The sequence below is a fragment of the Antennarius striatus genome, chromosome 8 (genome assembly GCF_040054535.1).
Source record: "Antennarius striatus isolate MH-2024 chromosome 8, ASM4005453v1, whole genome shotgun sequence".
Taxonomy (NCBI): Eukaryota; Metazoa; Chordata; class Actinopteri; order Lophiiformes; family Antennariidae; genus Antennarius; species Antennarius striatus.
The window spans coordinates 9,813,818-9,867,500 of NC_090783.1; the positions used below are offsets into that span (position 1 = coordinate 9,813,818).

Here is a 53,683-nt window from a genome sequence, read left to right on the forward strand (position 1 = left end):
TTTTTTTCCCTGAGAGGGAAGCAGGAATGTTTTTCCCTTCTTTGTGACATTGATCTGTGTCGCCTCGTCTCCCATCCTGCTCGGCGCCCTGTGTGGCGGCCGGTTTGAGGAGTCCTGTGACAGTAAATTACGGCACTCTTGAGACAGACGACCAGCAGGAGTCGTAGAACAGAGAGGGGACGCACTGCGGGGATTAGGATTTATTAAGACTCCGTCACCACGGATGGGCACAGCATATCATGAGTGACGAAGAGAAGGATGATGCATCTCTAGCTATAGGTGGTCCCCCAGCGAAGGAAGACACATCGGCTCTAATGGGTATCTCGTGTTTATATATATATATATATATATATATGTGTGTGTGTGTGTGTGTGTGTGTGTGTGTGTGTGTGTGTGTGTGTGTGTGTGTGTGTGTGTTAGTGTGTGTATATCCATCAAGTGTTACATATATCATTTAGTGTTTGTAGCAGCAGAGAAAAAGTTTTCTTAATTTCTCTGTGACTGTAACAGTCACTGTCCATCATGAAACCTTGACATGATCGCCGTATTCTCCCCCATACTTTGTCCTGCTATCTGTTACACGTCATGCCTGTGTTAGAGAACATGCAGAATGAAATCACACTTATCTTGTCTTTGACGCTCATGACGAGGCGCTTAATTTTGAAAATTTCATGTTCAATAAAATTTTCCAAAGACTTCCTTTCTGGCTGTTTCCTATTAAACCCAAGACAACCTAGAAAGAACAGAATTGAAGGAGTGCTTAGATTAGGGGCTCGGTGAAGGTCGACATCCAATGTTTTCTGCTTCAAAAAACATTTTTAAAAGGAGAATTATTTAGAAGCTGCCAAGAAAGTTGAACTTTGCCCTTTGTCATGTTTCAACTTAATGTTAAAAAAATATTCAGCAAATGCTTCAAATTTTAAAAAAAAGAAGAGCGGGAGAGAGAGAATGTAAATTAATTCCATCAGGTTTCCGTAAAAGTAAAAACCCTCAAGGAAAAATTCTAAATCTAAATGTTTAAAGAAAAATATGTTGATGCTAACAAGCCTATTCAATGTGTTGCATGAGGCACTAACTTTGCATTGATTTTCATTTTAAACGTATGTTTCGTATGGGACGGGTTAGGGTTAGGGGGTCTGGGGTTGTGGGTGCGTGGGTGAGATTACTGACAGGTGGGTGCAGTCAGCCTCCAGCTATTGAAACCCCACCCCCATTCCCAAAAAAATACTTCAACACCTCTACGTTAGACTAAAAAACTTTCCTTGCTCTGCTGCATCCAGCTGGAAGCCCAGACAACCTTTCAAATACAACTTTTTCGATAATGGTCACTGATCGGACTGGTCCATAAGGGTTGAAAGCCACCCCCCACCCAAATCTTTAGAATACCTGTGATGGACTGAGCTTCTGAGGATCACCTGTTACCAGTGCAGCCATCCAATCAGGTGCTTCTGAGGAATCTATAGCTTTCTAAATGTTTTGATGCTCCTTTGGTAATTTTTCAAAAATGTTGCTGCTGACATTAAATTAAAGACAAGCAGGAATTTATACAGAAAAAATGCTAATGACCTGAAGTTCTAAACAACGATGGTTTGGTGAAAGGTTGATTACTTCTGAAGGGGCTCGTAAACTGTTAGAATAACCCTGACTCCCAGAATGAGGAAAACCATCCAACTGGTTAACGCTCTAAACTGGAGAGTCAAGAAGCCGTCAAACCCAGGAGTCAGAACAGATCAAGTCATATGACAAAAAATAAGACGACAGGTTAAAACGACCAAGGGATCAGAAAACGCCCCACAAGGACCGCAGATGCTGTCGTTTGGAGAAATCACTTGTTTCCTCTCGTTTGAAGAATTGGATAAGAGAATAAACCTGACAGAAAATTACCTTACCAAAAGAAGACAAGTCCAACACGTCGAGTGACGGGAAAAATGATGATCACATTAAAGAAAAATATTCAGCCAATTCCTTTCAAGTTGATATGAAAATGGATTGTTTCAAAAGAAGCGGAGAGGGGGGCCAAAGAAGTATTTTTTGGCTGTTAAATTGGACGTGCATACGACAAATTTCAAAGGCTGTCAAAATAAAAAAAGGGGGCTTAGGAGGGTGGGTAGGTGGGGGTTTGAAATAAAATATATTTAGATCATAAATGCACAGGTTTCCTTTCAAACGGCCTCTTCAAAACTCTGTCAGGCTTTTAATGGTAGGCAAGTTCAAAGTGGCACAAGACTCCCACTGCTCCCGCTGTGTGTGTGTGTGTGTGTGTGTGTGTGTTTGTGATTGAAGAATGTGTATGAGGACCCGATGGTGGTCTCATTCATTGTTCGCCGCTTCGTCAAATCACCCTCTTTCTTTTTCCCCATCCGTTCTACGGTTTTCTTCGTTTCCATCCACCTCTCCTCCTCTGCTTCGATCCCTTTTTCCTCCCAGTTCGTCCCGGACCGTCGGCGAGGGGTTTGCTGGAATTGGTGTCTTGGGGAACGTTACAAACATTGTGAAAGTGCTCCGGATCCCAGCACCAGCCGGCACCAACCATGCCCCACGGTGATATCCCTGCATCAAAGCCACAAATCTTCCCCTTTTTCTTTGCCTCCCTCCCGCCCTCCCTTCTCGCTCTATCTCTTTTTCCACGGTGGCATTTCCAGCGGCTCCGAATGTTTAAACTTCATATATCAGCCTCATTACGGAGCCTCAAAGCCTTCCATCGATTCTAAAGGCGCTAATTTGAATTTTTAATCACACGTATGTACGAGTGCTGCGCTAAGCAACTATGCTACGCTACCATGCCCACATGCACATGTACGCGCGCGCACACACACACAGACACACACACACAGCGTCGCGCTCTCGATCTCCGGCTCTTTCAAAGCGTTCTGCTTCTGAAGTTTTTGAGTTCAAATTTCTCGGCTAATGTTCCTGCGATAAGTTTGAATGTGAAGCGATGAGCGCGGCACCCGGTTCTCACTCCATTGTGAGCGCGCTGACTGGCAGAGTGCTTGACTCGACTTAACAGTAGCATTTGATTGCCTAGCCAAGGTGTTATTTGAGCGTTACTGTTCTCTTTGATGTCAAATATGTATTTTGAGCGTAGAAAATATTATATATAAAATATACACTTATACATCACTCGATCCCCTTGGTGAATGTACTGTAGCTATGTAGGGCCTCCTCACGCTCGGTTACCATGTGCATACAAAGTCCTGGCTAAGCTACAGAGAGACTTTGTCACTCAAGCAATAACAGGGAGAGGGAGAAAGAATCCTTTAGATCTTCCTGCAAGAAGTACACCTTTGAATCTGAAATTCCTTGCAGAAAAATGCGCTTTGAAAATCTAATGCATAAACATTATCTCCCCCCTCCCCTCCACCACCCTCCTACTTCTTGCACCCTCCCTTCACCTAAAGCGCACAAGCTTCTGAGCGACTTTGGAAGAACTTCCCTTTTTTTAAGCGTCCTCAGTAACTTAAATAAGAGGCGGTGGGGGATTTGGATATTGTTATGTCTCATCAAAGGCAGAGATCCTCAGCTATCCTCCCTGAGCTGGTCTCTCGCTGTCAGTCATCGCCCAGTCTTCAAGAAACACCCTTCTCCTTCAGACTGATGTACTACAGTATAATCTGATATATCCCAGCTCCATCTCCCCGACTATGTGTTTTTTTAAAATATATTTTATCTTAGTTACGGCAGAAGCTAGCTCAAGGGAGTGCAGGAGTGGATGTTAGCGCCGGTTCAATCGGTTAGTTATCATATTTTACGGCAGAATAAAAGACAGTAATGGCAATAGACAGAAGAATTGTCCTTCGCTACTTAACCTGGGAAGGTTCAGAGTTATCTCAAGTGACGCTTTCAAGGCTTGAAGGCTGAGATTTGTCCAAAATCAACAATTGTCAGGATTGGTTGCAGAATGCAACTCGCGTGTTTCCTGTTATGTCTTTGCATGTTTTTTACCGTGGTTAGAAGACAGCGGGGCGGCGCAGGACGTCCCCCAGAGCGCCAAAGTTCAATGGGCGATAATGAAAAGCCTCATGGTCGTGCAAAATCAAACGGATTCCCTTTATTGGAACCCATGCAGGGACTACAGTGCACTGGCTTATGGGCGCTGAGTTTGATTCGGTGTACGCTGCCCATATGTTATCCTCCACCTCCCGCCCTCCTGCCACCACTCTCCACCCCCACCGCCGCTCCCTTTGCACCTGCTGTTGTGAACAGCAGGATCCCAGTGTGCGTTTCTGTTCATCCCTCGCTCGTCTCCCTGCTCTCACCACTCCATCCCTCCATCCCTTTCTTTCATGTGCACACTACTGTCAAGCCCAGCTGGATCAGGCCTGCCAGCGCTGGCGCATGCAGTCTTTGTTGGTGTGGAAACAGGCAGGGCTAAACTACTGATGGTAACCCGGCAATGCTCGTCTTTTGTCAGACCTTTTGTAGGACGTTAGTCCTTTTATGTGAAAATAACACAAGAAGAGTGCACAGTGGCTTCAACCAGAGTTGTTCTTCTTCTCACTGGGCTGCAGCCACAAGAATATTACATTTTTTGTGCGTGTATGTCTGTCATGGCACCAACCTATGGTTGTAAAGGAAATATTCCTCCTGGAGAGCACAACAGAAATATGAGTTATCCTTCATTCTGTCTTTCACTTCCAGCGTCCACTCACTGAATTTACATTTTGTCTCAGACTGATGCAAGAATATTCTTCTCTTGGTCTGACATTATTCCAACATGAAAACAGGAAACATTCAGTTTTTCCAGTGCAATTCATTATTTTTTTATTTTATTTTGTCAGACTGAATGGATTTCCATGTATGTGACCTACAGACGGAGAGATGACCCAGTTCACCTTCACCTTCCAGGTTTAACAAACCTATCTTCTTATGTTATTGTTACTTCCTGTTTTATTTTGAAAATTTTCTTCCATACACATGTTTTTGACATTATACTTCCTGTCTGTTCATTCTCGCTGTGTTTTTATTGGTTTTCATCTGATCTCAAGGACCTTCCATTTCTGTTTCTGTTCTTTCGTTGTTCTATATGTTTTCTTCCGTTTTGTGTCACTTCTATTTAGACGTTCTTCTCCTACAGTGGTTTCTTCTCCACCTGTTATGGACTTTCATGTATGTTTTAGCCTTACCTGTAAATTAGATTAAATTCCTGAACGGCACCAGCTGCACCTAAGCTCTGCCTCCCGTCTGCATCTAGATCTTTAATTATTATTCAGGTGGAAGTTGAGGCACGGCCCAACAAAGAAGCCCTCGTGTGTTTGGAGTGAAGGTTTGTCCCAGCATGGATGCAAAAAAATAGTGTGTGTGTGTGTGTGTGTGTGTGTGTGTGTGTGTGTGTGTGTGTGTGTTTGTGAGAGAGAGACAGAGAGACAGAGAGACAGAGACAGAGGGAGGGAGAGAGATAAATAAAAGATAATATAAAATAATAAATAAAAGCCTTTTTTCCACAGTGGTGACATTTCTAAGCACGAATTAAAACTTCCATATCTCTGCACAACTCTGCTGGAAGGGAGGTCTCTCTCTCAAGCATGCACGCGCGCGCACACACACACACACACACACACACAGATTTGATCACGTGAACGTGTCCGGGGGCCGACCGTCCCTGATGACATCATTTAAAAAAATCAAAGATGCACAATAATATTCAGTTATTTGATATTTTTATTTATATGAAACAAACAATGAAGGTCGTCGGTGAAGGTCACGCAGGTGGAGGTCACACATGTGAGGGTCACTCAGTCTGGACCTCAAATGGTTCTTATTCAAGTTCATAACAAAGTTTGCTCACAGAAATACCATGAGACAAACACGCAGAACATCTTCTGTGTGGAAACATGTCCCAACAGGAGAGCTGGAGGTGGTAATCCATCACTCACAGCAAAGCTCCATCAGTCCATCAGGTGGAGTCTCATTAGCTCCATCAGGTGGAGTCTGATCTCCACCTGATGGAGTCACCTGATGGAGTATTATCAGCTCCATCAGGTTGAGTCTCATCAGCTCCATCAGGTGGAGTCTCACTAGCAGTGTTTGAAGTCACCAGCGAGCGACGGATGTGGGCCGCATACCGCGTCGTTTGCACACCGTGTTGCCACCATGAGGTCTGGTGGGCTACAGTGGGCTACGGTAAATTCTGACATATAAGCCGCTACTTTTTTCTCACACTTTGAACCCTAATGATGCAGCTAACGTCCTCCAGGAGGTGAACTAGCAAGAAGTGCAAGAGTGAGACAGACAGGTGGAAGAAATAATGTGATGAGAAAGATGCTACCATTTTTTGATTGTGTTTTGAACGGACATTTTTCACATCATACACACCCCTTATGATGGAAAACACATGAAGAAAGTCACGTGATGCAGTTTTTAAGTTAAACTCAATCGATCTGCTGTCAAAATTTGTTTACGAACGCTCTCCATACTGCAGTGACGTGCGGTGAGGTTCACGGCGGTGCGGCATCTACGTTAAAGTCAGTTCTACGAGCCAGACACAGTGGCATATTTGCCATTATATTAGCAGCCTTACATTAGAAACTGGTTAAATTCATTACAAGTGGACCACTCAGTTTGAACAGGGTGGGTTATTTCCTGATCTGAAGTTTTAAGCGGATATTTAAGCTCCAACGTTCGTCTTTGGACATGACTTTGGACATACCTGCTTTAGACACACAAGCAGACTGTGTCCTTTAATATGTTTCTGTGCTGCATGTTGCTGTTTGAATCCTTTTGTTGTCATGTGTTTTGTCCACTTTATTTCTAACAAGACCAAATCAAATTACTTTTCTAATTGATAATCAGACTCTTTCAATCCCCCACGATGCTTGAGCAAAATTCCGATAGAATTTAGATTTATTGATCTAGAAAGGATTTAATTGGGACGTGCATTGTGCTCAATTTGAAAGTGTAAAATTTTGAATGCTGAAGCGATCTGGTTGGCTGCTGCATCTTTATCCCACAGGTCTTTTTAAGTGTGGAGCAGCATACCCACTATCACACACACACACTCACACACACACACACACACACACACACACACACACACACACACACACACACACACACACACACACATACACACTCCATGAAAACACCCACTTTAAAAATCCAACTTCATCCTAATTCCTCACAAAACACCTGCCACTTTCTTGATGCTTCATTTACATCTGCAGAAAAAAGAGAGAAACATCAAAGATGAACACTTCAACAATCAGCTATCACTCAATTAGCACTCAACAATTTCTCTCTCATACATTCCAGAATGGATGAAGGGTGTTGAATAGGAGCGTCAGTCTTTGAAAAATCACAATTTTCCCTTTATCACTTCATCTCATAGCAAAACAATTTCTTCCTATTATCCTCCCAGCAGGGGGTCCACCGTCCTGTAAAGGTGCTCCGTAATGTTTTATAGCACAGAGGAGCAGACTCTTTTTTCTCTGCACCTTGTTCTCCGGGTGCATTAAACAGAATCAAAGATGACATTTACATACCATTGGCGTTTCATGTTTGAGGAGCTGCGACAGAAACAACGTTCATCCTTTGAAAGTAGGCTTTGACTTCCTGAACTTTTGCAGGAGGTGGGACAGGAGGGAGGGATGATGGAAGGATGATGTGGGAGAAGGAATGGGGAGCAAAGCGATGCAAAGTTTCTCTGTGTTTTTTTTTTTTTTAGGTGGGATAATCACGTCTCCTTCTCATCCAACTTTAGCAAGAACATCACAAATTAGTGATGAGAGTCACCTGTTTGTCTCTAATCCAGCATCACGAAACGTCTTAGTGTCTGGAGCATTTAATTGTGCGACATCTACAAGACACGTCTGCATGACTGATGTAAGAGATGACCTTAAAGAGAGAGGGAAACACAAAATGAGATGCATGAATGAATATTGTGAACGTCTCTGTCTCTGAGTAAAACACAATTTCTCATTTCTGTCTGGGGTTTTTCAGCAACAGCCAACACCTCGTGTCAACCCAGAGCATCAGGAAGTTGCACAGGAGGGCTGTTCGGTCCAAAGCAGCTTATTAACTAATTTCTGCATGGAGGTCACAAAATGCATCATGCCGTTCCTTTAAAAGTACTCCTCTTCTTGTTAGCATTTCTGTTTGGTGGCAGTGAAGCAGAGGACTGAGACACAGACACGAGTCAAAGATTTAATGTAGTGACAACTAGGAGGCTCCACAAACTGAGTCATGAAAGTTCAAACGTGAGCTGAACGGGTTTGGTGGCGCTAAATCAGAAAGCTGAAAGATGAAAATGGCAGATTGAGGGATGAACAGGACACAACAAAGAAAAACCCTGTTCAAAAATTAGACCGACAACACAAACACAAAAACCTTGTGGTGTATTTGTTCATAAATACAGTTATTATATGTACAGTTTCCAATGTACAGGCAACACCAGCAGAGGGTTTTTCACCTAGTAGAATTTTATTCTTTGTACAATAAGAAATAACTATTTTTATGCTACTAATGACATCTTTCAACATCTTTTTGTGTCTACCTCTGCAAAAGAAGCAACGTTTTTACCAGTGTTAATTATTTATTTATTTATTTATTTATTTATTTATTTATTTAGTTAGTTAGTTAGTTAGTTAGTTAGTTAGTTAGTTAGTTAGTTAGTTAGTTAGTGTCCTCGATGCATCTATAGTCCATTGAATTGCTCTATGATCTAACCCATTACCAATTCTGTCCATCCACCCATCCATCCATCCATCCATCCATCCATCCATCCATCCATACATACACACACACACACACACACACACACACACACACACACACACACACACACACACACACACACGCACACACACACACACACACACACACATACATACGTACGTACGTACGTACGTACATACATCCATACATCCATACATACATACATCCCACTGCTTATCTACCTTGCAGGTCATGAGTCTGCTGCAGCCTATTTCTGCTAGCCACGAGCGAGAGATGGGGTACACCCCAGACAAGATGCCAGCTCATCGTAGTGCAACATATACGACAAACAGACACACAGTCACACCTGTGGACAATTCGGTGTGGATGAATTCACACCAGCATGTGCTTGGAGGTGGGAGGAAGCAGGAGAACTTGGCAAGAACCCAGGCAGACATGGAGAGAACTCCACACAGAAAAGACTCGAGCCTTGTTGCTGTGAAGCAACAGCTCTACCCACTACACCACCTCGACACCCTCCAATCATTTTATTTAAATACAGAAAATGTCAGGAAGGTCAGCCATGGAGAGTTGATCTGCTGGACGATCCTCCAATCCTGTATGTCCAACCAGCAAACTCTACCTCCATCTTCTTACCCCTTTCTCCACATCCCTCTCTTTCCTCCCCATCCCTCTCTTTCTCCCCATCCCTCTCTTTCCTCCCCATTCCTCTCTTCCTCCCCCATCCCTCTCTTCCTCCCCCATCCCTCTCTTCCTCCCCCATCCCTCTCTTTTCTACCCACCGCTCTTTCCCTGGGGTTTAATGAAGCCAGCTCTTATGTAATCTCCCTGCGATTGGGCTGTCTCACCTCCAGGCTCTGACTCAGGTGTGTGCTGGAACAGAGGGCCATTGTTCCCAGTATCCTCCTGGCACAAGCGTACACCTGCACTCAACAATAGCACCTTTATTCACCTCACACACACACCAACACACACTTAAACAATCACATGACGCGCAGACGAGCAAGGTCTCTGACAGCGGTTTGAAATCGCCTCCGCTTATCTCCGGTGGAGGAATGAAAAAGAGAAGTCATGTGAGGGAGGGGGGAGTAAAGGGAGGGAAATGGCAGCGATAACATGGCTAAGTTGTTGTTTGCACAAGCTGGTGTCATGTTCAATTACTCCAGACAAAAGGATCACCTTGGTGGCTGCACCGTGGATCACTGGTGGTGTAATTACCTCATCCAATGCTCGGTTAATGCTTAACACATATCACTGACAGAGACGCGGCTCTATTTGCATTCCCTCATGGGTCGGTTTCACATCCTCTCATGCGTGTCCCAAAAATCAAAGGTGATCCCTAGTGCACTGGATTTCCAGAACAATTTCTGCAGCTCCTGCTGGGAAACGGTCAACTAATCCTCTTCATCCTGCATCTACTGAAACCTGAAGTCACTCCGTACCTCACGGCAGAACGCAGGGAAGGAGTAAGAAACAGGGGCAAAAAGGGAAAGACAAGAAGAGACAGGATGGAGAGAAATCTCAAAAGGTAAAGGAAAGGACGAGGCAGTGTAGCAAAGATGAGATAAAGGAAAAATAAGAGATAATCGAGGGAAGGAAAGAGCTTTGTCTCTGCCAGTTGAGGTGTCACATCAGTATCACCTGCGAACAGGTGCAGGCCTGCAGGCAGGCTTTTCAAAGTCTCAGATATCAGTGTGTGTGAGAGGAAGACAGTCGTCTCCCGTCATGGTAGGATTTCACCTCACCTACATGGTAAACGGCGTCTTGCCGGAGGATGATGCGTCGACATCAGGTACAGTCTCTCCGCCCATACCTGAGGTGAGGCGCTGAGTGTGTGAGGTGGGTTCCGCAGGAAGTAACTGTGGTGTGTCTGGAACTTTACCCTAGAGTGCTGACGTTTTCCTCACGACGGACCGGACTGACAACAGGAGCTCTGATTCAAACTGCAAAACCTCAGCTTTCCAGTTCCAGTCTTACCCCTGAATTCCAGTTTGCGGTGGGAACACTGTAAAGTTGTGAAGTACTTTGAGAATAATATAAGTGGGTTATATGCTCGTCTGACGTTGGAACATGGGGAAAGGGGGTGGGATATGAGTGATGAGGAGCGGGTACGCGGGGGAGGCGGGGGTGTAGGAGTCCTTTTGTAATTCTACATGTGACAGGAGCGAAGCGAGGGATGGAAATAGAACAATGGAAGAAATGCCGAGCATCTGAGGAGGCCCTCAAAGACTTCCAACTCAGATGCTGATAAAAGCCCTTCTACTTCATATCCCTGCACCCCCCATCTTCTGTCTCTCAAACACACACACACACACACACACACACACACACACACACACGCACGCACGCACATACACAGACACACACACACATGCCATACATGCAGCTCTCTGAAGACAATATCTTCAAGCTTTGTGCGCTTGCAGCTGAGCGACAGATCGCCAGGGTGCGACGAATATGACGGTTTCAAGCTGAGGAGATGTCTTGAAACGGAGTCGCGGCGGTGTCACATCCTGATCGCGGTGGGATGAAAGTAGAGTAAACATGGTAAACATGCCAGGAAATTTTGGTCAAAACCGAGAGCGAACGATAGAATACGAGAAAGTAAGCGACTGAAAAGAGAAGCAGACTCTATCCACAGTTGGTTCGACAACTCTGGTTGGACTAACTCTCAGACTGAAGTGTTCTGTTGGAAGGGAAGGTGAAAACATCACAAAATATTTATATATATATTACACCTACATATTAGTATCTTACTTTCTTGTTGAATTCCTTTGTGTTACTTTCAAGTTCCATGGAAGCAGAACCATTAAATTAACTTAATGAAGACATTCCTTATATCTGCGCATCACTTCCTGACAGCATCAACTGAGGGTTTAAGTTGCCCACATTCAACAGCCGTTGCCTGTAGAACGATGCCACCATCTGGAGCTAGCTGGACATAAACCCCATTGAATGTTACTTTAAATGTGTACATGTATTTGGATTACACAACAGACTACATACACTTTAATATTTTCTGTTTGTTTGTTGGTACTGGTGCTCTAATTCCTTGACTTTGCGGTTGCAGAGTAGCTAGCTCAAGACCTACGAAATCTCAAAAGAACATTAAGGATTTACCACAACTTAAAATGTCCATCACAACCAACATGTGCAGTTGTGTTGTTTCTCTTTGATGTGTCTAGTGCCTGAAATTGTACTTAGTGTCTCCACTTCATGCTGTTGCTGAAGAATTTTCTCTCTTCATATCTTTTTTGGTTCCTTCCTTCTGAACCACGTTGAGAGAGGGAAGCTAATTAGAGTTGCACAGCCTTGGAAGTTGAGGAGTAGGGGCGATAGTTAGCTGGCGGATTCATGGCGGCTCCCTGTGACATGATTGATTTGGACTGTCACAGCGCTCAGCTGGATGCTATTGCATGGCGACAAATAGAGGATTACATCGTCTCACGGTAATGCCCCCCACCAATGCAGCCGCCATTGTTCGTCCCAGATCAAAGCCCAAAAAAGGAACATTAGCATTTTTAATCAGAGGCGAGGCCAAGCACTGTGCAGGCAGCGAGCTCTGGATTGTTTCTTTAATCTCTCTTCTCCCTTTGAAATGATCTCACCCAAAACACTAACTTGCACACACACTCATTTAGACAAACACACATATCATTCATATAAAGCCTGGGGTTAGAGTGTGACCCAGTGGTGGAATATTAACGAGACTAATCTGCAGTCAGACTTCAATTAGCTCTTGAGAGTTTGCCCTCATTTCACTGGACAAAAGTCTGCACTTTATTCTAAATCTTTTATACAGCTCAACAAACGAGGACCAGAATGCATTTTTCCGCCTCTGCTTTGTGTATGGCCTCCCTTGGAACATGCAGATGGATAATTAGGGCTATACTCCTGGTGAGAGGACAAAGATGATGCTAATTCCATTCATAAAAGGGTCTTCCACTAATTACACATGGAGTCTCTGTACTGAGGGAACAATTGCACAGCTGAGTGGTTAAGGTTAAAGGGAGCATTTCATGTTTGGAATCAAACGAGATTAGCACTGATTGTTGTGTTCCTTCAGCCCTCTCAGGAATAATTTACCTAATAAAGTACCTGAACTACCTCTTTTTTGTTCCGGAGTCAGCCTGAATAGAAAACAAACTAACCGACACATTCTGTTCATGATTTAGATGTTTTGGCACAAACTTTTCCTTCCAAACCCTTAGATTTAAGCGAAGTACAATTCAGAAGGCAGGAAACGTCACACATTACTGTTGTGAATTTAGACCAACCGTTTCCTCTTGGCGCCCCTTCACTGATGCTCTGAAACGCCTCGCTCACATGTGACGTCACTTCCTTCACAAACGAGGTTGTCAGCAGCACAATGAGACTTTGATTACTCACCAGGATCAGGCACATGCAACTTGTGTTCCTGAATCTTGATTTCTACAGTATACGATCTTTATTGAAATCATTATCGCTTCATTTAGTGTGATAAAACCAGACCTATGTTTCTTTACTTATTGATGCCTTGATACTTGATCAGCGATGGTGTCAACCTTTTGCTTGGGAGCATAAAATCATCACTTTGGCTTCACATTCAGCTCTCACAAAAGAAAAAAAAAAAACGAGGATCCCACAACAATAAAAGCAAAAGAAGGCAGCTGGAAGAAACAGGCCTAATCTGCATGATCATCACTATGGCACGCTCTAGTGATCAAATACGGAGGGGGCTAAATAATAGATCACAATGGGGCTGTCACTGCCTTTTGTTTTGATGGGTGCACTGTGATGAGGCAGAGAATGTGCCTTGCAGTTTAACTTACAGACGACGGCTCATCGGCAGTATTGTGGCACATTTGCCCTGTCACCCGCCGCACATGACTCGATTTGGGAAGAGAAAGGAGTTGGATAAGAGAGAGCTGTCACACCGGGGGAGATGATACACTCAACACTAAAATTAGATAGTGAGAACGTTTTCTGGAGAGAGACTGAACGAGCGTGATCAAACCGAGGCAAAGGTCGCCTCACCCCGCTACAACTGGAAAGACTTTGAACAAGCGACTGTGATGAAATGAAGAAGACAAAAATACAGGAGGGTGCAAACGGGTGCTGATTACAATGATGAAGAAGAAAGAGAAAGGAGGGGAGGGGAGAAAACAAACTCGACTCATCATCGCTAATCGTGTTAGTGTACTTTGATGTGTCAGTGGCATACACAATATACTTCTATCATTTATGACTTTTAGAGAACACATGATGGCAAAGGATTACATTTGTCAGGAGGGGAGGGGCTTTGAAAAAGATATGCTAATGCAGCCAAGGACATCAAATATGTACCAATGAATAGCCGAGGGACTTTCAAGTCTTAATATTCTTCAGAAGCGCTTTATCTTCACGCCACAACCTGCGTTTACAGCACAAACAGGAAGAGAGCTTCAAAGCCTCGCTGGTCCACCAGTTTAATTCCTGATCAGGCTCAATAAAGGTTATCAGCTGGACCTCTAATGAAACAAAAGCGAGTGCATGTATGCAAAGGGAGTTAGCATGTTTGGCGACGCCCCTCTTTCTGTCTTCTTCTTTCCCTCTCTCTTTCTTTCATGGTAGACGTTTGATTTTTTTTTTTTTTGCCACCACCGTTTTAAGTTCTGCTTCAAAGTAACTGGAAACAATACGCGACCCGTCTGACTCTGACTCTCTTCTTGCTTTTCCACAGTCAGTGTTTGGAGGCATAGCAGGGTGGTGCTTGTTTGATAGCTTGATAGTCATTTGTTTTGATCTGCGACTCCTCTGTCTCTGTTTGGGTCTGAAACAATAAGAGATTAGAACCCCTAGACTGAGGGTGCAAGCTGAGAGAAAGAACAAATGCCTTCTTTGTTGTTTCCCTTTAAAGTTTGCTTCTTTTTTAGATACAAATCTTGCAATCTTTTTCTGCCTCCGAGTGAGCTGCTGTGCTCTTAAAGCCACCCAAAAAAGCTTCTCTCTGTAGGTTGTTATGAGCTTGGGCAATAATGAATTTGAGCTCTTGCGTATGCCAAAGGTTGCCTTGCTTACTTAACAGCACACACTGACAAAAGACACAAAAAGGGGATGCATCACAGTTGAAAGAGATGTAATCAAATGGGAACCATATTAGAGATCTCATTCTCTTCTTCACAGTCAAACATAAAGGAAAAAGACTAAGACGGACAGGAAGAGAGAGTGCGGTCTGCAAGTCGAAGCTTCGCCCGAAGATGAAAGCTTCCTAGAAAATCAAAGAAGCTCCATCATTCCGTAGACGTTGGTAGGAGGCCTTCCTCCCTATTCGCCACAGTAAGGGAGCAGGAAATCAGAGGTGGGAGGAGGGTTCAAGGTCAAAGTTGCATCGTATGTAAATCCGTCTGTAGCGACCATCGAGTCAAAATAAAAAAGAAACAAGTGTTTTCAACGACAATTTACGACTGCTGTAAATTTGTCATGTTTGCAACATTTTGGTTTTATTTTTCAATTTTACTACAATTTAAAATATCCACCAATGTTCTGGGAATATACAAATATACAGATGGACCTTGAGATGCGAACTGTTCAACATACAAGTTTTTTGAGATACGAGCCATCGCTCTGTCCATATTGTTGTTCAAAATACGAGTGAAAATCTGAGATATGAGCCGTGCTTCAGGACACCACCACTGGTTGGTGGATGGATACATCAGAGAGACCGGATCCCATTCCTTACCACTAGTTGGTGCATGGATACATCAGCTGAGACCGGATCTGGTTCTCGTTGGTGGAGTGAGGACGTAGCTTGTGTGTTCTCATGACTTTTGTATTTCTTTTCATTCGTTATCATTGTTTACATAACTATATAATATATAATTACATATAATTAATTATACACAAGTAAAGTCTGCATGTCTATTGGTTGTTTTTTTCATAATTTAGGGGGTTTGGGGTTTTTTTTAGAATGAATTAAAATGATTTTAGTTATTTTTAATGGTGAAATGTTGTTTGATTTACAAGCTCGGTGACGGAATGGATTCAACTTATTTTGAGGTTCTACTGTATGTGAGTGTCTACATTCAAGTTTATCACACCTACGAGTTTAAAGCTACTGGTTTAATGTTATACCTCTGGTAGCAGGGTTATGCTTACTTGGAATGACAGAATTCCTTCCGCCATGTTGAAAACACCAGGAATGAGCTTTAAGATTGGAATGTCTGCCCATGAAAGGAGACTGGAGAAAAGACAGTTACGGTCATAAGAAGGACAAGTTGTCTGGTATGAATGCGACTCCTCGTTGACACACTTTGCCTCGCCTGCGATGCGAGGCTCATCCTGGACAGTCACTTACCCAGCTTAATTTCCTCCCATGATGTGGCTGCACACCCGCCCCATGTCCCCTCTTCCTCTGATGTTTCGTTTTATCTTTGTGAAAAATAATAAAAGTGAGCACTTGCAAGTGCGTCTCCATTGATGTTCGAATACACAACTAGAAGATTCAAAAACACATTCTGGGATCAAAGTGAAGCGGGGAGGGAGGGGTGGTCTTCTTCTTTCCAGTGAATTATGAGTGCAGAGGAGTCTGGGGTGCAGAGCTCATTTGCTAAGACTGTGAGGCAAATAGTCGTTAAAGAATGGCCCGTAAGTAGGCATTAAATGGAAATGCCTGCGCTTCTTGTGGATTAGCATAAGAACCTTTTCTTGCTAGGCCAGCTAATAATATTCATTTAAAATAAATACATGAGAAACGAATCTGTTTGAAAAGCTGGGCAATTGCACATATTTACCGAAGGAACCATCGAAATGAAAGAATAGAGATCAGCGGAGCGCTTGGAGGGATGTGGAAACACTAGTTCTTTGAAGTTACAGAGACTGAAAATTAAAGTCTTTACAAAAAATTAGGAAGAGAAGAGAGGTGTCGGGATTCGGCAGCTGAAGATTTCAAGTACTTCTATAGTTATGCTACATGAATCTATCCATCATGTTTGTTGTACAGCCAATTGCAACATTTGATCGTTTACCTCTGGTAGCAGGAACTTCCTGTAGGGCCATGAGGAATGTCTCGATACTGTGGTGACTTTTTGTCCCTGATTCACTGTGAATTGGTATCAAATGATGTGAAAGTTTTATTTTGTTGGCAAAGTCTTGTATTTTTGACACGAAAAAGTGAGTTCTCAGAAGTCTAAACGCATCAGGCCTCTATGGCTCATAGGTTCTCTGTTGCTTATGAGTTCGTAGGCCAAGCCAATTAAAATGACCCCCCTACCCCCTAAAAACAAATATACACAATAGACACTTCCATAGGGCCTTGTTTATATACTCTGTGTCAGCAAATGTGTCAATGTGTGTCCTGTGTGCACTGGCTTCTAATGATGCTGGCCCATCACGATGGCCCAGTTAGACACTGACAGCCAAGAGCTAAAGTGGAGGAACTCCAGCCGTCTCTATTGCTACTGTGGAGTTCAAAGGCGGCCATCTTTTTCTAAGTATAACAAGAGAAGAAAGAGGCCATCACAGAGCAAGAGACCAAAGACGACCTCCAGGGTGACACGTCAAACCCATCCCCATGACCCGCAGACCCCCGTGGCCCCCCCTTACCCCATGGCGTGAAGGCATGGTCCCAGGGTCTGTGGTTGGACCGTCAGAAGCCTCAGACGAGGTCAGCAGAGCCAGGTAAAGATTCTCTTTTCAGTATTTTATTAGCCCACTTTCTAACAGTGGAGCCTTTGAAGTGACACCAAAGTCTGTTGCAAGTATCTCTCATCTTGTGTCCTTTTTTCCAAAACACTGCAGTGTCGACATTTCAAGCAACTTTCAGCGTTTAATGTTGAGCCTTTGATTTTTGTAAGACACTAATTTTAACATCTTCAAGGGAGAAGTGAAGTCTCTGCATTTGGGTTCTTTTGTCTGCTGTCTTCTGCCCTTTCTCTCTTTAAGATATGAAAAGATCTTAAAAGGAGAACTTGTTTAAAGGCGAATCTTCATCAAACGTAATGCAGAGTGCGCTTTTTGGCGACACTTTTGCTACTTGGCCATTTTAACATGATGCCTGTCGTCCCAAGGCTAGTTTTCCTTTCAAAAAGAGATTTCACAAAGCACACAAGACTGCATTTCAAGAAGGCAACACCCTTCAGATTTTATAGCATGCAACCAACTATGACTAAAATACCAACTGGTTTGTGAGAATCTGAGTATTTAGCGCTGAGTGTTGAAACACCTGTCCTGTCATTCCATCTAAATATGATGTGAATCCTTGATCCTTACAATAGATGTGTACCATAAATGCCGAAATCAGAAAAACCAACTTCATTTACATTGATCTGGTTTGGGTAGATGGATCATACAGGAGTCCTGTCCATTCATTTTATCTACTGTTAATCATTATTCTAATGCCTGCATTTCATGGCATAAGCAGGACTTGTTTCCAAACCAGCAGGACCAGTTTTTGCCCACGTTTTAAGAAGCGGTTCCAAACAAGACATTTCCTCTGAACCAGGTCAGGGAAAGAGGTATCTATCGGTAGCAGATTTACACTGCACCTATAATGCAAGTCTGGCTTTTTTTCATCTTCTCTGCTTCTTTTTTCAGTCTTTTCCAGCAAAGGACACTTTTTTTTTATCTATGTATGGAATCATCAAATGAAAGTCAGCCTCACATCACATCAGGTGAAGAAAGAATACCTCTAAAAGCCTCCTGACGATGCCTGTTTTAAGTGCTCACAAGGAAGCTGCCTTTCATTGAAGTTCAAATGGATGGCTCTCGGGCACAAGCTTTCTGGGGGTGGGGGGTGGGGGCTGCTCACCTTTATACCAAACTCGCAGATCCTACAGGGGAGCTGCATTCATTCATTTCTGTCTCTCAAGTAGCCCCCATCCCCTTTTATCACCCAACCACCATCGGCGCCCCGTCCCCTCGAGCCACTATTGCAATGTCAACAAAATTTGGGCTTGGAATGTGGCTGCCTGATGAGAATCAGTTCACTCAATGGGATCCTCACATGAAATGAGCACTGCCTCAGCGCAGATCTCCATATCTGTCATTACGAGCCCCATCCATGGCGAAAATGAATTCATTGTCTAAACGGTGGTGCCTCGATATCCACAGCATGCACCAGCTGAATGGTCTTTTTCCATGAGGACATCCCATTGAATGAAGATAATTATCCTACAAAAGGCTTGATTAGAGCTCCACTTTGATGGGGGAACAATAATTCCACCAATAACGATCCTTATGAGTTCCTCTGGATTGAACGTTTTTGGGGAAACAATATTAAGCTAGCAAATTAAGTCAAGAGGGGAGAGTTCATTTAATAACTTGGAACTCCTGATCACAGTCTAAATATCTTTTCCCATGAGCCTTTGCCTGCTGTGCCCCCCCCCCCCTTTCCCCGCAAGTGAGGCCTAATTTCCCTGTTTTCACTGACAAGATTTCATGGTTCATGAGATCAAAAGCTTGCATAAGCTCTGCGTTTGTTTACATCAGCCTACACCCTGACAAATAAAGCATTGCTGACTGTCTTTCTCTTTTGCTTTGCTGCCTTTCACTCGTCCGTCACCACACATGACCTCCCGCCTCCACTCGCTGCACATGCTCTTCTTTTTTTCTCCTTCCAACTTTCCCAGGTGGATGACAGTATCAAGTAAAAACCCACTCCTCCCCCTGCCTTGGTCCATATTCATGAAGCGATTCTAAAGAGTTTGCAGCCGAAGTCAACGTTAAACTCGGATCCTCTGAAGCTTCATCTCAGCCTGAGAGAGTGGGGGACAACTTCTCTGTCTCCACGTGGTGTATTCTGAGCTCACAGCTCAAATGAGGTCCTTTGACATTTGAAATGGAAGTGTGACAAGAGGGACAAAAACAACACCCAAATCAACACATGAATAAATAATCTGTTTGCTTTTTCAGTGTCCCATTTTAACAAACCACAGGCCATCCTTCCTGAATGATGTCTGTGACTCATTTAGTGCTTAACTGTTCTGAATTAACTTGTTGCTTTGATGTTTGGCTGAGGTCGGATTTGTCTTTATGGGTCTATTTTTTTTATAACGTTCCACTTTTTTTCCCCCCAAACAATTAAAATCAAGTCCTGTGCAAACAAACTCAGCAAGCAACCTTGAATATGTTTCATTTTTACATATTCCAACTATTTCATTCGGTTTAATACTTCTAACGTTGCAGAGAAAGGTTGATCGGGCCACCACAGTTCTAACATTTTCTACACACAAACATGAAACGGGTGAATCCATTAAATCTGGATAAACGGGTGGCTCAAGAATGTTGTCCTTGGTCTTAAACTTTGTGACAGAGGACCCACGTGTCTTTGCGAGGCTGGAGTTCGGTGGTGCTCTTCTGGTTCAGTTAGCTGCCAATGATGCGGTGCATCGCTCCATCTGGTGTAGTGTGTGGTGCACCATTACTGTAATATACTTTAATACGTGCAGGTTTTAGATGCGAGACATTTACATCCCCGCTTAAATATCGGTAATTCTGAAGCCTCTGATAACAATGATCACAAACAGATCCAGTGATGGTATTTCTGCAAAACTCAGACGTTATCACATTTGAGACATGCATCAATCACGTTACCTGTATTTTAATTTATATTTATAATTCTAATTATATATAATTATATTATAATCTATATTTCTAACAGCAACCAGGTCCTGGTCTGGATGCTCCCAGGTTGACAAACCTCAGACAGACTCTTTATAAAGGTCTTATGTGCATCTTGTAGGTAGCATGAAATTGCATGTCCTGTATGACACCATCATTCTACTTCTAATAAAAAATACAAGTTGCATTGCATTTTACACTTCCTGATTCTCCTCACACTGATTCACTCTGGAATGGGTGAAGGATGGGGGAGAGGGGCAATAAAGTACCTGGTTCAAGAAAAATTCCAGGATCGATGTGGATCACCGAGCCTCAAGCCAGAAACTAAGTGAAGGAGGGAGTGTTTACAAAACCTTGAATCCAAAGAAAAGAGGTGTCCGTCCTTCAAAACTCCAACATCTGGAGGAACAAAACAGACCAATGAGAAGGGAGAAAGCAATGCCTTGTGTATTGTGTGCATATTCATACAAATATCTTATATCAGGAAAAAACAAAGTGCTGCCTGGGGTGGAGTTAAATATGAGCATGATTACAAGAAGGTATTTCCCTCTGCTTGCAGGAAACAAACAGTCCGACTCTGAATTTAACTCAACAGACAAGAACCATATGCTAGTCTTTCCTGTCCCGTCATCCCCTTCTTCCACCACCCTTTTTTCCATGAGAAACATGTAAATATTGAGACCCAGAAACACATGTGGTTAGTCATAAAGCTGCAAATGTAACCCCCTCTCTTTTTTGTTCTTCTCTCTGTTCCGCCCCCAGACGACAACCTCCTCACCCGAGAAAATAAACCCGCAAGAAAGAGGGAGAGAACAGAAATACAACAACAAAAAAGAAAGAACAAAGAATGTTGGAGGGGATCATAGCATTGGGAAACTGACTTAATTGCCTTTGTGTGAAAGGAAAAGGACAAGAGGGACGAGCTGGCGACGTGCGGGAAGGAGGAAAAATGATGGAGCAGCCGTGGGCTCCTGCAGATTGCAAAGTCATTTAGTCTCATTCACAGCCTCTCTTCATGCTGGGGGCTCATGCCGACCCAAAAGTAAGAGGCATGGGTGATATGAAACACAAATAAAATCAGAGTCCTCCTCGTGAGTTTGTTCGGAGAAGGATAAGTTCTCGCCTGATTCTGTCTTTCCTCATCATCCAGGTAGATTAACCTAATGGCTGTGCTTCGGGGGTGGTTATCTTCTTGGGTGTTACGTGGAAATAGCTTGCAGCTGGGTTGTGTACGACTCAATCTCCAACAGGTGCTGGGCTTTTGAGTTAAGCGTAAACAATGGCAGCTAAGCCCTGGGCTTTGCCAGGCAGGGTGTTAACGGTGAGAAAGCGTCAAACTTCAGTGCTCGCACACCCACAGCCCAGACGCTTTCCAGAGGTTCATTTAGTCATGTGTAACCTCTCGGTGTAGCGTCACTTGAAGGATGTATGTGCGTGAACTCACTGTTGGAGATTCTTCGTTCTCATATAAGATACCAGTTGCAAGAGTCACATGATCACGTCACATGACAGAGGCTAGTTTTTATCCCTGTGGTGCCTGGGCAGCCTCCAAACCCAGAGTGGCCCTACCACAGTTCCCACAGCCGTCTGGGGAACGGACTGCGGATCTGAAGGTATGTGTGAGGCACAACACTGAAGCAACAAGACTGTCTTAGGATAAAAGTGAAGCGAAATTCCCCAGTTTCTCCAAAAAAAAAAAAAAAAGCGCTCAGTTTATTATAGTTTGTGGCAGACACACCCAAGCACGACAACTTGTATGAATGACAATGTCTGGTCATCGCTGCTGGGCTTTGTGGCTCGTGTTGGTGTGGCTCATCATCTCGAGCTGTAATTTGGGGAATATTTTGCAAACATAAGAATCTTCCTTTATCAACCGGCTGCTCATCAATGCATTCAGCTCTTCTGGAACTGCGTAGGTGCACATGTGCCCAAAAAGATTAGCGCTGAAATGATTTTGTCACACACTTTGGCAATTTGGGTTGAGCTGTGCTAAACTGAAGTGCTAATGATAATAATGAAGTTGAAGAGTGGATTACATAGCCAGTTCCATGTTGTACATTCAAGTTAAGACCACAACAATGAAACAAATAAAGTGCCATCTCCCCCATTTTAACAAGTTCTCCTCGATGTTTAAATGGAAGCCATGCCCTTTATCTTCATCGGCCACAACACCAAGCACCATTACAGTTGTCTTTTCAAGTTAGCCGTCAGCATAATACCAGCACCTTTATCTTTATTAGATTTCAGTTTTAGCATTAGCCTTTGGTACCCACTTTTGACTCAAGTAGCATGACTTGGTTTGTTGGTCACACCTGCTTCTGATATAACTTTATGGTTTGGTTATGTTTAACCCCAAAGCCATTTCTTACCCTTAAACTCGAGACCTCTTCGTACCATAATGCCCACAATAAAAACAGGGTCAATATGCTAACAAGACTCAGGACTACCATATCTTGACATGTGTGTATGTGTGTACAATGTCTCGAAGAGAGTTCGCTCTAAGAATTCATGTGAAAAACCACAACACTTTTATCATTTTATTTTTGGGATTGCCGCTCCCAATATTCAGGATCTTAAAAGAAAAGACAAGAGTCGGATTCAGAATACACCACACAACCTCCAAACTGAGGCCACAGGCGAAGCCTTTTGAGTGACTGCATTCCTTTGGGTCACTGAGGAATGTGGACAAAGTTGCATGCCGCAAAAAAACCTGTGTTATCGGATAATTTGGCCTTTCTTAAGTTATAAACAATGGTGGCATGAGCGACAGTTGGCATAGAGTAACTTTGGACCACATGGCCATTATTCTATCTCTGTTCCTCCTCAGGAGATGTGAGACAGATACCATCCTGTGGTGTTTACTGACGAAAGAACACTGCTAAATGGAGCTGTGGTTCACCAATCTGTAAATATGGCCCTTGCCAGCCAAATTGGTTCCCTTGTTGACAGTGGTTTGGGCTCAAAGCTCTATCTTTCCAGAAGAACACAGACTGCCCTTGGGGGTGGTTTGAGACCCGACAGGGGGTAATTAGACAAAATAGATAATGCCTCTCCGCTGCTGACATGGACTTGGCAGAGGTAGATAGAAAAGGAAAGAGATGGCTGGTCGCTCCTAAAATAAACGAACAAAAGCTGTCCAAAAAGAGTGTCCTTAAATCAGAGCCTGGCCAAAAACACTTTTACTACTTTAAGTTTGTGTGGGTGTCGTATTTTCTGATTACTGTGTACATACACCTTCTGTCTACGTGATAATCAATGTGATACATATTGATGTTTGATCTTGAAAAAAAAACAGACCGACCTGCAACAGAGACAAACCCCGTCATCTTATTTTAAATCAACTGATGAACGCAAGAAAGTCACATATGGTTTATAAATTAAGATAATTCTAGTCCGCTGACTTTATTTTAAAACTTATTTTGCTCAAATCGCTCATGATTTGTTGTTTTCTGGTTGTCTTGTGTGGTTTTGTTTTCTTAGATCACAAGGTGGTTATTTTCTGAACAAGAAACTTCTTTCATATTCGGTTAACATTGAGTGGAGCTCGTCTGGATATACGACATGAACCTCCGGCGGAACTGGGATCTCACACGTGTATCCTTGCATGTGTTTAGACAACATTAATCCAAAAGAATTTTTTTTCCTTTGTTCAATTTTATATCTTATGAACTCAGTCTGCTAATGGCAGACGGGTATTTTGGGGTATGTCGGTAACAGTTTTATACTTTCACAATGGGTATGCGTTTTTTGGATAAGTTGAAGCTAGATGTTCCCTCCAGATACCAGATACTCCCACAAAACCCTCACACCCTCATGCACATCATCCTCACAACAGAGTAAGTGTGGGAAACAAGATAGTTCAGGGAAGCTGGAAAGACAAGTAAAGTTGACAACACACAGGAGAAGGGGAGAGTGGGCTGAGAGAAACAGTCAGCCAGACGAGAGGGGGAAGAGCGAGAGAAGAAGATCTCCTGCAGTGCCAGCTGAAAGAGGATCAAGGTGCTTTTGGATGAGTTTCATAGGTAAGCTGCAGTTAAAGCCCCCAGCTTGGACCATTCACACGCATATGCCGAGCCCCACTGCACACATCATGAAACATGAGACAACAGTCGGGCGTTTGGTGACAGGAGGGAGAGCGGCATCCACCGTTTGGAGTGTGTTTCAACAATGCAAATGTCGTCTTGAATCCGTTCTTGCAGATAAATATTCTATTATTGTCTGATGGAGACGACGGCCTGCCATGTGTACCCGCTAACGGATGACCTCCATGCATAAATGTTCTTATATGCAGAATAAAATATATGATATAACAGACGTGTCAGGAGACACAGTTAGTCTTGTTTAAAAGAACGGAGGATCACAAATGTCCATATCACACAATGGCACCGCTGTGATTACTGACTGCTTTTATCTCAATGCTGATTGTCTGCTGCCAGCGCAGAGGCATAACAGTAATGACTCACCACCCCCCCATTACGCCTTTGTAAAGTTTACAGTGTATTGGGGAGCAACACAAAGGGTAGGGGGCATCACTGTAGTTGAATCACAACTTTGAATGACCTTTCAATTATTCTATTACTAAAAGGTTTTGGATTAAATGTATAGAGGTCACTGTTACACCTGCTACAGATGAACAATTGATGAAATGGTTTATTTATGATGATAAATCCTCAAAAACTGATCCCCAACGCGATAATTCCTTCCACTTAGATGGAGTGTGTTCATGCAGTTCTTTATTTACTGCCCACAACTGTTTAGTTTCTCTCTCCCAGCTATCAACAACCTATCAACACTCCTGTTTTCAGCAGGCGGCTGTTATTTCCTTCTATCAGTCAATCGTGCACTACCTGCCAGCGTCCAAACACAAGGCATCCAATGGATGATGACCGCAGTGAGGCTTTCAGCAGCTAATTAACACCCTAGTAATGTTATGTAGTCCCTGTGTGTGACATGCTAATCGATGAATGTTCATCTACAACACGCCCCAAGTCTTATCCGTGGGGATGAAATATAATCTGACAGATTGTTCCTGTGACTTCAGGTGAGTTTAACTGATTGAATATTTAAATTGCGCTGACTTCCTCTTCACGCTGGCCTCCAGTCGGGTCAGCTGACCCGTCTCGTTGCTGTTCCTCTGCTTCCTTTGCTCACACTTTCTTTCTCTCTGAGCTCTCTATCTGGCACCGGATTCCAATGTTTATGCATTTACTGAGATTGCTGGCAGGATTGTCAGAGAAAAAGGAGGGTTTATTTTTTTCACTCTTTCTTTTTTTCCTATGCAATCTCTTGCCTTCAGAAACCATTAATGCCCATTCAACATCAACATCAAGGCGCAGCTTTGATGTCTATTCTGGCAGCAGACCTCTTTCTTTCTCTGCTGCCTGCTGCTCTCTCTCTGTGTCTCTTCTTCTCTATCCCCCTTTATCCCTTCCTCTTCCCTTCGCTCGCTCTTTTACGGTTACTGTACAATCACATAATTAAACGGATTGTCGACAAAATGATTTTACCTGGCAATTAAATATGCAAAGCGAGTCTGCAAGTGGTGTAAGAGAAGGCGATTAGAGAAAGGGCCCACTGCAGGCTTCAAGGCACAAAAGGGAGCAGCCCCTGCCTGCCTGGCATGCTAGCTTAGTCTGGGGAGCGACTGGTGCTTCTTTAAAGAAGTCCAAAACACCCATGTTTGCGCTAGCCCCAACCATGCTACGCCAATTACCACAGCGCAAGGAGAAATGAATGGCGGCATTTGGAGAAAAGCCGGTAGCAGCGTTTGAGACGTGATGAAATAAAAGCTTTCACTGACAATAAAAAAAAGTTAATCCACCGAAATATTCATCGCAGATGACAAAAATTTTGTGTTCAAATTAAAAGTAAAAGAACCTGAGCACGACCTCCGCAGCACCTTAACAAAGCTCCGACTGGAACTGGAATTCCACAGCGAAGCTGAAAAAAGATGGGGGGTGTGGGGTCTTCATGTGCAAGAGAGGGAATGCGACAGTCAGTGTCCATCAATCAGCACTTCAGTGGGGAAATATGCAAGCAATTTTCCTGGATAGGTTTCCCTTCAAAGCCAGAGCCCCAAGAGGCTGTAAAAATAGAGTTGGAGGGGAGGCAAGGGTGGTGTGGGGGTGGAAGTGTGGAGGGTTACACCTGAACCGTTACAGACATTCAACAGAAATTAGATGTTTCAACCTGATTAAACTCTCTTCATTGTTAAGTTTAAGGCACAAAGGAATGGATTGGGGGGCCAGGGGGTTGAGGTTTTGCTGCACCTTTGATAAAAACAGTTGTGATGTCACAAACACATACTGTTCAACCTTATTTTGTAGGTGTCAAAACGCCGTCAGATGGAGACCTCCTTTCAAGGCTGCCACTTCTTTCAAACGCCACCCTTTTTGATGTCCATATTTTCATGCTGAATGATTCTCCATGCAGCTGTCAGCATGAAGTCCCCACCACTGATTGTTTTTGTTGGTATTAAACCATAACCCCCCCAATTACTGAAATGAAGCCAGATAATTGATTCAGACACGGTTGGGCCGTCTGATTCATGTTTGTGTTGACTGTCCTTTAATAAGACCAATTAGCCTGTGCCCCCATCTCCATGTTAATGTCCCCCTATTTAAGTGCTGAACACAGAACATTCAACGTTACAACAGGTTACACGCTCTATGTGATGTAACAGCATTCATCAATTTAAACAACTCCATTCTGGTTGCGTGGCAAACTATTTGCAACGCTAACAATATTTCCCAGCTGGAGGTAGTGTGGTCATAGAAGACATCGTAGTAATTGATGAATTTATTAATAGATGAGGTAGATGTAAGGTCTTGGGACATTTTGCTTTGCTCTAAACTTGAACTACAACCGGGCGCACTGCTCCAGAGCAGTGAAAGCTCTGAATGGCAAGGGCAGGTTTTATATAGGTTTAATACTGATTAAAAACAAGAGAAGAAAACAAAGAGTCGTATGGATATAGATTCCATAAGACTGTTTTATTCTCTTGTTGGCCACTGAGGGAAGACAACCAGTAACAGGCCTCCACGGTTTGACTCATAAAGACTATCGTTCAGGAAAACCCGCTAAATTACACACAAATACCATGAGATGTACTGTGACACCATTAAATGCTGCTATGAAAACAGAAATGAAATTCGGGCAGAACAGCGTTCATTTGAAAAATATAAAACTTTAATAAAGGCTACATCTCTCAATAATTACAATAATTATAGGTCCATGTAAATTTTTAAATGAAACTCTTTATATAATGTATAATTTACAGTTTAGATAGAATGAAACAAAAACAATGGTGTAAAAACAAAAGAAAACATGATCTACCATATTATTAAAAGCATAAAAATATATTTTCAACATAAAACCCTTCTGAAAACCAAGGGATATATATTAAAACCCTGAAACAGGGTAGCACATGGTATGGCATCCATGTAGGCACAGGTGCTGTACTTTTAAAACACCAGCGATGGTGTGTTGGTTGTGTATGTACTGTTAGCATCACGTGTGTCCGTATCCATACGTCAGAATGCATAATTACAATGTATACAGGAGCTCCGCTATATACGATGTTGGCATAACGACATTCTTTAAAGATCACTTTTTTGTGTGTGTTTTGAAACCGGAGCTGACTTCCTGGAGAAGTTGTTGGTCAGTGACCCAAACGGGTTCTCTGCACAAGTTATTTTGGTGTGCGGGCTGTTAACACTGCCATTATTAGATGGTACGACTTGTGCTCCAGGTCTCCTCTCTGTGTGCATCTGCAACTGCCCCCCCTCCCTGTGCAATGCCTGAATTATAAACAAAGGCACAACAAAAAACGATTGAGCTCTGTCACCAAACTGAGAGAAATAGAGAGGGAGGGGGAGAAAGAGGCAGAAGAAACACTAGTGTGACAAACGTAAGATCACAAACTATCAGCAGCATATAAGACTAGGATTGACCATTAAATCGTGGAGGGAGTGCACCTCGGACAAGACCCCTGCCAAGATTGTTAGTTTGTCAGATGGGACTACAAGGCTATAGGAGGTGCTAGGCTAGTGTCATGTCCTTTGTGTAAAATTAAAAAAAATATTTAAAAAAAAAAGCCAAAATAACACCAAATATTCTCCCGACATTCAAAAGCAGCTTGCCCATTGGCTGGAAATGGGGGAGGGGGAGGGACACAGGTTTAAGGGACGATGGGGAAAGGAGTGGGTTGTCTTTTTTTTCTTCAATAAATACTGACTAAAAACTTTCAACTCATGACAAAAAGCATCTATATATATAATACATGTATATATACACATGTGTGTATGTATATGCACATGTATGGATGTTTTTGCAGCGACGTAACTTCAAGAGCAGGTTGGTGGCGCCGCAATTCATTCCTCTGAAAGCACCATCAGTCTCTCATGGCATCGCTCCAACAGTCGTTTACATCTTTAGTGGTTATATTCACGAAGAGGCCCCTCACCGGCCCCCAATCATCATCATCCTATTGGTCGTTAAAAGTCTCTCACACTGTTCCGTTGTGTTTCTAAGGCTGATTGGTTAATAAAGTTAGGGAGGGGCTGCAGCTCCTCTAGATTCGGCATACTTCATTGGCTCGTCTTCCTTCAATCGCTCCTCTTGTGCTGGATATATTAACTCTGTTTAGCTTAATATCAAGAAGTAGAAAAACACAAAAGAAGTCCAGAGGGTTTGTTAATTACAAAGAGTCTTTCGCTCAGGTGTTTTACTTTAGGGACACTTTGGCAGCAGAGTGGATTCAGTCCATCCTCTCCACTTTGCCCAGGACCTTGCCTTCATACATGGGCAACACGGTGGCGTCCTCCCACACCTCCTCAAACACGGCGCCACACTCAAACTCGTCACTGGCTTTTTTAAAGTAGTACCTAAGGAGGGAAAGCAAAGACAGAGGAGCGTTATTAGAAAATGTCGAGCATCATCGAGCGTGGAGTCAAACGAAAACTGACGGATTGGCAGCGGACGCGTTTCATCATGCTTTAAATCTCTTTGAGGCAACTACACAACTACTTCCTGGTACAGCTTTGCGCATAACTCCCTTTAGTCGAAATCAAACACACACACACACACAGAGCCAGAAACGGATCCTGCTCAAAACAACTTAGTCATAGCCTTCAATGCCATCCCTGCACACTTCAAAGACGGAAGCTGACTCCACATCACGCTGCAGCAGAAACAGGCTGAACCCCCCGTTTAAACGCCGCCTGTGATAATTCAGGCTGATGGAGGCGGCCCGCTGTTCTGCGTGCGCTCGTCTCCTCATCCACTTGTTCAGTTTGACTGCTGGCCTTTCTAAAGATGACGGTCTGTCCTACAAGGACTAATTAAAGTTGAAGGGTTAATTACAGGTTGTCCTAAGCCCCCCCCCCTCTCTCGGTGCCACCTCCCTCTCTGCATCTCTATCGCTTCTAATTGGGCTGTCTGTCAAACAGGTCGACATCTCAGGTGCCTGAGAGTCTGCCTAACGCTCCGCCGCACTCGCGCGCGCGCACACACACACACACACACACACACACACACACACACACACACACACACGATCAGAGATACACACTTTTCCGGGCGGCTTTCCGATCACCAGCGGAGAACAGAGAGAAACGAAGAAACGAAGGAAAGGGAAAAGACGAAAGCGAGAGGAAGTGGAACGCGGGCCTTCCTGGATCAGTCAGTGGGTGTGATAGGTTGGATGCTGGCCGAGGCTGGGGGGGCTTTATCCCCAAGCGGGAGGGGGAGGAGGTTGCTCTCAGATAGTCTCCTGGAGGTCTCAGGTGACCTAGCTAACCCGCTCTTCTTCTTCTTCTCTCAAGCAGAGACAACTCCCAGGGTTAGTTTGGTCCCAGCGACTGTGAAGTCTCCTGGAGCTCCTAATGATTTCTCTTCACTACTTTAAACCCAGCAAAAGATCAGCAGGAGGGGATTTAATGATAAGCTTTGTAATGGAAAAATGCCTCATGTTGTGCCTCATTTTGCCCATGTGTGTTTGTGTTTGGAATACAAAAAAAAAGCTCTCTGTTTTATGAGCAACTGCTCAGTTTAGAATCATTCAAACAACACATGTAAGGAGGAGTAGAAAAAAACTATTTTATTTCCCTTGTTGATTGTAATTACACACAAATGAAGGGAGGATTGCGTTACCGCAGCTGAAAGGCTTTCTGCTCGGCATTGAGAGAGGGGCGACAGCTTTATTTAATGACATGGCATCCCAGCAAAGTCTTTCCTGTCCTTCAATCTTTGCCGGGCAGCGTTTTGTCTTTTCATCTTTATTAGTCATACCCAAACAACTACATCAACCCGTTTCCGTTTAACGCTGACATTTCTTTTTGGGAGAAAATACTATTTTCGCTCAAAGTCATCACTTTGTTTCAGAGAATGAGACAGTAGGAGCCTTTCCATTGGAACATGTTTTATATGGCAGGATTTTTCTCTATTCCCAACATCTGGCACCAATATTGTCTGGCAGGGACGCTTGTACTGTTCTCTACTGTAGCGTTGCCATGTCCAAATTAACCAACTCCACACATTGTGCTCCCATTGAAGCCAGAGGCTTCAATACCCACCTCCCCCTCCTCTTTCTGCTAACTCAAGATTTATGGGATAGCAGGGGTGCACTGACTTGTTTGCAGGCCTTCTTCTCTCTTGCCTAACAAGCAGATGTGGCTATAAACTAATGTTGATGTCATAGGCATGCAGGCTTTGTACGGGGAGGCTTTCTCTGTGTGTTTGATTTAGATTATTTTTGTAGATTATTAATGTATTCTACATTGTTATATTTCCAAATACATGCTAGCTTGCTGAGTACTTACATTGTTTAGGATTACCTCCTCGTCATCATATGACAGGTGGTATTTTTGCTGTGTTAACCCTTATCAGTCATTAACAGAAGGTGGTCCTAGGGGGCGTTTGATTTTAATGCCTGACGCAACAGTGTGGAGGAGGAATTTGAAGGCCTCGCAATAGTATTTGTGCGCAAAATAAATGTCCCAGGCTTCAAAGCCATATTTATTAAGGCTGCCTCAACATGGAAATCAGTAACAGATGTGAGGAAAAAAAAATCTTCAGCAGAACCCCCTCCCTCTTCTTTCCTGTCTCTATAAGTGCTGAATGCAGTGGATCAGCCCATCTTTTCAACTATTGGGTTCCAATATTTCACACTCCCACTCACCAGACAAGCATATGCAAGTAAAATATTGAATGCAAATGCATACAGAGACAACTAACCATGCAACAGCAACCTAAGAAGCTGTGACCAAATATGCCTGTGTGTTTCTGCTAATGCTTGTGGTTGGTGTGCTGTTGTGGTCATTTGTGGTTTCTCTTTACCGGTAGTTGCCTTTCTTGCTCAGCTGTTCTTTGAAATGTCCCAGTGTGAGGCAGTGGGTCTTCATCATGCTGCGATAAGGGATCTCCTCGCCACAGAAGAAGTAGGTGACCACAAGCTCCTTTGACCTAAAAAAAAGTAGTAGAGTAAAGCGCAATGGTTTAAAGCTGGTTGATCAATTCAAACCGAAAGAGGTCACACAGTAGTTTAACAATAAATGCATGAAAGGAGGCCACAAATCTGAGTAACCGGGGGGGCTACAGAACAAATTTGTTGCATTCCGGTGGTGAGTGTTGGGAGAAGGGCGGGTAGCTAGGATTCTTTATTGAAGCCTGCTTTAATCTTAAATGAGAAAAAACAAGGGCGTTGAAAGACAAAGCGAGGACAACCAGGGATCTCCCTTTGAAAGGATGGTTGAGGAAATCAGAGGACAAGGATCCAGACAATTAAAAAAATCATTCAAGTGTGTCAGAAATTGAATATCGAAAAGATCAGGGAGAAAGAAACTAAATAACAAAAGACCCGTACTCGTCTGCTTGGGGTCCAGATCCGCTCAGAAGGCTGCCGCTGGTGGGGAAGGCAGCAGAAGGATGGCTCCTGTCTCTCTGGAGGTTGCTGGTCGTGGTTGATAACCTGTCAGAATCACAGAGGTTAGCATCTCATCCACCAGCTAGGTGAATTCTGATATGGAAGAAGTGTTTCTGATGGCTGACCTCTGTTTTGGCGGTTTGGAGACCTCTTCTAGTCGACGTCGAGCCTCCTCTAGCTGTGCTAGGGTGTTGGGTGGGGGTAGGGGCGGCATGGCTGGGTCCTGGATGAATGGGTGACCCGGGTGGTGGCCGCGTAGGTGAGCCCCACTACCAATGCCGCCTCCACCCCAAGAGGAGTGAGTACGACTAAGCAGCGTCTTGGAGTCAAGTGGGTTGGATTTCTTTAGACCTTGGTTGCTGTTAGAATCAAAAAGTGTTGGTTAGTAAAACGAACAAGAAAACTGGGGACGTGACGTTCAGACAGTTCCTCATAGATATGTCTTTACCTGTGAGGCTTGTGCTTGCCCTGCCTCTCACTCTCCAGTATCCACTGCCAAACATTCTGGGAGCGGTCGGTGGCGTCTAGGGGAAGGTGTGGTGAAGACACACCCTCGTCGGTGGCCTTTATTGGCCGTCTATACAAAGTGCTGCAGCGGCTGTAGGAAGAAGCACAAGCGAGATGAACCAGACCAGCTTCACCATGAGAACACTGAAGAACAGGTGCAAAGCGGGGAAACTACGTCGACTGAATAACAGCTCCAGCATGACTAGCATGAACACGAATCAAAACTCACGGAGGGATGAAGTCAGAAAAGTTGGCGCCCCCTGGAGGGCAGAGGCACTGCACACGCTGAGCTGCCTCAGCCTCAATCTGCTCCTTGGTCTTGGGCCCAGCGTGATGATGATGGATGTAGTGGTGGTGGATGTGCTTCGTTGACTGCCTGTCCGCTGTGAGGACCTTGGCAGCCCCGGGGTAGGCGCTAAAGAACGGCCCGTGGCCAGAGGACACCATCGCACTCGTCCGATCCGGTGAGCTGGACCGTGGTGAGTGACGAGCCACGCCCGGAGACTGACAGCCGGGCGTCTTCAGGACACGGGACAGGTGTTCGTCCAGGATAGCCTGCGGGTCTTCCTCGCATTGGCTGCCAGACAGGAGCAGAGGGTGATGGAGAGAGGTGCTGGTTGTGATGTCCCCGCTCTCTTCCCGTTCCTCCTCCTTGGCAAGAAGAAAATTAATTTAAAGTTAAGGCAATTGACAAAACATTCGCACAGCCACATGTGGGAAAAGCAGCAAACAGAGGAATTTATGTCTCAACTTACACCAACTTATATCTATCGTCCTCTGAAGTCAGTGAGAGCAAACGCCTGAGTAACTTGATTTGAGTTTCCTTTTTGCTACACTGTTATCTTCACTAACAGGCTTTGGGTGCACTTCATATATAATGCAGAGTCTGCCTGTGTTTCACAAAGAGACTGGCACCACTCATACTCAGCAAACGTGCCACTGGAGAGTAGCTAAGTGCTAACTATTTGAAGGAACTTCAAGTATGCCTAGAAATATAAGTTTGAAAGTTCTTCCAGATGAAGTAGTGTGGGACAGAAAGGAAAGGGAAGTGGTAGCTAAACCAAGACAGACTTTCAAATCCCTCGGTCTTTTCGCTGTTCTGACATGCTAAAACTGGCATCGAGGATTTTGTAATATGGAAACATCTTTCCAAGTTAACTCCTATGCAATTTAGTATTTGGCAGCAGCAGTCGGGTTTAACTTCGACAGCGGCGTCAGGTGGTTCAGAACTGGTCTATGTTCATACTGTATGTACCTCCTGGATCTGCTGCAGCCTCTCCTCCAGTGAACTCATGGTGTCCTGCTCTCGCTTCAGCTTTTCAAGTCGCGCTATGAGCTGGGCGGCAAAGGCCGAGGGCTCGACGGGAGTCATCTCCTTGGGCAGCCGGTGCGTCCTCTACAAGGCAAACAACAAGGGGAGGAAGGACACTTTAGAGAGTGACTGTGTAATGTTTCTGCAATATGTTGCATTAATCCATTGGCCTTGCCCCGATCCCATTTTATTCCAAAAAAGCTTGCTACTATTCAAAAAGGCCTAATCCAGATGCCCTTGCCCTCGAGCTAACCCAAACCTTCCCCGCTGCCCGTCCCTCCACAGATCTTCTCATGCCCAATGCCCTTGGCAGTGCCAGGCTGCTGGGCAAGGGGGGAGAGAGGTGGGTATTGTTTGCTGGGTAGCAGTTGGTCTTGCTCGGAGGGGAGGCCCCCTGCCTACACCCTCTGTAGCCCAACCAAGCCATCAGCTAGGCAGCCTCTGAAGTCAGCACACTTCAAAGGGCCCTTGTCAAACATCAAACGCACACTAGGGGTGGGAGGGACATGCAGCTTTAAATCTCCAAATAAAAGCCAGATATCGACAGAGAGACGAGCGAGCTGAGACGAGGGGAGGAAAAAAGAGAGAGGGGGACAAAATTAACAGCATGAAAAAAGATGAAGAGGATTGAGATGTGCCTTAGTCAAGTGGCAATGGCAGTGGAGAGAGAGAGCGAGACAGGGAAGGGGGGAAAAGAGGGAGGGAAGGGATAGAGGAGTCAAATGCTGAGAAGATCTGAGGGGAAGTAGTAATTTATTTCCTGGCTGCATGCAGGGCAGCTCAGAGGTACTCTAGTCACATTATCCTCCTTTTCCTTTAACTATATGCACCAGCTTCTCTTTCTCCCTTTCTTACTTTTTTGTTATTTGGTGCACTGGTTTTCTTGATTTTGACTCTTTTTTTGTAGTTCCTCTCATCTCTTTGTAGACACGATGAAGGGAGGAAGAAAAAAGGCAAGCAGAGCTGTTGGCAAAGGAGTGCCAGCCCTGCACGGGGCCCCCGCTGCCTGGGGCTGGTGCATCATGGGAGACAGAGCCATCTCCAAATCAGGAGGGAGACATTAAAGGAGTGCAAGCAGGAAAAGGAAAAGGAGAGATATTGAGAGAGCAACAGAGAGAGAGAAGACAGGAGGACAGAAAAAGGGGAACAGACAGCACTGTCAAATGCATGCAAGCACACACACACACACACACACACACACACACACACACACACTACACATCTATCTGGGTACGAAGACAATAGAATCTCACATTTATTTTCTTGTTTCAAACAAATCCATATCCACCTTCCAACCTCAATTTTCTGCAACAGACTTCCTTAAACCTTCCCACAACAACTGCAGCAGGACAATCTTCCATTCAAAGCACACACTTAAACAATTCCTGCTGGGACCAGGAATTTGTGCAGAAGTGAGAAAAACTGGAATTGAACAGTGATGTGTCTGGGCTTGCACTAGGAGCTAGTATGACTAAGCCACTGTGGCTCAGTGTAAAAGAATTGAGCAAGCCACAAAAAGCCACATTTTGTGTCCAAGACAGTGGCGCAGTGCGCAGACGACCGATGCCCGTTGCGGGGAGCGTGGGGGGGAGTCCGAGGGGCCTGCCCCGGGAAATGTTTTAGAAAATGGGGTTGTTTTCCTGCATTCTGGTGCATTCTGAGGACAAAATCTTCTGTTCAGTTTACCTACAAAAATACACTAAAGTCAACAGTTCAAGCTGAACTATCTTTATTTCTATCCTACTTTATGCAGGAATTAATGTGAGATTCAACAATTGAAAACTTCCATTCACTATGTGAAGATACAGTCATACAAAATATTACTCATTGTTTACTTGTAAGTTTTACTTAGACTAGAAGACATTTTAACTTTGACCACCACCACCACCATTGGTATGCCATAGTTTATTTATTTATTTTTAATTCAACAACATGATTTTTCATTTCAATTTAAAAAGCCATGAAAAATATCAAATGAGGTGAATACACATTTACATGCATCGCTGGTTATTGCTGCCGGTCATAGGGAACAAAAGTCTAAGACTACAAACAAGTATTGATAATATCTTTCATTTACCTTCTGATCGGTCTGTCACCACTCCTCCCCCCTCTCAGCATTCACCATTTTTTTTATTAATGAGGACTTTAACACAAACTCTACTATAAAACACTGGATTCTTTTGATCGATCGTCCTCTCCTTGTCGTACACAAATTCGCGGGTTCAGCTTGTAAAAAAATAATATTTTGTTTCTCATTGGACGAGAGGAGGTCATGACCCGAGTGCATATTTAATGATCGGGAGCGTTTAGGTCAGTTCGGCTATTTCCGTCGGCATGCTTCGGCTAAATTCCGTCAGCATGCGGAAATAACGGCGCAAGTGCCGCTCGCTAGTGGAAATAGCGAGCGCCGCTCGCTAGCGGTTAATAGCGAGTGCCGCTCACTAGCAGAAAAAGCGCTAGCGGAAATAGCGACCGCCGCTCGCGAGCGACAAAGTTTTAAGTTTTAGCCTTTTTTCCGTAAAAATAAGAACGCCACTGTGGCTACACGGTCTAAAAACCTTGTAGCCAATCTGGAATTTATTTCGCCTGTGGCGAAGTGGCGAATGACTAGCCCAAGCCCAGATGTGTGGTGGATTCAATAACCATTTAACCACTTCACCAAAGATCTTAATATAATCATTAAAACTGACATACCGAAAATACTGAGATGGAATCGAAAGAGGACATCTTTTTTTATTTACAGCCTGACAGAAGCTACTGGGGGGGGGAGGTCGGGAGGGGCTTGAAACAGCGGAGGAAGTGAAGTGGTATGCAAATGCTGCCTTTCATTTACCCCAACTTTTATATGAAAACAAGAAAGGGAATGAAATATAGTATTCTGACACAACACTGACTCTTTGAAAAAATTTAAAATAACGCACAACTCCTCCCGGGAATTGGGACCAGTTGTCAGTGTGTTCAAGTTTTAGTTTAGTAGATTACAAAAAAAAGAAACACAGGCAGGAAGTGGAAGTTAAGGAAGTAGGACTTACAGGAAAGTGGGGTAGCGTTATCTGGCCGTTGATCTTGACACTGCGATGCATCTCTCGCTGGAGCTGCTTCTTTGTGCCCAGTTTGTAAGGAGGGATTCCATCTCTGGAAAAAATAAATGAATAAAATAATTAAACAAATAAATTAAGATATAACGTATATTTAGTTTTAATCAGACTAGTATCCAACATCAGCAAGTAGCCACATAGTGGCCACCTAGTGGCCACCTAGTAGCCACCCGCAGGTGCAATACAGCCTTCAAAAACAACACACGTACCTAAACGTACCGCTACGATATGCTTAACATCCCATTGCAGGCTTCAAAAGAAGAGCCCCACTGGTAAGTTCACATCAGTCCTGTTTTAAAAAGCAGAAGCGCTAGCGCTAACCTCAGCGGCTGGTTAGAATCCATAACTACAACGAGCTAAAGCAGACGAGATAAGGCTGCTTAAGTGTCTGTCTTTGTAGCTCTCATACATTAAAATGAATACAGAGATGAGGTTAGGAATACCAGGAAGTCTCACTGGACAATTAAGCATTTATTTTGGGAATCTTATTCTTCATTTTTCATTCCATGTCTGCTAGCGTTTCCAGTCAGCTGCCATTTAAGCTGGGCCAATTATCTTGGCCGTTTGGAAGTGTCTGACCTAGCCCAAACGCTACTTCTTCTGCTCCCTCTTTGAAATCTCACACTCATGCACACATGCGCCCGCTGCCATCTTCGTTTGGCAAGCACTGTGCTGCGAGCCTCTGATCTCAGCAACATCAAAAGGCTGGTTTGTAAGATAAGGTAATGTTTGAAGTTGGTGCAGCAGCATTCCCCAGCGTCCAAGTAAATCCATAAATAAGATATAAGCAAAAAAAGAAAAAAAACGTTCCACTCCTCTTCCCAAATCCTCCTCTCCTTATTCTTTATCTGGTAAATGAGATTCAAATTCGCAGCGTGCCTTTTAACCGCTATAAAAGGACACTAATCAAATTGTTCCCTCGAATGAGAGGATCCTTTTTTGAGATCTGGCACAAGGACAGGAGTGAGAATCACGACAACCGGCCTTGGTAAGCCAATGCTAGAATATGACTTTGGCACATGATGTTTGACAATTTAAAAAAAAATCTAAACAGGTTTTATGAGTCACATTTCAGAGTGACATTGTCAAGAAGAAAAGACAATGGGAGCCTGGTCACGGATATCCCCAGTGGTGCGGTGAGCTTCTTGTAAGCAGGATCTACTATCAAAATCAATGCTTCACAAACTGTGCCCCGGAGACTACAAGCCATCACTCCTCAAGGCACAGGAAGGAAACTCTTCAAAAGTGTAACTCAACAGCCCAGAGGAACTTGCGCGCTAACAAGCACCCCAGCAAACATTATTCCCACAGAAAGCTTGCCAACTTCCCTATCACAAACTATGTTTTTATCAACTGTCCCCACCCTGACAAACGATGTGATGCCTGGATGCTTTGTCCGGGCTGGGGAAGAGAAAACAGTCATGGACTTTTTCATGGTTTCCTGGACCCTTTATGGGGATCTCCTATTCAGTTGTGCAAGTCACTTTCAAAGCAGCCAGCCACCCTCTTATCCCCCTAAGCTCCCCTCACCTAACAATAGGCTGAAAGCGATTCAGTTAAGCCCTTTATACTCCGTGCACTTTATTTTCTCACTCCCTTGCACTTTGAGTCTACCCATTCTGGCTATTGGCTCTCGGGGTGGAGGAGGGAAGCTATGAAGGGTTGAGTGGAGGTGATTTTTTGGGGGGTATCTTAGTCTGGCCAAGGGGTATACCTTCTCATGCCTTGTCCCAAGTTCTAGAAATGAGTAACCCTTGTGAAAGCCTCGCAGACACATGATCTCAGCACGCTGCAGAGGCCAGTGGCAGGAAACTGACCCACCATGTGAGTAAGCCTCCTTTCATTTGGTGCCAACATTTTTCTATGAGTTTGTCTTGAGGCCTGAATGGTCATTTCCCTCCCCCTCTCTTACAGCTCTTCAAAGGGAAAAAGCGATTAGATAATATAAAAAAACAAGTCTGCTGTGGCAGAAGGGTGGGTGGGATGGACACATTTCAACTTTGAGGAAAACGAGGCAACACCCCCCACCCACATCAAGACGCTCTAATTTTTTCTCTCCCTTCTCCCCAGCCTGTAACGCATCAGAATAAACTTCAAACGGTCTTCAGACATAATGACTTTCCCAGAGTTATCAACCTGGAGGTCGCAAAAAGAACTACACATTAATGGAGTTACCTGGAATCAATCATGGAGGATAATTAAAATACATTATGGGCCATTATTTTTGCAGAAATTGCCATCTCCCAGCTGGAAGAAAAACCAAGTTCTTTGAACAGCAGGGCAGAATTTCTTCCCTCATCCCCCCATTCTTTTCCTGGAAAGGTGTTGACTGAACTCCAAACACATTTAGATACGCTGGAAATAATAAAATTCCAAGCTTTGGCCAGGGTTTGCTGAATGGAATTGAGCCTTTTCAAATTGCTTCGTTATCTCCAAAGCAAGATGGCTGGAACAGAACATAACATTTGGTTTCAATTAAAAGCTAGCAACACTTACACGCTACTGTCTGTCATGGACATGGAATCATCTGTCGTGGCATCGCTGGAGATCTCGCTGTCGTTGGCACTGGTGGCGGGGGCAAAAATGTAGCCAGAGCTGACAAAGTAAGGGCTGGCAGGGTCTCCTCGACGGTGGGACCTGCAAAAGCGAAACACTTGTCAAGCGATTTCTTTCCTGGCCTGCGGCGTGAACATGGCATGGAGAATGTGCCAAGCCTTTATGTTTGCTAACTTAGCTCAGATTTTAAAAATTATGACAGTTTGACTTTTTTTTTAAAAATTAAAATCTCTCTGATTGCAGCAGGACCTGAGGATTGTGACAACCATATTCGAGGTGGAGGTATGCTACCCCCCCCCCCCGACATACATGTGTTGCGTGTTTGGGGATCGCTGGGGGCAACTTGCTGAGTGTGACTGAGCAACATCGCTCCCCTTTGTTTTCTCTCCTCTGCTATCTCCCCCCCACCTGTTTGTTTGGACCTGGCCGATACTTTCACACTGTGAGCCTCCTCTCTCTTTCATTGGAGCGTTTTCTCTACCATGCTCTCCCACTACAACTCTCCCTGTCTCAACTGTCCAGTTGGGGGTGGGGGTGCTCTTTACTCTGCTTTCCTTTCTAAAAAGTCTCTCCCTCTGTCTTTCTACTCTCTCCTGCTGCGTTGCATTCCTGCTTCAGTAGTGAAGGGGGTGGACAAGGAAGAGGGAGGGGAAAAAGGAAGGGGGAACTTGAGCTTTAAAGAGGGAGGCAGAGAGGGAAAGGGGGAAGGAGGGCCCCTTTCTTTATGAGAATGCCTTCTGCCGGGAGTGCTGAGAGGAGAACCCCAGCATGACTAAAGCTGTAGGCCCCAAGCACAAACCTGACCTTTGGAAGGTCCACGCAAAGAGTCAGGTATTTAGCGCAGCTGGGCTCTCTGCCCCCTCTCTCTTTCTCTATCTATTTTCTTTCTTTCATGATCCCCCCTTCCTGTCTTTCCCCCTTTTTCCTCCTTTTGCCCCCCCCCCCACATCTCCTTCCAAAGCGTCCTTAGTCTCAGTCAGACTTATTTTTTAAAAGATGAAAAGTGCTGAATGGAAAAGACGGAGGGAGGAACACAATCCATGGTTGGAGCGGCGGAACCGAGCCGATGTTTTGTTGTTGTGTTCTTCTATCTGTTTGGAGCTCAATCTTGGAGGTTTCTCAAAAAGCGAGGGGGGAAAGAGAAACCTGTGCTGTGGCAAAATTAGTTCCACATGTTTGAGATGGAAATTGGTTGACCTGAAGAGATTTCGAGGGGCAGGGAAGAAAGGGGGGAGACCATGAGTGACGGAAAGGAGGAGGAGAAGGCTTTCTCCATCTAAAAGAAAAACAAGAATGCAGGGGTTCGCATCAGGAAACCAGGAGTTGCCTACATGTCAACAAACCATGTGCTTCCAAGTTCCTGACTCAACCATCCCACTACCAAGCTACTGATGTTCCCGGGAACATCCTTATGGGTGAATGTGACCTATCAGACTTCACCAATTATTTGTTTAACACTGTTGTTAGTGGCCATTTAAAGTCTAGTCTGACTAAAGCTTTAGAAAGCCTGATTGGGTATAAGTTACATATTTGCTGACAAATCCAGTTTCTGAAAACGACTACGACTTTAAAATATTTCAGCTGTTGGACAATGAGTGGGAAGAAAGTCAGAAAGCTTTCCCCAAACAGCTCCACTTTCATCTTCGACCAAAAAAATAACATCTCCGCTTGGCTTCCGACTAACCGCTCCGGTTCTTTTAACTCCGTATTAGCATTTCTTTGGATGGGAAGATTTAGAGGATGTGCTGCAACCAAGCTATAAATTGTGGCATATCTTTACAACCCCATCACACTATTTCATGTTGCTTTAGCAGTCATGGAGTCTGATGTCTGGTGTCCGAACCGGAGGAAGGCTTTCAAAGCACAGGAAACTTGAGCAAACCAGCAGAGGGCTGCCTGCAAGACACCATTTACTTAAAAGGAAGGCTCAGATCCATTGATGTTTTGTACACACCCCGCCTCTCCACCCTCCAACCCCTTGACTAACTGCAAGGCAGGAAGGCACAACTATGTAGACATGTTGCTCCAAGACCCTTTGATGAAGTGTCTTTATCTCCGTCAGGCATTTGTGAAATAACTACTAACCGCCATGTATTCACTGTAGCTGAGCTAATGAAGGAAAGGTGATCACAAGCAGGGTGAGCGACACAATACCAACCTGCGCTGACATGCAGGAACACTAACATCCGAGGCGGAAACTGCTCTTACCTGCAACTGTTCTCCAACATTTCAGCTGCCGTCCGGATGGCAGCGGTAGCCCTCAGGGTTTTTGTAGACAGTCCAACAACAGAGCCGAGCGTTTTGGCTTTCAGGTCATTACAACTCCACTCCTCTTCCTCCACCAGAGGAGGAAGGTATCCGCACATCAGCTTGAGGCTGCCGAGACCGCCGTGGTTCATGTACGCCGCATTCTCGCAGCCGGTGCGCACATATTCGAGGTATATGTCAGAGGTCAGAAACATCTGGTACGCGTTCTCCTCCATGTTGGACTGAATTTCTGTCTGTGCCTGGTCAAACATGGCAGAGTCTATTTGTTGCTTCTTAATACTATCCCTTATGAAGGTCTTGGTGGCGGGCTTCAGCTGCTTTGCGACGATGCTGTTGTTCTCAATGTACCGCTTGAAAATAACTTTGGCAACTCGCAAAGTTTTGGTATCCTTTAAGTCCATCTGCCTGAAGCCGTTACAGGCAAACCAAAAGTCCAAAGTGTCCACGCAGTTCTCTCGCTCCAAAAAGGTCCTGAAGAGGTGTGCGCCGTCTTGGTCACCCAAGAGAAAATGTAGAGACTTTGTCCACCGGACTAGAGGCGAATCCGGGTACGCGCTGCCCTCTGGCTCCCCGAGACCATCCTCGTTCCTCCTCGGTGTGGAGCCGGGAGGCGCGGAGGTATCTTTAACTTTGCTCTGGGCTCTCATTTTGCCAGATCTGCTTGGGTTGTAGCATGACGCCTCTCCCTCTTCCCCCGGTACCGGAGGACGAGGGGCATCTTCTCGGAAGCTACTGCTGATGTGCTCCGTAAGCGCCCTGCTCATGGCTCCAGCTCTGGTTACCGTGTGAGAGTGCCGTCGTGCCTCCACTGAGCTCCAAGCCTAATCCTCCTCACTCTCTAAAAGCAGCGGGGGAGCTTCTCAGCTCCTCTTCACTCTGAAACACAAAGTATTGATCTAATCAAAGCCAGATCCTGCTGAACTTCAAACAAGGACATCAAGTAAACAGTCCCCTTCAAAAACCATCGCCGAGTTCACAGAGGAAGGAAATATGAAAGGCTTTTTTCGTTTCATTTATCTATTTATAATCTAAATGAGAGATCAACTGCAGCCTACACTCGCAGCGTGCATTGATCTGTCACATCAAAACAAATTTTACAAGAATTATCATCCCATAACGCCTCACTCGTAAGCAAACCCATATTCTCACCGTACACATGTTCGACTAACGAGTCCGTGTCACAGCTTTCAGCTCCAATTAATTCCCAATCTGTTTCGGACGATCGGAACACTTCTTTTCGCATCACGCGTACAGAATCGTCTCCACGCTCGTCCTTGCTGTCCCAGAGATATTCAGATGAGTGGAAAACGCACCTGATCAGCACCACAATGACCTTAAACGTTCTGATGTACGAGGGGATAAAGAGCCTCACGGGAAAAGCCAGTCGCTCATGCGTAAATGTAAGCGATCAATCGCCTTAATATCTACCCAAGAAGCCTATTACAGCCCACTATTAAACCCACAGCACGGACAACGTGTCTGCACTACCAACACGATCGACAGACTTAATATAGATGTAAAACACAGTCAGAAGCTTAGTGACTTTAATCGGAGCCTAAGCGTCACATCTTGGGAGACTTGTTACCTTAAAAGCAGCTAAAACGACATAAACTGAGTGTCTAGTGGCTCCAAACACCACACTATCATTTACATTCGCTCTGGCGGCACACACGATCCGACAAAAAGATCAGAAAATCCAATGGATGGGAGCGGAATGTGCGTGCGTAAAAACAACTTACCATGGCAGAGCAGATCCAGACGCTTAAAAAGTTAAGTGATTAGTCCATTTATGGTGGAACGTGATACAATCCAGAACTCTGGTAATCCAGCACAAGAAACCAACGTCGACTGACTCGGTTCGGTGCCGTGCCACACGTGTCCCAGTCTGTCCACACAACAAGAGCCGTAGTTGTCTCTACCCTGTCCCATTCAACAACTGACCTCAGAGTAGGCAGGCTCAGTCGCTATGTAGATCACCAGGGGTGTCAAAATCTGGGGAAGGTAAGAATGGGGGGGGGGCTGATTGAAGAATCCACCCCACTTTTTTCCCAGCTCGAAGACGCGCACCCCGACAAACATTCGGTTTTTCTTTTAATCTCCACTTCGCGCACGCACGCACAAGCCTCTTATCTATCTCACCGTATTTCTCGCCCACAAACAAGAAACACAGCCCACATTTCTCAACTTCAAAGGGTCGCAGCAGCACATCAAAGCGGCCGAGAGAGGGGGCCTGTGGAACAGCTTTCCTACAACTTACCATCCGTGTTCTGGAGCCGTTGCCGCTTTTTTTTTTTTTTTTTTTTTACGTTTATGTCAAGTAGTCCCACCGCAGGCTTGCTCTCCGTCCCGTCACGTCACCGGACGAGAGCGCGTTTCTCTCCGCGCGTTACTGTTTCAAGAAGTCTTGGAAATCCTCCGGGGCTGTTTCTTAAGCAAGACTTCAAAGTGAGAAAGCCGCTGGAACAGTCCGGGAAGACGCGTCAAAACCCCCGGACCCGTCTGTGCGCCGCGACGGCGCAGTGAGACCCAATAAACGCACAGCTGCGATTAACGAACACAAAGCTCCCGCATGCGTCGTGGTCGACCTTGTCTGGTTTGCCGTGACGCGTGTTTAGACGTTCACCGGTACAGACAAGTAACTTTAGCAGACCGGGGGAAGGATTTTCATGTATGCCAGGACCTTATCAAAGACTGGCAATCTAGAGCCAACTCCCCCGAGGCTCCGCAGCGTCAGAAGCAAGTGATCTACCGCGACATCATTATTCTTCCAGCCTGTCTGTTTCAAGCCGACGCGAAGTTCCAACAGAAATACTTGACAAACAAAAGCGATCCTTTGTTGCCCGTGGCTTCTGACTGTTAGTATCGACCCAGCTGAGGGTAGAAGCCGTTCCAATATGGTTACAGATCATTTTACGCTCCATTAAATGATGGGAATAAAATGGAAGTTGGAACACATTCCATGTTAATAACCATGTTTAACAGTATGAGGAGAGGAACGGAATTTGTGGTTTGCTACGAATTTAATGTCTACAACTATTTAAAACGTATGCTTAAAGTTACTGCCCTGATGTGATAATCCTGTAAGAGTGTAACTGTCATATAATTTGAATATTAGTCACAGGCTTTTAGGCAAAAAGATGTCAACCTAACACACTTGCCAGTTCCACATTCAGAGAAAATGGCACAGCATGACATTTTGATTGAAATTGGACAGAGAGCAAAGGCACAAGCTGTTCTCCCCTCTTTTAATTCACATGACTCTTCTAATGTCATTGTGACAGAATCTTAAAGAGCGAGTTAGACAGTGATCCAATCCCATGCTACTTCAAACGCTATATTGTCCCTTTGATGTCGAAAATCAAGTTTAAAGGAGAATATAATTATGACAGAGGATTCAAATTCACAAAACTCATGTTACGGGACAAGGATTCAAATGAAATCTCTGAGCGGTGATTAATTCATGTTTTGTTTAAGTTCCACTGTAACTTTACTGTCCTGTCAGCATCTTTGTCCAGTTGTCCAGACGGTTTAGAATGACATGTAATCTCGTCCAGCTTCTTCCAGATACTGTTGATTGCTCTAAAAGCAGGGCATGACTTAAAGAATGCTTAATTCTAACTTAAACTGCGTGAAGCCAAACCTCACCGTTAATGTCCTCAGACTGTATGTTTAGAGTCTACACAACTGGAACTACGCTAGCTAAAGCGTATTGACTGCACATTGTTGGTGCTGCGCTTTGCAGACAATCTATTTGCATAGTCAAAAAGACTCCCAAGAAAAAGGAGTTTAAGTTTACTCTAAGGTTCCCTTCCGTGTATGGAAGCAGTTGGTTGATTGAGGGAAATTTCACCTCACATGTAACATTTAAAAAGTTGTTAAAATTGGTGTCTGTCTGCAATGTGGAAACGAATATTGGGCCGCCAACGTTGGCAGTGGGTCGATTAGCGAGGGCCAAATTAAAGCAACGTGCCGTTATCTGCACCCTAACTCGTCTAAAGTCGGCTTGGAAAAGAGAATAGAGAGATAAAATGCGTTTATGAAATGTACTTTTTGAAGTGCAGGACAATATTAAAAGTGGGTCATTCACATTTGGGATATGATGCTATCATCACTCGCATTAAATGAGACTACACATTTCACTGAAGTAGAAGAAAATGTCCACAGACAGTTGCGGTTTTGCTGACACAGAGATTCCTCAGTCTGCTGTTAAAGACGTTAAAACTGCTCAGATCGCCAGAGATGTTCCAAAAACACTCATTTCTGCCTGTTTTAATCCACTGTGGATGCGTCTGAGTCCACCGGACCACACCTGTTGACCCTCAAAGGCCCACTCTTGTGTTTGCAGCAACAAAAAGAGAAGAGGGTGTAGTAAAGTAACCGCAAGAAGAGCGTTTTTCATGCTGACCCTACCCTGACCCCATTGTTGGGGCCCTAACCATTTCACAGGAAGATCCAAATGCTGTAAAAGCACCAAACAGGATGAGAGCGCCGCCGCGGACTCGTTATGGAGCCCCAATAAAACAGGGTGACCTGGAGGCTAATTGAGAGCTCGTGGTTGGGAAGAAATAAAAGTCATCTGGTGCATCACCGAGGACTGAAACCAACCTCCTCTTTAATTACAGCCTACTTTTAAAGCACGGGGAAACGTTTCACCGCTGCAGGAACAGGTGTCGCATCAGGAAGTCCATGCATACCAGAAAACAGTGGCTTTATTTTATGCGTAGTGGCGCCGGAATGGTACTTTAATCTGTTGTGGTTGCTGTTCTGTTCTTCAGCAGTCTGTGTTGACACAAGTTCTGGTCCATAGGTCTGCATTGGGAACTTTTTAGGAACTATTTCAGGTCGATCAAGTGTTGAATGAATCCCCAGCAGCCTGTTCTATATCCTCCAATCCTGCTAAAATAGTGCTGTAAAATAGAGGAGAGGGTGGCTGATTGCAAATAACCTGATATTTTGGAGTTGAAAGGCTGTGGTGGGTTTGTGTGATAATTTGGGCTGAAGCATCACCATAAACACTAATAAAATTAAGTGCGTCAGTGGGAGGAGGAGGCGTGGCCAGCATCCCTTTGAACAGACCCTGTGATCAGTTCCCCCTCTCAATTAGCGTATTGTCCACTTGTCCTTTCAGCTGGGAGGGAGGGGGCAGTCTCCCCCATAGCTTCCCTTTGAAGTGATTATCCCTTTATCTCAAGCCTGAGCGAGGAATATCTTGGGGGACAATGGCAAATTAAAGCCCATATGGAGAGAAGCGTGAATGTCTGTTTGTAGGCTGAGAGAAATAGAAAGAAAGGAATGATAGAGAAATAAATAGAGCAGAGAGAGAGAGATGAAAAGAGGCAAATAGCGTCATTCTGTCTGCTCAAGCAGTAGATGTCAACACTTATCCAAAAAAAAAAAAAAAGTAATTTGGGGCTTGTGCCTGAGTTGACACTTGTAGAAGAGCGACTTTAGAAAGAGCTGAAGGAAAGAAGAAAAGGAGGGGGGGGGTCTGTCATAAGAGATAGAGAAAGACGGAGAAGGAGGAATGTCGAGATAGAAGGATGAGCATGAAGACGAGAGAGGAGTGCAGTTGTCAGCAGAATCAGATGGCGGTCAGGCAGACAGGCTTGAAGGAGATACAATTAAAGTGTGGAGTTAAGACGGCTTTGAAGTCGGACATGGTGCATAACACCCTTAAAGTTTGAGAAGCCAGCCATTCATCCGCTTGTTACGGTTCGTTAAGAGCATTCCTTTTAGAAAGGTCCAATTTATAAAAATAAACATTCATTTCGACTTTTTGCAAAAGTCTAAATAAATCAGGAGCGCCAAACAATCAGGTGAGGATTTCAAATTTCACATTTTGAAATTGTAATTTGCTGGTGAAGGTGTGGGGGTTGTGTGTGAAGACTCAGGATGAATAATTACTTTCTCTTCCCGCTCTCTGTCTTTTTTTTTTCTCTCCTTACAATCCTGTTTTTCGGTGGCTTAGAAGTTTAAAAATGTATAGAAACAATGTCTGTGATGCTCGGCCTAATCCGTTTAGGCTCGGTAACCGAAAACTGATCTGATGTGAGCAAATGTTTGCCAAGCATGTGTAGACAGGTGTGTGTTTGTCTGTGTGTGCAAAATAACACGCAGAGCTGAAATAATAATGAGAAGCCAGTTTCTGCATATTACCTCATTTTCATGAATGCAATGATTAGAAAGCATAAATTATGGCGTACGACTCAGTCCTCCTGCACCGAAAGGATTTCATTAGCATGAAGAATCCCACTTGACAAAATCAAGTTTTTTAATTTATAAATCATGTGAATGTTAACATACAGTTCTGACAGTTCGATAAGAAGCAACAATCAGTCTTCTACTGGAGGCCTGAACAGAGCAGCGCTTGTTTAAACCCAGTACAAATAACTTACTGACAGCAAATCCACGCGCTGATAAGGCAAATGAGACACGCCTTACTCGCCAATCATCTACTGTTCAGCTCTTTGATGTCTGGACCAGACAGCAGAGAGAGACAATGGTGACGTCATAAACCAACCAACAGGCGTGACAATGGCTCAGTGTTTAAATTGCAATCTTTACAGCCTGTCAGTTTGACATCCTGCCCTGTCAGACAGAAATGTGTGCAACTATGTCCACACACAGGTGAAGGCACTGCAGCTATAACAACTACCTTTATGGCACCATTCAGGATTTCATCACCTGGCGTCGCCACAAAGCGTCTCACCGGACAGTCACAGGATTGGACAGGATGTGCTGTATACACTCTGCTGTTTTCAGAGCACCACAGCTTTTAACTAGCGTGGATCATATGACACACTTCCACGAATCTATCAGCACCATTTGGACTGAGGTTTTTAAATGTTAGCATGCAAACATTTAGATGTTTCTTCTCCTGCAGCTCTTGATTTCAGTCAGGGACAAAGAGGAGTCTTATCACCAGAATGTCTGCTAATTCAACAGATAAAAACGCTTTCAAGTTGCATGCTGCGCAGACTCTGAAGTCCAATTTTGCATGCAGGTAGCAGGCCAATCCTGCAGCCGATGCGTCGTCACGCCATCTGTGTTATCATAATGATAAAAATAACTAAAGTGTTTTGTGTAGAGAAGCAACCGCTGGGCTGTTGGTTGTCCAACGATGACCTCAGTAACGTTTGTAATTCACAATCACCAAATATGGATGAATGAAATTCTGGGGAAAACATTTCCAAAATCCGTCAATGTGTTTATTTTTATTTTCTACAATACTGGTTTAATCCTTTAAAGCCTGAACTAGTAAATAATTGCCAGGAAAATGTAATTTTTGGAAAATAAAGACTACATGGAACCTTCTGACATATTTTTGTCAAATTTGTTATACTGAATATAAACTTTTACATGTGTAATTGTTGCTCAATCTGGAATATTTTCACGTGCAAAATGCAGATGTATGCATCTGATTATATACAGTTTTTCAGGAAAGAAATATGAAATGATGTAGAAGTCTCAAAATCTTGAAAGGCCAAGTGTATCTCATAGGATACACCTAGTTTTAAAGGGTTAAGTCGGTATTATAAAGTGGGAAACACAGATAGGAATGATGCGTTAAGGCCTCGAGGAAGAAATTCAGTCCCAAAGTTTTTGTCCATATTATTACTTTGAAAGATATGTTTTTGTGTGTTTCGATAAGAGTTTTGTGTCTGAGCGTTTGACAAAGTTCTCCAGGGGAAAAAATGTGACCTGCACACACATGGATGTAAATATTCTGTATAACAGACGAGTGAATAAACGTTCTATTCATGGAAAGCCACATTAATGGATTGTAACTGTCAACTGGATGTCGTGGTTTATTAGATGATTACCTGCCAATCATGTGTGGAGAAGCTGGATTGTGTTTTCAGTTTGTCTGCCAGCGCTTCATTAATTCCATTTTTGAAGCAGGTTGTGTTAAACATGGTTATTTACAACCATTACACATGAATTAATTCCGATGTCGTTCCTGTGCAGGATGTGTGTGTGGGCTAATTTGCATGAATGTATTTTAAAGCAGAGATGGTCAGTTTTGTGTTCGACAAGACATTCAGGTTTTTTCTGTACCAAGTCGCACCACCGGCTGCTGGAGTGGGGTGCATACGACAACATCCAAGATTGTTGTGTTGTTGTATGTATGCAAAACTTTTGTAAAACGCAGAGGAAAAGTTTTTAGATTTTGCTTCCCACACATTCTGCTCAAACACAACAGATTGTGTGCATGAGAATACAAATTATCGAGTAGATTCCAGTCAAGCACATTCTCATGGTCCTGGAAGATAACACTGTAAACCAGCGTGGCAGTGAAACAAATAACATTTCTCATTTGGCGCGACGCAGGCGTGAACAGGAAACACTGCGTTTTGATGTTCATAAAAATATAAGGTTGTTATTTTCATGAGAACGTGGTGTAAAAATGGAAAATGAATAACAACCACAACACATGGAATGTAAGGCTAAAATGTGTGTCCCATATGTGCACGCACACAACATACTGTATATGTGTTTGTGTTGTAAACACGCATGTGTATGTTCTTTAGGGTTGTGATATCTTTACGGGTTGAAGAGTTAAAGCCACCTGCTATGAACAAACAGCGTCCTGAACACAGTAAAAAAAAGTGCGAGCGTCCAATTCCTCGGCTCCGGCCAGCTGCACACCGTCCGCTTATTCCTGAGAGAATGGCTAAACTCACAAGTCAAACTAAGATAAAAGTGTTTTGAGCGGACTGTGGGATGTTTCCCAGTTTCATGCAGCTACCCAGCAGGTGTGGAGTGGGAGGGCGACTCTCCAAACACACTGCACAGCAGATAGGCAAAGAGAACCCCCAACACACAACTGCTGCTCCAACAACGGAGCGGGAAAACTTTCCCACGGAGGGAAAGAAGAACGGAGAGAATCTGAAGGAGAAGGCTGATGCAAAACGAAAGACAGAGCGAGAGGCAGAGTGGTTATACACAGAGAAAGAGAGAACAAGATCTATCTGTCTGTCTGTCTGTCTGTCTGTCTGTCTATCTGTCTGTCTGTCTGTCTGTCTGTCTGTCTGTCTGTCTGTCTGTCTGTCTGTCTGTCTGTCTGTCTGGCTGTGTCTGTCTGTCTGTCTGTCTGTCTGTCTGTCTGTCTGTCTGTCTGTCTGTCTGTCTGTCTGGCTGTGTCTGTCTGTCTGTCTGTCTGTCTGTCTGTCTGTCTGTCTGTCTGTCTGTCTGCCTGTCTGTCTGTCTGTCTGTCTGTCTGTCTGTCTGTCTGTCTGTCTGTCTGTCTGTCTGTCTGTCTGTCTGTCTGTCTGTGTCTGTCTGTCTGTCTGTCTGTCTGTCTGTCTGTCTGTCTGTCTGTCTGCTCTGGGGAGGCTAGCTGCTGATGCCAGTTAGCAGTAAATAGAAAATAGCGGCTAACTCATTGTGGACTCAAACTGCCTAAAGTTGGCATATGGGGGTAACAAGGAGGGCAAATCATCACCATCATCATCATCACGTTACGCTTCTGTCTTGTGGACTCTGGTGGTCATCTGGTGGTCCGACCCCCCCCCCCCCGCATCTGCAGGCCACAAGTTGTAGCATAGACAAGATACTGAACCCCAAACATCTCCCAGCGGCTGTTCTGATTGGTTAGAGCTCCTGATGGGAAGTAGAGGAGATGAGACCTGGTGTGTGTTTGTGTGTGTGTGTTTGTGTGTGTATGTGGGTGTGGGGAGGGGGTGCACTAGATCTGGTTCTAAACCTCAGCGCCTTACAGGATGGGGGGGGGCAGAAGAAAAGACCTCCATCATCCCCACAACTAAACAAAGAACAAAGACATGAGGAACCTGCTCCACTGCCCCCCACCACCACCACCACAACATCTGAGGATGATGGGATGGAGGGGAGCAAAGAAAAAGAGTGTAGAAGGACAGGGGTGAGAGACAGCAGCAGTGTGGGGGCCCCCCGGGGGGGCCCCCCCACACACCCCGGAGTAGAATTTGATGCCATAAAATGTGAGAGCGGGCACATGGCTCCTCCCCAGCTTGTCGGGGGAGTTTGTTTTAAAGTGGAAATGAGGCTGATGGCGCACTTGGCGATTAGCCCCACGGCTAACATAAAAGGAGAGGAGAAGACAGCTGCTAATTTTCTCCTTTGACCTTTGGCTCCCGCTGGTATTTCATACAAACGCTGATTTATGGAGCGGGCTAAGAGCTCACTGCTACTGAGGGATTACCGTAAGAGAGGGAGGAAGAGGAGGGAGAGGGAAGAAGCCGACCCCGAGCGCTCACGGGATATCACTTCATTCATTTCATCTTTTTGCGTCGATCTGACCTTTGGGCTTTGTTCACGCCATTCACCTGTCTCTTAGCTAACAGTCGGGTTCCTTTGTTCCTCCTGCTGTCACTGGAAATGAACTATTTGCAGAACGTTAGGCAAATTTAAATCACAAACTGACAAACCCAGATGCACTAAAGTTGAGAAAGTCTGCCGGCTCGCGGTTCTGAATATGAATACACTTTGTGTCCTGACGCTACAGCTGCAGGGAGATCCCATCAAAGTCAATTCATGCAAATCACATTTATAGATGCCTCCCATGCAAGGAGGCCCCAGAATGCCTCTGGGGCAGCAGGGACCCAGAAAGGCTAGATCCGGCAGCACATTTCCTTCTTCCTCTCTTGTCTTACTGCTGTTGCCCCTCCATTGTTCCCTCAGTTCCCCAAAGGGGGGGAGAACCAATGATTGAAAACCCCTCCTTCAAACATGTCACTTGGATTTTGGCTTGAAATTTAATCAATTCAGTTCTTGTAAAATCAATTTGTAAAATTCCAAACAATTTTGAACTTAAAAATCAATTTGACCTGACGAGTGTGAAGCTCATCTGATAGCCACAGCTGGCGGGGCATCATGAGTGGGGCCCGTGGGCCCTGGTCGACCCACATAGCTGGTCCACCCCAGATGACCGGAAGAACAACCGATTAGCTGAGTTAGCCGCTAACTGCTACTGGCTGCGTCACAAACACCTCCATCCTGTCATGTCTCTTCACGTTCAAACAGAGGTCTGATCCGGCGTTGATACTCTTTGACCAAACAGTTCCGTGGTCGGTTAAGATGTTTTAACCCCTTAACTAGTAAATAAGTGAACTGTAAATTGCATACAGTTAATACTAACCAGAGGATGAAGGGATCACTGCAGCCGAGTTCACGCACTGACTGGCTTGAGCTGGATCTCTGTACTTTAGTTGTCACCCTGTGGGTTTCATTCAGGGTTCAATCAGCTGGGGTCAGCGGGTCACAAGTACAGAGACTACAGTGGAGAGAGGGCACCCGTTAAGAAAATACAAGTGTTTGTGCATGTGCACATGTGCATGTCTGTGACCACGGTGTGTGTGTGTGTGTGTTTAATAATCGCTCCAGTGTGGGTGACGACGAGGAGCTGTTTGTCTTTCTCATAAAAGGGAAAGGGATCAAAAGGGCTGAACTCCAGCTGGACCTTCAATCACACTGGGACAACATGACTTTAGAGCCCCGGGCAGCTGGAGCTCTATGGACTAATGGTGTGTGTGTGTGTGTGTGTGTGTGTGTGTGTGTGTGTGCGTGTGTGTGTGTGTGTGTGTGTGTGTGTGTGTGTGTGTGTGTGTGTGTGTGTGTGTGTGTGTGTGTGTGTGTATGTGAGTGTGTGTGAGTGTGTGTGTCAGATGAGTTAAGAAATACAAATTTTCAACAGTTTAGAAAAATAAAATCCCTAGACGTGAAGTTTAAAAGTGATTTATTGAGCTTATTGTTCATTGAAATCTCAACTGATCCATTAAAAATGTATTGTTT

At 44.4% G+C, this 53,683-nt stretch overlaps 1 protein-coding gene across 4 annotated transcripts; it reads right to left on the minus strand.

Moving 5' to 3' along the window:
• Positions 1 to 27,416: 27,416 nt before the first annotated feature.
• On the minus strand, positions 27,417 to 44,593 carry LOC137599981 (axin-2-like). 4 transcript variants are annotated; one of them, XM_068321284.1, is made up of 11 exons: positions 44,172 to 44,593; positions 41,855 to 42,790; positions 39,587 to 39,727; positions 37,025 to 37,127; positions 33,936 to 34,076; positions 32,910 to 33,331; positions 32,622 to 32,771; positions 32,299 to 32,532; positions 32,114 to 32,218; positions 31,588 to 31,713; positions 27,417 to 29,135 (listed from the first exon to the last, which is right to left on the minus strand). In XM_068321284.1, the coding sequence occupies exons 2-11, from the start codon at positions 42,676 to 42,678 to the stop codon at positions 29,009 to 29,011; spliced, it is 2,373 nt and encodes a 790-aa protein (XP_068177385.1). In that variant the 5' UTR covers positions 42,679 to 42,790; positions 44,172 to 44,593; the 3' UTR covers positions 27,417 to 29,008. The 4 variants fall into 4 exon arrangements, with proteins under 4 accessions (XP_068177385.1, XP_068177384.1, XP_068177387.1 ...); XM_068321283.1 differs by lacking the exon at positions 44,172 to 44,593 and adding an exon at positions 43,654 to 43,836; XM_068321286.1 differs by lacking the exon at positions 44,172 to 44,593 and adding an exon at positions 43,064 to 43,172.
• Between the last annotated feature and the right edge of the window lie 9,090 nt (positions 44,594 to 53,683).

What these genes read in the sequence shown, in the direction of transcription:
- LOC137599981 (XM_068321284.1), bottom strand. Translation starts at nt 42,678, where the DNA reads ATGAGCAGGGCGCTTACGGAGCACATCAGCAGTAGCTTCCGAGAAGAT. An exon ending in TCTGGACCCCAAGCAGACGA is followed by an intron (nt 31,714 to 32,113) that starts GTACGGGTCTTT and finishes ACTTTTTTTTAG; the next exon opens with GTCAAAGGAGCTTGTGGTCA. An exon ending in AGCAAGAAAGGCAACTACCG is followed by an intron (nt 29,136 to 31,587) that starts GTAAAGAGAAAC and finishes TTCCCTCCTTAG; the next exon opens with GTACTACTTTAAAAAAGCCA.